General features: G+C 41.8%; 6 protein-coding genes across 8 annotated transcripts; 4 read left to right on the top strand and 2 right to left on the bottom strand.

Annotated features, from left to right (window-relative positions):
- Positions 1 to 1710: 1710 nt before the first annotated feature.
- On the top strand, positions 1711 to 6046 carry LOC133983480 (protein SOGA3). Its single transcript, XM_062422572.1, has 10 exons — positions 1711 to 1866; positions 2100 to 2324; positions 2434 to 2592; positions 3152 to 3223; positions 3529 to 3848; positions 4053 to 4188; positions 4659 to 4728; positions 4927 to 5470; positions 5676 to 5810; positions 5932 to 6046. The coding sequence occupies exons 1-10, from the start codon at positions 1726 to 1728 to the stop codon at positions 6044 to 6046; spliced, it is 1917 nt and encodes a 638-aa protein (XP_062278556.1). The 5' UTR covers positions 1711 to 1725.
- A 2635-nt stretch (positions 6047 to 8681) lies between these two features.
- Positions 8682 to 21199, top strand: mtcl3a (MTCL family member 3a). Its single transcript, XM_062422433.1, has 9 exons — positions 8682 to 9098; positions 9418 to 9585; positions 14876 to 15178; positions 16724 to 17287; positions 17545 to 17624; positions 17907 to 19694; positions 19740 to 19785; positions 19999 to 20025; positions 20769 to 21199. The coding sequence occupies exons 1-9, from the start codon at positions 8682 to 8684 to the stop codon at positions 21003 to 21005; spliced, it is 3630 nt and encodes a 1209-aa protein (XP_062278417.1). The 3' UTR covers positions 21006 to 21199.
- Positions 21200 to 27494: 6295 nt separating this feature from the next.
- echdc1 (enoyl CoA hydratase domain containing 1) lies at positions 27495 to 31337 on the top strand. 2 transcript variants are annotated; one of them, XM_062422165.1, is made up of 7 exons: positions 27495 to 27530; positions 28798 to 28863; positions 29469 to 29644; positions 29729 to 29871; positions 30006 to 30058; positions 30195 to 30275; positions 30387 to 31296. In XM_062422165.1, the coding sequence occupies exons 2-7, from the start codon at positions 28799 to 28801 to the stop codon at positions 30802 to 30804; spliced, it is 936 nt and encodes a 311-aa protein (XP_062278149.1). In that variant the 5' UTR covers positions 27495 to 27530; position 28798; the 3' UTR covers positions 30805 to 31296. The 2 variants fall into 2 exon arrangements, with proteins under 2 accessions (XP_062278149.1, XP_062278150.1); XM_062422166.1 differs by lacking the exons at positions 27495 to 27530; positions 28798 to 28863 and having other exon boundaries at positions 29517 to 29644; positions 29733 to 29871; positions 30387 to 31337.
- Positions 31338 to 32431: 1094 nt separating this feature from the next.
- On the bottom strand, positions 32432 to 36643 carry LOC133983180 (E3 ubiquitin-protein ligase rnf146-like). The gene is made up of 3 exons (XM_062422163.1): positions 36502 to 36643; positions 35771 to 35830; positions 32432 to 35283 (listed from the first exon to the last, which is right to left on the bottom strand). The coding sequence occupies exon 3, from the start codon at positions 35269 to 35271 to the stop codon at positions 34111 to 34113; it is 1161 nt and encodes a 386-aa protein (XP_062278147.1). The 5' UTR covers positions 35272 to 35283; positions 35771 to 35830; positions 36502 to 36643; the 3' UTR covers positions 32432 to 34110.
- A 62-nt stretch (positions 36644 to 36705) lies between these two features.
- Positions 36706 to 38265, top strand: mdh2 (malate dehydrogenase 2, NAD (mitochondrial)). Its single transcript, XM_062422164.1, has one exon. It carries the CDS (start codon positions 36829 to 36831, stop codon positions 37840 to 37842), a length of 1014 nt encoding a protein of 337 aa, XP_062278148.1. The 5' UTR covers positions 36706 to 36828; the 3' UTR covers positions 37843 to 38265.
- Positions 38266 to 39538: 1273 nt separating this feature from the next.
- On the bottom strand, positions 39539 to 55742 carry rspo3 (R-spondin 3). Of its 2 annotated transcripts, XM_062422538.1 has the most exons (6): positions 55323 to 55742; positions 49777 to 49971; positions 49061 to 49204; positions 48779 to 48925; positions 48375 to 48551; positions 39539 to 40999 (listed from the first exon to the last, which is right to left on the bottom strand). In XM_062422538.1, the coding sequence occupies exons 1-6, from the start codon at positions 55420 to 55422 to the stop codon at positions 40791 to 40793; spliced, it is 972 nt and encodes a 323-aa protein (XP_062278522.1). In that variant the 5' UTR covers positions 55423 to 55742; the 3' UTR covers positions 39539 to 40790. The 2 variants fall into 2 exon arrangements, with proteins under 2 accessions (XP_062278522.1, XP_062278523.1); XM_062422539.1 differs by lacking the exon at positions 48375 to 48551.
- Positions 55743 to 68945: the final 13203 nt, after the last annotated feature.

Here is a 68945-nt window from a genome sequence, read left to right as displayed (position 1 = left end):
AGAAATGCATTTGAAAGATTTATTATTTCCACTTGCTTATGTCTTTTCTTTGAGGCGTGTTTTGGATGAATGTGACTACTGGAACCTGAATGAAGGGCAAATGTCTGCCTGTGGTCCACATTATGCTCTGTACTGTCAGGCCTCCAAGCTGGGTTGATTTACTGTTGCTGCTCCCAGTTTTTTATCCCTAAAAAACTCTCCGGGTAATGAATTAGCTGTGCTTTTTTTCTTGTTTAGACTGAATGAATAGTGTTTATTTAATCAGCACTGGGTGAAAGACTGTGTGAGAGATTGTGTGACAGGTAGTCGATTCTTGATGCTTTTGAAACAAAAGAGACAAAAGAAAAAAATGCCCAAACGGAACCAGCTGTGCAATAGGTGGAAGATACTTTGAGTCCGTTGCTCCTGACACTTTTATAGCTAATCTTCCATCCATTTGAGTAGGCTAATGAGTCATCGGACATGTTGGATATGATGAGTATGATGATGGCTGACAGGAAACGGCATCTCAGTATAGCCTACTCTCACGACTCGGTGGAGTAGGCTACCAAGAAGCTGGATCAACCTTGTTTTCTTTCAGCATGGTTCGTTTGAGGATCAGATGAGAGACCACTCAGAAACTGCTTTCTGTCAACTAAACAAGCAGCGCGGTTTAATTGGCTGCGAAGCTTCAGGTTTAATAGCCAATGACTTTGGCTTCTTTTTGCCCTCTTACTCTCCCATTGCCCTTTCGGCTGCGCACATGACGCAAATGTGGATTGTTTAATTGGCCGATCTGCAGCTGATCCTCCCACATACATCTAATCAAGCAGGGGCTGACTCACTGCTGGTCACGTAGCCTACCTATTTCTGGGCGCTTTCCACTGACACTAATTAGCCTCGCTCAGGTCTGTAAACTCCCATTTATTTTTTGTAAAACATGTATTATTCCCATTCTTTTTGTCAGTGTTTGACAAGTAACAAACTAGGACCTGTAGAAGATAAAGTATGTCTACCTAGATCCTGTCGTCACTCTGTAGCCATTAGGGCTGAACTGTGATTTAAAAAAAAATGTTTTCCAGCCACAGGGATACAAGAAAGGGATGGATGTTGTTGAGGATGAGATGAGCCTTTGACACCATGATGAACCCATCCTCTGCCGACTCGCCGCGGCAGCCAGACAATAGCAGCCGGAAGCAGCAGCGGTCGTCGTCCCCGGCCGGGCTCAAAGACGGCGGAGCTAAAGCTACACAGAAGGGCAGCAACTCGTCAAAGCCCATCACGTCGAAACAAGGAGGAGGAGGAGGTGGAGGAGGAGGGAGAAGCAGTCGAGGTCATTCTCCCGTCTCCACAGGCAAGGAGAGGCAGGCAGGAGGGGCTCCTGCCATCAAAGGCGCGGCTGCTGTCCAGGCAGCTGGTGCTGAAAGCCCGACGCTGAGCAGGCCTGTGGCGGACCGAGGAGGCATCCACACATCCGACGACTCCACCCGCCTCGTCACTGATGCCTCCTCACCATCCAGAGCTGATCCCAACCGCGTCGTCTCCGACCAGCCTTGCGCATCCAAATCCCCCAAACTGAGGAGCAAAAACCCGAGAGGAGGGGAGGCCACCGCAGCAACGAGCAGCAGCAAGAAGAGCTCCAAAGGCATAGTGGGGTGCGGACCCGGTTTCTGGAAGGAAGGATGCTTGCAATCCGAGCTAATTCAGTTTCACTTGAATAAAAGCTTGGGTAAAAAAGGGACAAAGATGCAGACGAAATCAGCGTCTCCTCCGGCCTCAGAGCCGGAGCTTTCCCCCGAGCCAGACTGTCCACAACCTGCTCCACAGCCAGACCAGGGACTACAAGATGAGATAGAGAGATTGGAGGATGAAAACGATGATCTAAAGGTAAATTGGTAACATTTTCTACACTTGACAATTTAGATTTATGCTTATAATATGTACATTCATCGTGCGCAATAGTCGCACCTGTTGTATTTGCATGTAGACTGCACGGTGACTGCTATAGTGTTACAGGCATTGTTTTCGAAATTATACTTTAACAAAGGCCTGAGCAATATTCTTTATTGGGTCAAACGCTGAATTGAAGCATTTCCATTTTTTCCTCCGTGCTTTGTTAGACTGAAATCGAGGAGATGCGGGCAGAGATGGATGAGATGCGGGACACTTTTTATGAGGAAGACGCCTGCCAGCTGCAGGACATGCGCAGAGAGTTGGAAAGAGCCAATAAGAACTGCCGGATTCTCCAGTATCGACTGAAGAAGGCCGAGAGGAAAAGGCTCCGGGTTACAGAAAGTGGACAGGTGGATGGAGAACTGCTCAGAAGTCTAGAGCAAGACCTGAAGGTGGGTGTATGGTGGTCTGAGCTTCATTCTGTTGTATTCTATTCTGCTATGATAAATAACAACTTTCACTTCCTCCTTTCCCTGTCTGTTGTCTTGGTCCTTCTCCCAGGTGGCAAAGGATGTGTCTGTGCGCTTGCACCATGAGCTGGAGAGTGTGGAGGAGAAGAGGACAAAGACAGAGGATGAGAATGAGAAACTGAGGCAGCAGCTGATAGAGGTGGAGGTCACCAAGCAGGCCCTGCAGAATGAGCTGGAGAAAGCCAAAGAGGTGAGGGACCGAGGGAGAATATGTGTACTCATTTGTTTCACCTTGTGTGGTCTGTATGCTTATGGAAGTGTAATGGAAATGATGGCGTGAACAAGGTCAGGTTGAGGATATAATAAATGCCCTTTGAGGAGAAGGCAAACGGACAGAGACACTGTAATGGTATATATATTTCCGACAAGCACTAATTATATCGTGAGCTTCCTAAATTGTTTTTTAAAAGCACTGTCAAAAAGTTATTATTGATATTGAATAAATACTTGGAGACACAACAGATGTATGTTATAATATCCATTACAGATTAGTGAGATACTCATTCATAAACACAATCATGACAATAGGGTTAAACAATGCAAGTTTCTTTTATTTTCAGGCTATAAAATCACTCTTACATTGAGAGCACCATGATTTTAGAATTTTAACATTTTATCAGAAATGTTTTTCAGGGTGACTTTGTCATTGTTTTTCCATTACTGAGTTCCATAAAGAGATGATATCACTGTCGTCAGGAAGAAGACTGTAGGTCGAGGATGATGATGATGTAACCACTGTTTCTCTGCAGCTCTCACTGAAAAGAAAAGGAAGTAAGGATGGCCAGAAAGCAGAGAGAAAGGCTCCACAGACCCCGACTGAGGTGAGTCAGCATTTACGTTATTAGATTACGAGGTAAAAAACTACAACAGAGATGTTTAATAATGGGGTGTTTTCAAATTGAATTCCCAATTTAAAACAAAATGTAGCGTGCAGAAAAGAATGAGAAAAAAGACAATAATTTGTTGTGAGTGAAAGTATTATGAGGGAAAAACATGACCAATACTCCATTACAATGTGTGCTGAGGCACATAAGCAAGGATGCTAAACAAGTTGTAAGATAAGAATGACACCCTTGCAAGTTTATTTTCTCCCATATGAGCCACTACTTATTTTCCCTCTTTATAGGAAGAAAATGACGATCTTAAATGTCAGCTAGCCTTCATCAAGGAGGAAGCCATCTTGATGAGGAAAAAGATGGCAAAGATCGACAAGGAGAAGGACCGACTGGAGCAGGAGCTGCAGAAGTATCGCTCCTTCTACGGGGATGTGGACAGCCCACTGCCTAAAGGTGAGGCTGGAGGGCCCCCCACCACCCGTGAATCAGAGCTGAAGCTCCGCTTGCGCCTGGTGGAGGAGGAGGCAAACATCTTGGGGAGAAAGATTGTGGAGCTGGAAGTGGAGAACAGGGGGCTTAAGGCTGAGCTGGATGACATGAGGGAGGACAGGTACTTGGCACTCTTGCATTATTTTCCCATTTGAGAATTCAACCTGTAATTTATTTAACACAAGTTATATTTTCTGTCAAATTCTTGATTTTATAAAAAGACAACAGAAAAGAGGGGTCTGTGATAAAAATACCACAGTTGTTGATGCATCCTCTCTCCTCTCTCTTTCACCTCTCCTAGCATGGCAGCTGCAGGAGTGGACAGCTCTGGCAGTGGAGGGCAGCAGTGCAGGGAGCAGGGCGAGGCTCTGTTAGAGCTGAGGCAGCAGCTCCAGCTGGTGGAAGATGAGGCTGAACTCCTCCGCAGAAATTTAGCAGATGTGGAAGAAGAGAACAAAAAGGTAGATGTCAACTTCAGACAACATTCAGACAACAAACCTCTGATTTCTGGTTAGGTCCAAGCACTGAATCCACAATAATTGAATGATAATTGTACAGAAATACTCCCTTTTGGTTCATCTGCCAGGGACTGTGCTCTATTTTCTCTGCCTTCTATTTGCAGTATTGTTAAGCTCTATAAAACTTGAAATAAGTTCCATCAAAATTGTAACAGACTAAATTACATGACGTATGCTCTCTGATATGAACGTAACACTACGGCTGCTTTAATTTCTGAGATGTAAGATGTAATTTTCACAAGTGTCTCCTCTTCCCTCGTCTCACTGTTGCTATTTTTGGTATCATCAATGACTTCGAGGCATTGCATAAAAGCTGTCTGCTGTCTGAGCCTCATGCATAAGAAATTCTAGTGTGTGAACTATTTATACTCACAGCACTATATACTCATGCTAACATTCAGTTTCACATTTAGGTAACGAGTGAGCTTAATAAACTGAAGTACAAGGCTGGATCTCATGAAGCTGGAATGAGACATGGAGGAGGTTTGTTTTGAACTTTTTTGTCTTTCAGTAAGTCATTGTTATATGAGACAAAACAGCTGCACAGTGTGTCTCTTTCCACTTAATAAATCTGTATCAGATGAATAAAAGTGTTTCATAAGGCCTCATGGAGCCGCACATTAAGCTCTCATCTGCATAGGTGTTCCACTTTTCATTGTCGTGTTGTTTCAACCCCAGGAGGAACTGACCCCGCTAAAGTGGAGGCCCTCCAGGAGGAACTGAAAGCAGCGCGTCTGCAGATCAATGAACTAAGTGGCAAAGTTATGCAGCTCCAGTATGAGAACCGCGTGCTGCTCTCCAACATGCAGCGCTATGACCTGGCCTCCCACCTGGGTATCCGAGGCAGCCCGCGGGACAGCGACGCAGAGAGCGACGGAGGGCGGGATGATGACACCCCCTCAGCCTCGGCTTCCTCCCCTCGCCTCCTCCCACCCCACCGCAAACGTGAGGGCCCTATCGGAGGGGAGAGTGACTCAGACGAGGTGAGGAACATCCGCTGCCTTACCCCAACACGCTCACTGTACTCACCTGTGGATAGCCGTTTTTTATCCAGAAGCCTGAAGGACCGGCAACACATGATAGACATCCGCATCGAGGCGGAGAGGCTGGGCCGGACCATCGATAGGCTCATCGCTGACACCAGCACTATCATTGCCGAGGCTCGCGTCTACGTCACCAATGGCGAGCTGTTTGCCAGGCTGGATGAGGATGAGGAAGGTGGCAGGTAATAAAGACTCGAAAGTGGTTAAAACTGCTCAAATCACTTCTCTTTAACTCGAGTATTTCAAGCGATCAGATATTGAGCACTGGAATGATCCCTTCAAGTGAATTCCTTCTATTCCTCGGTGTGTCTTCAGTGTGATTTTTAAAACAAGTCATGCATGACTCTCTCACTGAGAGTTCAAACATACTCTACCTCTTCTCCACAGGATCAGAGAACATGAGCTGCTGTATCGCATTAATGCCCAGATGAAAGCCTTCAGGAAGGAGTTGCAGAGCTTTATTGACCGGCTGGATGTCCCCAAGCAGGAGGATAAACATGCAGAGGAGCCGCTGTCTGTAAGATGATGCAAATACACAAATGACTGTAATGTCTTTGCTGTCCACTATGCACATTTCTTATACTAACTGCTTGTCAATCTGCTCCTCCCTTTCCCCACCCCTTTACCTTTAACTGTCATCCATCAAGATGTTTCAGCCCATTATTTTGCTGATCCTCATTCTTGTTCTGTTTTCCTCACTCTCTTATGCCACCATTTTTAAATTGGTATTCCTTTTCACCCTGTTCTTTGTTCTGTAAGGCACATACATCAATATCATATTATGTACATCTTTATTATTATTTTGGCATATCCATTTATTTCAATTCTTTTATGTTGAACACATCACATAAGGTCACCCAAGGTACAGGACATTATCATTTTCCAAGTATGACGCACGCCACTCATCTACTCAGATGCTTTCAACATTTATTGGAGACCAAACACCTTGAAGCAACCATGGAGCGTTAATTAGGTGAGTATGTCACGTAACTTTACACTTAAAGTGAATAGTGTGCTTTTTGCAGACAATCTATATTTAAATTGCAGTGCTGCAATACCCAAAATACATCCAAACAGGTGTTTTTCACTACTATTAGTCTGCCTAATCAGACTTCCTCTCAGGACTGTGTGGGCCTGTACTGACTGTGTTTGATTGACATCTGTCTCACTTCCCTGTTAATTTGTTGAACTACTTAGAGTGGGTGGGACATTTTACTCTATTCTTAGTCTTATTAGTACACAGGGATTGGTGACATCTTGCAATTCCCTGCATAGCTCAGTCCAAATTCAGCTTTAGCAGACGTCTAAGCAGCAACATTAACTGAAGACACCTGTGTGGGTGTTCAGGGCCTTTAATTAGATTCAGCAATGTTGTGGTGATACTTACTGTAAGCAATATTATCATGAACAATGCTGCTAACTGTTCCTCCAAAATGTGAAGAACTAAAAAGACAGCTTTGTTTGTTTATTTATGAGGTTTTTTAGTTTGTGTTATGACTGATACTAGTACACACACACAATCTGAAAATGAACCAAACATTACGTCTCTTGTAAGTTCTTCATAGGCAAGCATACTGTCTGAGTCAACATAATATGTAACAAATCATCCAAATATCCAAAGTGAATATGATCCCTCTACACCAGGAGGTCTGGCAGTTTACCCATATTTGGCTTTTGGCTATGTGGCATTCAGGAGTGTGAAAAACTGCCAGAGGGTGCGTTAAAAAAAATGTGCTGATGGTAAATGTTTAACCTACGGACTTGACCACTAGGACGGGGCGGAACCGGTGTCGTGTGCTCACTTCTTTCATCCCACCGGTGGGATGATTTACGTCACATATTAGGGCCAGCTGTGGAGAGAGGGAGAGAGAGAGATAGAGAGAGATAGATAGAGAGAGAGAGAGAGAGAGAGAGAGAGAGAGAGAGAGAGAGAGAGAGAGAGAGAGAGAGAGAGAGAGAGAGAGAGAGAGAGAGATTTTATTCACGTTAATGAAAGCATCATTTCAGCTGTAGGCTGTCGCTCTCCAGTTGTTTTTAACTAAACCACTGCATTCCAAGTTGAGACTTCATTTCAGCTACTCCTGCCGTTGGCTGAGATGTAGGTTTCGTGGCTGCTTCTGCAGGAGTACTTCCATTATCCAGGATCGTATCATAAGAGGAGGTAAGGGTCTATTCAGTCAAATGGAACAAACGGACATCAGGAAACCGTGAAAGCGTTACGCAACAGTGAATTCATTTTTTCCCCCAGACCCGACGCTATGGATAGACATGGCATACGTTATCTGTGTTTCTTAAATCAAGATGAGCCGGATCCCACCCCTCGTCTTTTCCCTCGTGATAGTCATCCCCCTCTCACGCTAAGACAGCAGATGAAAAATGCTTGGAAGTAACGCTGCTGCTGTGTTTTCATCGTGGTGATGGATAACAGATCTGCATTTTTACATTTTCGGTTGAGGAGCAATGAAAAGAAAGCTGAACGTGTCACGTCATGTTACGGGTAAGGTAGGAGACCTTCCATTTATATTTGCATTTAGCGTGAGACTGTAAGTCAAGTTTGTTGCCTTTGTAACGAGCGATGGCTCTTCTGATCATCCGGTCCGCTACAGCGCGCTGTGCGTAAACATATTTGTTGCCATGGATACGGCGTAAGGTAGTATCCTGCGACGTAATTATAGCAACTCGGTGTTGATTGATGGATTTTCCTCCGCTGTCTCTTCAGACGCCGCGGTATCTGGCTTTGGGAAAACACACTCTTGGTTACAAGGGGTAAAAATACTCCTCTGCTGTTACATCAGTGCGACCCGTGATATTTTTGGGAACTTCTCCCATTCGTGTCGGAGTGGTTACTGGGTGTCTGTCTTTGCCAGTTCTGAATTGTCGCCTACAACGACTCGACGTGCAGTGGAGAGAAGACAGGCTGTGCGTCCTGAGGTTTTATGAACATGTAGAAAGGAAAACAACGCATGGGTGTAGCAGTGAGGAGATATTTCAGAGCAAAGCGGGACACTGTGGGTATTGACTGTGGACTGTGCATGGGCACCAGAATGAGGGCTTGACCTTGTCCCTGCAAAGACATGAAGGGGACCAACGAGTCCAGTCCCGTCGCCTGCAGCACAGCGGTCACTGCTGGCCTGGAAGCTGCTGTGTGGCGGACGGGGGACTTGGCTGGGTTTGGATAATTGGTGCTTTTACGCCACCCTTCACCAACTAAAAAAACTCTTTGTGTTTATGGCAAATTATGCTGAACTGTAGTCATCAGTGTTGTATTTGAACCTATGCATTATAGCACAGGAATGCACCGTTGTAAAATACCTTCATGGCCAGTTTTTAATAGCTTCATTTAAACTGTTAAGTTGTTTTTTTTGTAATGTTTTCTTTTGATGCGGCTGAGAAATGTGGACTGCTTTTATGAACGGTTCGGGGCTGCACGGTGGGGGCGATGCCGGTGGGGGTTACGTCCAGTCTCAGGGATGGGAGTTTGTGCCGTGCTCCGGGATGGAGAGGAAAGATAGAGGCAGGGGCAACAGCCGCAGCCCGCTGAGGAGGATCTCTTCTCCGCCCACTGTCTTCAGCCAGCTCTACGAGACACAGTTCGGTACTTCTCCGGGCGCAGGAGAAGGTGGCGCAGCGACACAACTCGAAGTCCTCAGGGGACAAATGTGGCAAGGACCTGAACTCCAGCAGCAACAGCCAACACATCACACGCGGCTCAGAAAGAAATTTGATGATTTGAAAAAGCGACACGTGCAGGACAAGCAGGAATGGATGCGCGAGAAGGAGTCATTGTTGAGAGAAGTGGCTGACATTCAAGTAATTGGAAATATTGACTTGTGAAAAGTAAACGCATTCCTGTCTCTCTGCAGTCTTGTAACCGTGAATGTGTTGTGTCATAGCTATCCCTAATGTTCCCAAAGTACTTCTCAGGGCTTCAAATTCAAAAAGTTATCATTTAACATACCAGCATATGCATTAGTTTATCATCAAGTATTTATTTTGGCCTTTGATCCTCAGTTATTAGCTTTTGTTGGTTGAAAGTGTTATAGTCTGCTGTACCATTTCGGATGGCAGACACAGTTTATCTGACATATTTGGTTGACATCTTTGCTGCCAACACTGTTTTTCCCCACAGGGAGGGGAGAACCGGAGGATTCTGCTGGACCTGAAGACGGTTTTGGAGGAAGTGCAGGTAGAGGTGAAGAGAGAGGAGGAGAAGAGGAGTGAGCTCCAGCTGCAGTACACCAGGGACAGATGTGCCTGGGAGGTGGAGAAGGCTGAGCTCCAGTGCAGGATTGCACAGGTAACTGGGGGATGATGATGATGATGATGATGATATCGATGATGATGATGATGATGATGATGATGATGTGTAGGTTGGATCTGGCACTGTATATAAAAGTATTTTGGCAGTTGCAGCATGTTAGTGTGTGTCTGTGTCTGTGTGTGTGTGTGTGTGTGTGTGTGTCTGTGTGTGTGTGTGTGTGTGTGTGTGTACATTCATACATTTTTCCCTGCATACATAATATGAATGTAATTATCCAAAACCAAAGAACATTAATCTTGTTTTGTAGCAACACATTTTGCACATAAACAGTGTTTTACTTTGATTAATTTCTATCTAGCTTGTCTAGTGCATATGTGTATTTTCTCTTGTCTTTGCATGCCGGGCCAATAGTTTGGTGTAAATTGGGCAGGCTGTGTTTGCCACCCACATGGCAGGGTGATAAGTCACCCTGGAACTCATCCAACTCAAGCCTCCAGCTTAGACAAAAGATTTGCACTGAGGAGACAAACTTTGGTCTTCCAGCCCAGCCCAGACACACAGACCCCCAGCTTGGCTTTTAACAGCTTTCTGTAAGCAGATGAAATATGAACCTATTGTTACAGTGGACAGCTGCTGTTAAAGTGTGTCTTGAAATGGGCAGAGTATACTTTCAGAGTTAAGTTTGCATACCAGTGCCACGCTGTGTCAGGTATTGCATGGATCACTTGACAGACCCTGCATAGTTATTCCTCAAAGCAATGTGGTTTTAGAGATTTAACTTTTTTTTCCTCCAAGTTATATCAGAAAATGGATTTATTTCATTGGCCTCAAGTTGAAGTCTGTCCAAATCTAATCAGGCTGTTTCACATTTCATCCAAAAAATGGAAAGTTTTGATACTGTGAAATTTGTTCAGTGAGTCAGATTTATGTGTGCTTTCTCTTTCTTCACATCTCTGCGCTTGTTATATCTGTAGTTTTGTGATGTTGCGACTTGAATCTCTTTATCTGCCAGCTGAGCCCTGATACCTATCCCAAACTTAAAACTGATTGGTCACGCCTTCACCCATCTGCACAACTCTCATTTCAATGTCCTCTGAAGCTAGAAGAAAAATCAAATGACTCTGAGTGAAGTGGTGAAGCTCTGAAATGCGTTAAAGTGGTGCTGGAAATTAATGCAATGATACTGCAGAGCACTTGGCCAAGAAGACTCACTGAAGCCATGATGACGTGGGAATGTGACACAATGACATGGTTTTACCGGATCACAGCTCACGCACACATAGATGGTTTAACTGCTATAATGTAATTTCCTCTGTGTGAGAAGATGGCACAATGTCACTGTTCAGCTCTTCTCTTTGTCCCCCTGGTCGCTAGGCCTTGCTACAGAGTAGTTGACAAACAGCCTTATAAAAACAGACATTTACTGTTCTGCTTTGTGTTCGAAAAGCCCTGTGATGCAGTTGGAGAAGGAGGCTTAATCTACTCCAGAAGCTTATACCATTTTGCCAATACACACACATGGCTGGGACAGAATAGATGTCTCTCCTCTTTATATATTTGAAAGTGCTCATAGTAGTCTGCTTGTATTTATGTGCATGAACAAGCAATGTGTAAACAACTAAATCCACTTATTTCTCACTCATGGCCGTCAAATTTTAATGGAACACACAAACACACACACACACACACACACAGACACACACACACACACACACACACACAAACACACACACACACACACACACACACACACACACACACACACACACACACACACACACACACACACACACACACACATGCAGACACTCAAATACAGTTTCCTATTTGATTGCATAAACAGACCCAGAGAAATATGACTTGGAGTAAAGTTATGCTGGGTGGGGTTAGCTCCATTTCAGAAGTTGTTTTGTCCTGGTACCACATCCTGCCACAGTTTACACTTCTGGGCACATGTTTACCGAGTGCTAATCTAAGGCTGCTCATTAGGATAAAAATTCATCAAGTCCAAGGCTTCTAAAATCAGTTGTAGCTCAGGAATCAAATGACTGATTTACAGACTTCATAGAACATTTGTAAGATGTCTATAAACACATTTTAGTCTCTTTTAGTTTGAGAAAGCAGCATTACACGTAATGTGGCTGTTGATGTTCTACTAGATTACTGTTTCTTTTAATCGTAGAGTTTATAATTCATGTAATTCACTCTTTAATTCTGCATCTTGACAGAACATGAAAAATAACCTGATAATTAGATTGAATGGCCATATCATTTCACTTCATTCGCCTCTATAACAATTGCTGGACAAATCAGAGATTTGAGTGGTGATTCAAAGGTCTGGAACAAGGCTGAGAAATAGTCAAGAATGTATGCAAATGAATACAAAGAGGTCAGTAGAGCTAAATGGGTGTAACTTCATTTCACTTAGGAGTGAAATGTGAACAATTTCAACACGGGTGAGAAACTCCACACATTGCTTTCACTGTGCCAGTGCAGAGGAGAGACCATTTTTCATCAGAGGATGTGAAGGAGGTAGAGGGTAATTGTTGGGGCAAGTTGAATTCTGATAGTGATCATGCCGATGACTATCCAGAGTAGTGTTGAGTTGAAAGGTAATGGTAGAATTAGCATGTTTGCCTGAGAAGAGCCACTCAGTGCAATCAACTGATGAGTCATGCAGTCCAAGAGGGTTCAGCTAATATCTTTGAAACCTTGAATGAACCTGCTATGAGAGGGCTCATTCCACAGCTAGCTGGGCGGGTTAGCTTTTGTCCATTCATTAGTGCACTTTGATGAGACTTTGAAAGTGGTAGTGCACAACTGGAGGGAGGAGGCCTGAATACTGTAGAGGATTATCCAAGCAGCCATGTGTGTTATACAAACCTGAGGTTAGTGAATTGAAGAGGTGGTAGCTACTTAAGGGCTTTAAGTTCTGGGTCCTGTGAGTTGGAATCTTAAGTGAAGCCGCGAGTGAAATGGCATTTGCTCGACATTCCTATCTGTTCTCAATCAGACCAAAGACTAAACTGCTACTGTATACAATTGCCTAATAAATACAGTTTCATGCATAGGATTTCCAAGTATTACATTTTTTATATATTCTTAGCTATGATTAGCGGTCCCTCTTTTAGCCATTTGATTGGTCAGGAAACTGAAGCTGTGTAGCTGCAAACAGTATTGCCACATCCCCATCTCTTTTTTAAATTTAGCTTGTTGGTTCTAATCCCAAGTAAATTAATTCAGCATCAACATGATTGCAGTTGATCACCAGTTGCTTGTTCTACTCGATATTTTAATTACACGCCTCTCTCTTCAGCGTGTCATGTCTGTTAATGTATCTACTGTTTGTTGTTTCATCATCCTTTTCGGGCACTTCTACCACCAAATACCAAGCAAGCATCCAAGGTCTGAGGAAGAGGGCTTAAGCCGGATATTTCCGAGCATATTTCTCCACATGACATTGCCAATGATTTATGAAAGCTCCTGGCAGCTAGGAGACATCTCACTTGGCCTTAGCAGCCAACTCCCCCTGCTCTCTTACCTCGTCTCTGCACCTCCCCAAGGAATGTGACATTGTACAAGGCTGTGTGTCCGCTATTTATAGTGGGTCACCGTGGTGACACAGTTACCTTTATATACCCTGTGCCATACAGTGACAGACAGGGTGGTCAAGAGTAGCTGGAGAGGGCTCATTGAGACTAGGCTTAAGTTGCGCACGCATGTGTGGATGAGTGTGTTTGATGTAATGCTGGGTCCCTGTCAGTAAACACAGTTCCTCCAGAATTCTCTTTACAAAGACAGTTTGCTATTGCTGTCTTCATCAATGATAAACGGTCTTCAGCTCTTTATTTGGACTGCAACCATCTTGTTTTTGCACTTTCACTATTTGTTTGTATTTGTATGTTTAAATAGACTGTGGACGGCACCCATCATCACCCATCTGTAATTGTGGATAACTTTGAGAAGAGCCACAGGCAGTCAGAAAGGGTTGACTTGTTTTTCTACACCATAATTTCTTGACCCCAGGCCACAGGCAGAAATAGCACCATGACCGAGGCTTGTAAGAAGGCTTTGGTCGATGTCTGTGACTGAACACTGAAATAACACACTCAGGCATGCTTGTATGCATTCTCTCCCTCTTTGTAACACACACACACAGACATGCACACAAACACAGAGGCACATGCATAAATGCACATGCACAGGCGTTGTCTTGGGCTCATTCCAGGCCTAAAGCCAATATTTCTATCCCCCTTTTTTCAAACCAACAACAAAAATCCACATATTTACCACAGAATGTACAGATTTAGGTCCTAAAACACACCCTCATTTATTTTTAACAATTTAAAAAATCTGAATCAGAGAATCACATTGTATTACTATACAACTAAAGGAAATTTCAGGATAGCTTTCCCAACACCATTATCTTATCTAAAGGTACAAATCAGACCCGACTTTAAACTTTGATGATGTCATCAAATTGTCCACTGTTTAGCTCCTTTGGTGACAGTGAACTGGAGTCTGACACAGCAGCACAATCTTAATTGTGGAGTATTTTGCAGACTTTCTTATTTATTCTCATTTATTTTCTTTATAGTCATCACATGTTTTTTTTTTTTTTGGCCCTTGCAGAGCGAAACTCCTGGGGGAAATGCCCAAGACTTTTTACTTTAAAAGGACATTCAGTAGTGGCAGTCAGTAATATTCTCATTAAAGCAAAATATCAAATTGAGCCTATCAAATCTGCTTTATTGTAATAATGAAATACTGAAAAGAATCACAAGCATGAACTTATTTGTGTTAAGACTGTGTCTGCATGTATCTCTAAAAACTGATACACCAAAGTATCTTTTGACTGATACTCCCATCCTCTGCAGAAATATTTTGCTGTGCCTAAATCTGCCACATCCTGAACTGTATCCTGTGTTATTGAAATACCATAAAAAAGGGACTTGAACTCTGAACCCATGAACCCTTTGTGTGAGTTCTTGCAGGATATTTTCATCTTTCAATAACCTCTTTTCTCCCTCTTCCCTCCTCTGAACCCACTCACACTCGTCCCTGTGGCGCATTATTCCCCCACTTCCTCCACCTTCTCTTCCTGCCACTCCTTCATTCTCTTAATTCCACTTTTAACAATTTCTCTTCCCCCAGCTTTTCTGGCCTTGTCATCTGGCTTTCATCCCCCTTTCCTCCAATCTATCTCTTTATCACCACTGACTGTTTTCCCTCAACGTCTCTCCCACCCTGCCTGTCCATCTCCCTGCTTCCTTCTTTCTCCTCCTCTGTGCCTCCTTAACTCCCCGTTCTGTTTCTCCCTCTCCAGTTGGAGGCTAGAGAGCGTGCTGAGTTGGTCAGTGGAAGGGTCCAGACAGCGGCAGGTCCTGGCTCTGTTGCGTCACGGAGCAATCGAGAGCAGCGTGGCGAGACTTCGACGCTCCGCCGGGAGAGGGAAGAGCAGCGGAGGCTCCTGGCAGACACACACTCGACAGCCATGGACCTGCGCTGTCGCCTGGATCACAATGAGAGGGACTGGTCAAGGGAGAAAGCCGAGCTGCTGGAGAGGTTTGATGTGGAGAGGAAGGAATGGGAGAGCCAGCTGAAAGATATGCAGAAGAAAATAGAAGAGGTAAGATGGCTGAATGATAATATTTCCACACATTGTTTAGATGATTTGGTTTGGTTTTAGCATTCTAGTTAAAGATTAGTGGATCATTATCACTATAGATAAAGAAAAGATCGCAAAAGTATGTTAAAGTCCAAACTTCTTTGAAAGTTCTTTGAAAGTTTTTAGTCCACATATTTCAGTGTTCATCATTTTTTGGAGGTTTTCTTAATTTGTGTATAATACTCAGCTTCCTACGAACTGAGTGTGTTAATCGTCCCTCCTACACATCCTGCTCACCATCAACCATGTCAAAACAATATCCCTGATCAGTGCAGCTGCAGAGTGTGAGGAAAGGAGGGAGTAGGAGGAGGAGGGCAAGAGTTCTGCTGTTTCTCTGATCTCTGTGTACTGAGAAAGAGGCAGCGAATGAGACGGACTGTGATCTGCAGTGTTGTAGACAGGAAGCTGGCATGCAAGAGAGTGAGATTTATGTTCATATGGTAGCCAAAGTACTATTTTTGTGTCAAATTGCTTATGCATTTTTGAAATAAAGTGAAAAAAACAAAACATCATTAAGGAAGTTGTGTTGTGTTCATGTTGAGAAATGGTCTCTATCAGACAAAAAGGATTAGGTCTGTTTAAGATGGACTTTCACTTGTATTGATTTATGGTAGGGAAATATGTGAACAGTCAGTCAATTTATCAATTAATCTGTCAGTCAATCAAGTGAAAATAATTCTGCAGTAACAGGAGCATGAGGGAAGTAATTCAGAGCAATGGGCGGGTGACCAAGCGCAAGACAAAATCTGACATGCCCCAAAGAACAAATTGGTGTTTTTTAATGAGGGTGGCCATACAAAAGCATTTGGACATAATGCGAAGGCACTGGAACAATTTGCTATGAAAAGAACATGTGGCTCTCATTTGCCCCTTTGAGACCAGAAAATGAGAGAGGAAAACAGCACAGGAATAAAGCAGGCTGAAAGGCAGTAGTCCAATCGAGACATTGCGTGATGGGAAGGGAGCCCAGTCAACATGAAATAGTTACTATTTTCAGATTCCATGGCAGCAGATGTTATCCAATTTTATTTGAACGAATTATTTGAATGTTTTTTTAAAATCCTCTATGGTCTAAATATGTTCGTATGATGCCCGACCTCTCATCATGTTGTATTAGTTTTATAGTTTGCATGATCATATTGTGCCATTTACATTCCTTGTATTGTCTTCACTCTTGACTATCTGATCTCATTTTAATCATCAGGGAGAGTAATTGCAGAAATTACTGTCAAAATGCATTAAGCCCATTTGAACATATATCTTTATGACTTTATACATCATATCATACACATTTTTGTTAATATGTGTCACATTTTATTGATAATAGTTATATAGTTATATATGATAATAGTAGTAATTTAATTGATGGGTAATCTTGCTTTTCTTCAATTATTCCAAAATGTATCCTTAAAGAGTAAAATTACATAATACAAATATTGTTTCATTCAGGAATAGGCTTAAGTAAAGCTGTATAAATGATGTTCTCTTTCCATTTACTATTTCAAGTTGTACTGTGAAGTGAGGGCCAAGCGAGAAGAGACCGGACTGGACACAGAGAGGCAGGACGAACACAATGTCGTGCATCGGCTCAGCATGCGTTCAACCAGCACCGGCTCCAGTCTGCTCAGTGACAACTCCCACTCCCAGCCGCTCAGCAGCAGCAGTCAGTCAGAACTGAGCAGACACCCACCATTACCTGGTTTTGGTTGCAATAGCAACATCAGTGGGAGTGGTGGGAGAGATAGCCAACAATCCAGCTGTTTCCAAGCAGACAACCACTGTGATTTTAATGTTAGTGGTCAGTTTACTCAGAATGACCATGTACATGCAGAGCTGCTGGATGAATTGAGATCCAGAGGCCCTTGGAAGCAAGTCACTGATATCAGGGAGGCTGTTGATACATTGGAGCTGGAGGCTATTTTTCATGGAGCTATTGGATGTGGAGTGGTACAGAAAAATGGCTCTGAAGGGAATGAAAGGAATGTTCACGTTGATAGTCAAGAAAGTCTTCTTTGGGAAGAGCTGAGTTTCAGCAGCACCAGGAAGAAGAACACCACTGCTCTCAATGCTGTGAGACATTTAATCTATATATATATATATTTAATTAATAAGCACTGTATTTATACACAATATAGAGACATCAGTGTGTTTGTCATGTTTTCAGTGTTCATGTAATCCTCTTGTATATATATATATATATTTAAAAAAAAACTCTTTATCTGCTCAACCATCAATACAACCATCAAAATCCTACAATTGTTTTGCACATAACTTCAGCGATACACAGTTTCCAACTTGTCTCTGTCTCCCCCTTCTCTCTGTGTCAGGCTCTGAAGGAGATTGCCCGTGTCAGTGAGGAGCTTTGTAGCTACCAGGATGAGATCAGAAAGAAGAGTGTGGATAAGAGGTACATAAATCCCCATTGCTATGATAACTTCCTGGCGCCAACTTGTACCTACAGTTTGATAATCACTGTTCTTGTCTGGATTTGCTTATTGTGTATATAATCTCATTGTCATATTTGTTTCAGTGCAGTAAATTAATTATAAATCATATTTTAACCATTTCTGTTGCATATTACTTTTAAATGGAATCAGTTGCAAATGAAATTAAAATAGGTTGATTATAAGAATTATAATTAAAGTAGAGTAAATGTAGTAATTGTATTTTACGGTTTAATTCCCGTCAGGAATCAATCTGACTCCCTGTGCCTCCCGGAGGAGAGGGAGATGCTGCCAGGGCACGATAAGACCAGACAGGAGCTGGATGAATCACCCTGCGACCTCAGCCAGATCTACGATGACCTTCGGGCCTTGGGGAGGGAAAACTGGATCACCTTGTCACCAGATAACACCTGGCAGGCTGACAGGGGGCCAGACGAATCCTGGAGAATGAGTGCAACGGATCCAGACAGCTACCGAGACACACAGACGAGCCCTGGAGTACTCTCTGAGATGGATATACCAGCCCCGCCCATCCCTCCCCGCACCTCCTCCTGGAATCTGAGTAGCCCAACCGATCCAGACACAGAGCTCCACATCCCAGAATCCCCCATGGCGACAGTGAGGAAATGCCACAGCCCGTGTGTTTTAGTGGACAGAAAGTGTAGCAGCCCATCCATTGTCCGGAAGTTTGGGGCTATGCTGCAAGAAAATGAAGGAAAGGTTTTAATAGATGGCAAGGTAGCATCGTGTGCTGTACCTGTTAACTCTAACTGTAACGTTGGCTGCTGCCATAGCCGCTGGTCCTGTGATGCAAGTAAATTCATTAACAGTAAGTTATCTGCATATGGGACTGTCCAGAAAAGTTTCTCTGAGGTCAACATATTGGATGCTGGAAAAGACTCAGATTACAGCCCTGGTGTTGGGAACATACAAAGCCCTGAGCTACAAATCCCTCCTTTTGTCAAAGATTTACCTGTAGAGCTGTTATTGTCCTCTCTGGAAATAACACCTGCCAGCTCCAACATCCAGGGCTCCAGAAGAAACATAATGCTGGAACAAAAAACAGCTGAGTTCAACAGAACTTTGTTTCAGGCGGAGATGGGCCGTGGGGTGGATGAACAAGACAGTTTTACAGTAACAGATGCATGCTCATTGGGTTGCCAACCAGACCTTTCAGCAGCTTATGCGTCAGATGAGGTTTTACTTCCCAGGGAGAGTAAATTTCAGCCACATTTTACTGATGTCACTGCTAGCGTCACAGGCATACATCCTGAAGTCACATTGTCTCTGCCCACCTTGGATTCCCCTATTCAGAACCCCGAGGTCCAACCGAGGCGAGGTAGATGTGGTACTGAAGCTCAAAAAGTCAGAGTGAGGCAAGAAATTCCATCTGGCCTTTCACCTGAACAGCCACAGGCTGGACTCAGGGAGGCATCCACATCTCAGAGCCCTGCACACCATTCTGAGGTCAAGCACAAACTTCGGACAGCGAGCAGTCCTTCCAGGAAAACACACCACAGAGCAGTCACAGAGGCTCCCTTTTCTGAGCCTGCCTTGCCTGCAAATACCCAGCCAGGTCAGAATGTGGAGCGTTCCAGCTCCAAGAATGAGAATCCCCATGGAGCGAAGCCTCAGCCAGCCAGGGTTGGTGTCTCACTCCAGCAGCCCTCTGCTGAGAACAAACAAAGACAGATGACACAGCCAGGGCATCAGGCACAGCCAAAGCATGCATCTGTTCCTCTCTCCCAGTCTGACTCCTCCAGACCTGGACCCCGAATGATGAATGACCATCCCTGGAAGCCCCTCACTCTGGCTGCCTACCCACGGCCTGAGGGATCCAGGTCCAACTACGGGGCAGTGGAAAGGATTCTGAAGAATTATGAGAGTGCAGCCCGGGCTCAACAGAACCACAGCCTACAGAGTGAAATGACTGCAAGCCCTAACGTCAGTGTCAAGCAGGAGGAGAACGCCACAGAACTGGACATGCTGGACATACACCCCCTGCTCTTACCTCCTACTCTGAGACACACACAGCCCTCACACACCTCACAGAAACACACCTCACACACACAACTCAGCAGCCACGGTGTCATGGGAGTAACAGAGATACAGCTTGCAGTGCAGGTGGGTAGAGTCTGATATATACTGTATGCACACTTTTACATATATGCACATGCAATACCACTCTTGAGGTGTGTTGACATTTTTAATGAAATGCAATTAAGTCAAACTATATTGTTAAAGGCTGATTACAGCAGTGCACCTGGATGAACTCGCACGTTCTTTCTGTTCCCTTCCATTTAGAAATACTAAGCAATTGCCCTTGACTGAGGACAGCTCCGGTGGGAATGTTGTTTATTTCTGGTATGTGCTAAGAGACAGAAGCAGGCCAAAGCCTCCATTATAATCTGGGCATCTGGGCCATTCCATTGCTTAAAGGCTCCTAACAAAAGGAACTGCTGTTGTGGCATGCAAAGTTAACTTGGCAGGAGGTCTATCACCCCCACATCCCTTCCTAAAAAGAAAAAAAAAACTTTCATCTTTCAGTCCTTCCATGAGGCCTGGTAGTGCAAGTGTTTTTCTGGCCTTTGTGTTGTAATTACAGATGTATCTGCAAGAAGCCAGCTGACTAAATGCTCCTTGGCAGACCACGGGGGAACAAGCAAGCTGAAGTGGTTACGCTGCTTTAAAGTCATGCAAATGTTAACAAAATTGTGGAAACGATTATCAAGCCAATTTTATTTGACCTCATGAAAAGAATGTAATTAGAGGCACTACTTTAGTTTAACCTTAACTGATGAGCACGTTCCAAGATGAAATTAGAAGATTCTGTGAAGTGGCAGTAGAGCCAAAGCATGTGTCAGGTATTTGAATTCATTTGCTTTTCTCTTAACCAAAAGGAATTGGGTCTTCTTTGCCCCGTTGTTTTTCCAGGACGGGCCGAATCTATCAATCTTCCTGTTTGAAATATACTTGTTGTTTTCCCTAGGGTCAAGAAGACTACAGATGGAACACGTGACACAATGTAAAGTATCTGAGTGGGTGAATTTGATTGTTGATAGAACGGTGTGATAATCCTAAACGTTAATTCATTTGTTTCTCCACAGGAGAAAGACAAGTCTTGCTTCTCCTCTTCCTCCATCCAGAAGAACTTCTCGAGGCCTGCTCGTCCAGCCAATCGACGCCTCCCGTCCCGATGGGCCAGCCGCTCCCCCACTTCCTCCTCCTCCACCTCCTCATCTCCCTCTACAACCCCTGTCGTACCTCCATCCTTCCCGCTCCAGAAACACACCTCCTCCTTTACCTACTCACATGCCTTTCACATAGAGACTGTCATCATTTGATCTTCACCTTGAACAACCAGAAGCCTACAATGATAACCTTCCCTGTTCTCTCCATTACTGTTGTACATACCAAACCCAGACTGATCTCCACTCCCCCAGACTCAGAAGTGCTTTAGTTGTGGGTTTGCCAACTCACTTTTAGAATGTATGTGGCATTCAGTGGAGCCAAGCTGAAAGTCAAGAAAAGGATCTGAAGCAGCTCCAGTTGTTCAGCAGTGTGCTCTGATTAACCTGCCAAGCATCATGCATTTCCTCAAACATCACCTTCAAAGGAATAATGACATCCAATGCATCATCCATTCATGCCAGCCATCTGAATGGATATCCTATGCTCAGGATTCTAGCCTTGACTAGTTTAGCCTTGCACATCTACCAACAACAGACCCTTCACTATTTCCCTCTGTTCTGTATACTGTATATACACCTTAAAGTGATGCTAGCTCATATTCAAATGGTGTACACATTCTCAACCAAACAAAATCCACTATGGTGTATTTATGATGTATTGTTTTGTATTTTGTGTGCAACATTATGTTTTGTGTGTTTTTGTTGCACAAAATAGGATGTTACATACACAATATGCAGCATCATGTTGGATTCAGATATAAAGCAGTGGACTTCCTCAGTGTGCTGAATAAAGCAGTGTTGGTTTTCTGCCTTCTTGAATATGAATACTTGCAGTACATGCCTGAACTGTACCTTGCCTGTGACAAAAAAACAAACAAAAACATTTTGCTTTACGTTCACGACTGGCTTTACATTTTTCATGCATATTTCCTTGATATCGACAGATTAAAATGTGAGTTCCTTTTTTATAACTTTGTACCAAAGGCTGGTTTCTTTATATGCATTTTCCTGATGTGAAAATGAAATGCATTGTCTGTAATGGCATTTAAATGTTGCTGTCCTCTCATTGCTGATTTTTTTCCAATCAAAATTTAATGTTAAATTTCATTCATAAGAGCCCGCTATTATGCATAAAATAGATAATAATGCTTACTGAAAAGAGAAAAAAAAGAAAAGCCTTTTTTCTACTTTTACTAATTCTGAATCGTCACATATCAGGACATTACTCAGCTGAGTGGTACAGTTTTTTGGGTCAAAGTGGTGAAATCATATCATGATGAAGGTGATGCCTTTGCTGTTCTTTTTTGTGTAATAAACATAAGGACTAATATGGATTCCTTTTCTCTTTTCACATCACATACCACAATCTACGTTTGTTTCATACTATCTGTCCACTCATATGTTTTGTTATGCTGTGTGACTTGTTTTTCCCCCCAAATCATTACACTTTTAAAAATAGTTTTTTGGTACCTTAAACCGATTTGTGAAGCTTGACTGTGAAAGTGCCAGAATATTACACTGTATGAAGAGAGACTGCAGTGTTTCAAAAGTATAGCAGCCCTTTGAGAAAAAAAAATTGTATTATTATAATTCAATAATTTAGATCACAAACCACAAGCTAAGCCAGTCTTGCCACTGTGCAGTCGCCATGCCCAAATACAGCCCTGTTTAATTCTTAGCCTGAAGTAAGAGCAACAATTTAATAAGTTCTGAACATCAGTCAAAAAATTGCACATAAATATTTCTTTGACTGCATCAAGATGAGTCCTAGGCGACCGCTCAACTTTGCAAAGATAAAGCACCAGAACCAAACGACTGTTTGGCTTCTAAAATCTTGTTGGCTGACATCTTTGGCGACACTGTGATCTCTTCCTCTGACGAATGACTGCAGAGCTACGTGACGGCAGCAGAGGAACAGTTCATCATTGTGATAGTGTATGTCTGTGTGTGTGTCTTTGTGATTTTGCTTACAGCATGCATGTATTCCTCCATGAATATTGTATACATTCCTTTCCAGATGTGTGTAATTTTTATTGTGATGAGCTAGACTCACCGTTTTACCCCTTGTTGCGCCTGTTTGTCTGTCTACAACATGAAAACATCTGTGTTATTTCATAATTTATGTGCATTGTCTGCAAAATGAATCAGTTTTCATACACAGATACATCTACATGGCCATTCACTTAAAATGAGGCACACGCCAGCGCACTACACACAACCATACACACCCTTAGCCCTGAGAGCGACGGACACCTAACCCCTCACCCTGAAACCTGGCACCCATGGCTGACTGAAATAACAGGTGCGACAATGTTATGGTGCCAGAAATCCTACCCTGGCGCTGATATAAATATTGTCATCCTTTCCTGATGCCCAGCCTAACGCCGTGTTGGCGGTCTCACCCTGTTTTCCTGTGTCGAGTTTGGGCAGGAGTGTAGATTCCCAGTCCTGGCCTGCACTCAAGTCTGGAGGTTTCCAGATGCTGAAACCATAACCAGCACTAACTGTTTTGATTCCACTGCTGCTTAAAACACTATGATACTGAGAAGAATTTATGGGACAATCTGTATTTTATCATGCAAACACAGAGCGACTGCAGTTACCTATAATCTTATATCTTATAGATAATGGTCATCAAATGTAGAAACAGCAACTATTTTTAGAAATGGTCTCCTCTATATATGTTTTAAGACATATAAAAATACTCTTCTTTGAATAATTATCTGTGACTAATATAGTGTTTCCACAGAAAAGTTTAATTATCTAGTTAGAAATTCTTAAAATGACATCTGCTCCTTCTCTCCTTACTGAAAAATCTAGGATCTATGAATATGCACATGTGTTTCCTCTCAAAAGTTAAACTACTGGATACAAGACACATTCCTTTCTCTATTTTCAGTGTGTGTGGAGCACTGGAGGATTCCTGCTTCCACATCACACTCATGTAAGCTGCACATTGGACAACAACTGGCTGCAAGACAGATTCAAGGTGAGCACTGAGAAAGGATCTCCCTTCAGCAGGTGAATATGAAAACATCTTGTTGGTGTCTTTGCACATACGTCATTCTGCACATTGCAGGCCAAACATTGAAGTGAAGTGACAATAAGCAAACCCATTTTTTGAGTGGCGGTGGAACTAAAATGATTGCTGTTATGTGATTATTGATGTGCCATTAAGCCTGCTGTGATGTTAATGACAGTGATGGTCAGCATGATTATTGTAAAGGACGATAATAATGAGACTAACCTGAGTACTTCTTTCCAGAACAATTTAATATCACCAGTAATACCAGTATAGTTATTACATAATTAAATATTTAATAAGCTTCCACATAAACATGAACATTATTTCAAACCATGAGCCACTCAACTGTACATCGTTTTATGTACTCATGATTTCCGTCCTGCTACACTACACTTTCTCAATACACCTTCAGTCAAGGAACTCATCAGTCTAAATGTCCACACACAGACACACAGCATCTGTTGGCGAAACGCATATTATCTGAATTGACCTGTCAAAACCACAGCAGATCCTCTCTACGGTTTTACGGTCAATTAGGAATTATTTTTGAGGTTTCGTGAGTTATTAATTAACTATTTTGAGTCATGTTGTGTATGTTTATGTTCGCACAATTGTGCGATAGTTTCAAATATATAGTATATATTTATTTCGTCATTGAATGGTGTACATTGGTGTTTGTTGCTGCAGGCATGTCCTGGTTGCTGCTGCTGTGGAAAAGTGTTCGTTGGCACACAGGTGTTTCCTGGATCCCTGCTCTCCAGCTCCACTGACCACCCTGAACTACACACAGGAAACCTTCAGGCCCTTGAGAGCCTCTGGCACCTGCCAACCTGCCATTCTTCCTGCCCTGAAATAGACCCTTACTGGCACTTATCTGATCTGATCTCTCTCTCTCTCTCTCTCTCTCTGTATGTGTGTGTGTGTGTGTGTGTGTGTGTGTGTGTGTGTGTGTGTGTGTGTGTGTGTGTGTGTGTGTTTTCTTATCTTGGTCAGTTGGCATACAGCCATGCTGACTGCAGCGCATTCCCTGACTTCCTGTGGAGCCTCAGACAGCTGCATATTGATCAGTACATAGATGCATCCCATTAGAGGCCACATACACACTCACACACACACACACACACACACACACACACACACACACACACACACACACACACACACACACACACACACACACACACACACACACACACACACACACACACACACACAGACATGCAGCAACATTTGTGCATGTGAGTAGAGTAATGTGTGCATTTATTTGTCTTTCTCTCTCCCATTAGCCAGGTAGCAATTTCAGACAGGCTTCCATTATCAGCTGGAGTCTGCAGCTGCATCACTGATATCCGGGCGGATCATAAAACAGCAGGGCTGACTTTAATCAAAATGACTGGAGGGGCAGAGCAGATGATGAATGGAAGTGGACAGGCAATGTTAGGGACTGGATTGAAAATAAACACTCATGAGGGAGGAAGGAACATTCTGGACGAGCTGCCAGCCCTTCACACATTAACAAAGCTTAAGACTGACAATCACTTGCACTCACATGCGGGTGACTTGACTACTATGTATGCAAATTCCACTAAGCCATGTCCTTCCAGGTGCTGCATTTCACAGAATGATATTTAGAGACAGGTTGCAGGCTAGCTGACCTAGCTGGATGTGCTGTACAGAGCAAGGAGAGTCAGCGTGTCTGGAATGCTTGCCTGGGAAGAGTCCCACCGACCTTTTTGAATTCCTTCCCCACTTTTAAATAGATCGGAGAGGTGCAGACTTTAAAACAGAATTGGCTCTGTAGCAGTGTTTGGATGCAGTGCACTGTATCCTTGTTGACGACCTTTTGCATTTGTGGTACAGTCATGGAGGAGTCTGAAAAAGCCACTTATTTATGGAAAAATACACTTTATCGATCACTAGCTACACACACATATTATCACATTTGATACAATAATGATACTGTGTCTTAAATAGCTTATAAATACTATTAATACACTTTAAAGGGTATGTGTTGAAAATCTGGGAACTCCATTGAATGTGATTGTGAAACCGTATGCTTCCAAGATAAACTTAATACAGATGTTAGATCAGTGATGGTTATTGGTTATTGGTAGGAGTCACAATAGTCAAATCCCCTTCAAATGTGCTCACATGCTCACTTCTACAAATCTACAATTGGTGTCAGACCTTGGATCAACATGTCTCTGCAATCCTTAGTAATCTAAGTGAAGCAGAAAGGTATTACTGGTTCCTCAGTTGGTTTTCAAAGAGATGTTCATTGCTGTGGATAGAAGTGAAAGATTTATGCTCCAAGTAGCCATAGGTCAGACCACGTGACAGAAAGTCCCAGTAACCTCCCTCTGCTTTTGGCACATATCACCCTTCTTTTTCCTGCACCATCTCTTGGTCGTTATATAGGCATCTTCTTACTGTTTGTTTGTCTCTCTGTCTCATCATAACATTGATTTCTCATTTGACCTTCCATCTGTCTCCTACACTGAGTTAAAGCACAGACCTCAATATTTACGTTTACTGGTGCTTTAGACAAATTATCTACATAATGCGCCCACAGGTCAGCAGCAGTTTATGACTCTGTTTGCACAGTACTATGATCCCAGAGCATTTCACACTTTTTACTGCCCCTCAGAAAGGTGGTTGTCCCTCTTGGTATGATATTACATGTTACTAGGAGGAGTAGACCATTCTTCAAACTAGGGACACTTCTTCTAAAGATGTTTTTTTCTTTTGTCTTATCGTCAAATTTGTACTGTTCCAGCACGGGAGAACATAACCCTAATCTTAACCTCTTCCATTATTCCAAAGCTCCTTGTTTAATACCACTGAAATATTATCATCCCTTTCATCTGAATATGTACACAGTTTTGAACGTTTGACTTGGCAAGACATGAAACCAAATCTCAGAGCAGTTGCTTGACAAGATGCTGTCACAGTGTTAGACCTGGAGGTGTCCAAGCAGAGCATTGCCTTTTAGATTCAGCCAGCACACTGGTGTCCAACACACTGGTGTTACAAAGCTCCAATCACACACACACACACACACACACACACACACACACACACACACACACACACACACACACACACACACACACACACACACACACACACACACACACACACATTTCTTTCTTTTTTTTCTTTTTCTTTTTTACTGTTTTACCATCACAAGTTCACAGTATAATAGTCCATGTTAATATTACAGCTTCCTGGGCCAGCACTGTGTTATATCTTGTAGATGTTATTTGAGGCCTCCTGTCAATACTACTGAATAAGGACATGTCTGTAGCACCAGTTTCTTCAGTATGCTGTGTTTACAGTGTTATGACAGACAAAGAGCAGATCTCTCTGTGCAGTGCATGGGTCTAGAATAACTTACACGACATTGCAGTCCATGTTATGGCTTTAGGGTGCTGTGTAAATGTGTAGCCCAATCTAACAATTACACAATTAATGCATATTTCCCCCCTCTTTTTATGAAGTGATAGTGTACAAATGAATCCTAGCCTGGCAGTGTTATTCCGCCCCTCTGTGGGGAGAATGAAGAACTACATTTGTGTTTTGCTGCCGTGGTTTTGGTAACGCTCTTGTTTCCGGGGGGAAGGATTTCACAGGAACACCACTCGACTCTCAAGGTTGGTATTTGCGTTTTTGTTGCTAAATGTTTTATAATTGTGGTGAGTAAAAGTTTGTTAACGAAATATATTCATTTTGTGTGCAGCTCGTATGTATGTATACGTGATGCCGTTAGAAAAGGAGCTTTAAAAGTTTGTAAAATCATTCAAAACTTTGATGCAGTAAAGTAAACATTAAACGAACTGTGGATGTTTAATATTAAAATAAGCAGTGTGCTGTAGCTGTAAAACTAGTCTCATATCCTGTTTGTTAGCATTAGCAGCATATTCTAGTGATTTAGTTTTTAGCCAATAAAACGGCATATTTGAATGTGAATGTAAGCTAAATTTCTAAATGGCAGCTTTACTCTTACAGCCAGTAATACAGTATTCACACACTAAATATCCTCCTTCAGCTGCTGTTGGGAAACCCAGCTGTCATTCTCACTGTGCATTATTAAAAAAACAACAACCACACACACACACAAACACACACACACACACACACACACACACACACACACACACACACACACACACACACACACACACACACACACACACACACACACACACACACACACACACACACACATACACAGGTGTTTTTAATTGCCCTGGCTTATTAGACCTCCAGTCAGTTTGAACATGCTGGGAATTACATGGTGTCGCAAACTCAATGTAGATTGTAAATGATCCTAATTGTCCTAACTGGTGTAATTAATCCAATAGGAGAGGAGGGCTGTCAGTCAAGTTCAGTTTGCTGATTATGAAAATGTTGTGAGTGAAAATGTTGACTATGAGTGTGTAGGGGCTTTAGCAGTCCTGTTCATAACATTTATAAGCTACATAAATGCTTGCTGTAGTTGGCACATAGTAGTAGTTGGAACTTAAGACAAACTTGGTAGTTGTTACATTACATAAATTGTGTACAAACACATCACAGTAGCACAGCCAATGGAGTACATACTTTGTATCTTAATAGGGCTTTTTTCACAGTAGCGAACATGCATTTCATAGTAGGGGAAGCACACGTGCAAACAGTAAAAATGACAGCCGCTCACTGTCATGGTTTATGCAACACTTAAAGGAGCAACGTCCGACTATAAGTCAACATGTCTGTCCAACATGAGCATGTTAAACTCTGTTGAATTTAACAACATGCTAAAAGGCTGTTGTTTTGACGCCATCAGCGGGGTATCTTTTTAATAAAATGATGTGACTAAGTTACTGTAATTCCCTTCAGTGAAAGTATATATGAATACACTGTCCCATCTTCTTTCATCAGGATGGTTCTCTGTGCAGTGAGACGACATCTCCTGAGGAACAGTAGTAACGGTGGAGTCTGGGTCAGGTAAAAAGGCCTCGCCAGCATTGTTTATTTATCACCATGCTGGCAATGGTAAATGAAGTCATAAATAAAGGAGCATCCAGTCTACACAGTTGGACCCACAATATTTGTTCACAAATCGCAGACACAGACAAGTAAACACTTGTCTCAGGTGCTGACATTTATAAAATGCTATTATGTAAGTAATAACGTCTTTGATTCTGATGTATAACTACAGTGAGTCAGAATCAGAGATTTTTATGTTTTAGAAGTTTGTGGGAGTTGTTTGGTGTAATACCACCATCAGCCTGATTTATAGAGAAGTAAGGGAGTGTATTAATAGCATTCATCCTCCTCCTGTTGGTGAGTGCAAGTCTCACTCCCATTCAGTATACCATTTTTTCATACTACAGTTACACATATACTCATTCAGTTTGATCGGTACTGGTGTATCAATTAGCTTTAAACCACGCTTTTACAAAGTTTGTTATAGGTTAAATCAAACATCATTAAGTTAATTTTCTGTATAAATCTAAATCTTTCTAAACATCTGTGAGAGTTAGATTTGTGTACTGGTTGACAGTGATTGACTGAATTAAAAAAACCTGTATAAATATTTTTCCTCTCAGACTGCTGCAGAGACAGAGCAGTGGCTGTGTTTACTCCAGCATCCATGGCTTCAACCAGGAGGAGATCACAGAGAAGCTACAGGCCTTTGCAGGAGGCTCCATCGATCTGCATAAACAGGAGTCTGGCATCGCCGTGCTCACCGTCAACAACCCCTCCCGCATGAACGCCTTCTCCGGTAAGTTGACTCCAACACAAATCATTTTCAAACTAACTAGTGTGAAATTAAATTAAGTGTGACAGAGTTCTACTTTCCTCCCAGGCAGTATGATGGTGGATCTGGAGGAGAAGGTGAGCCAACTGGAGAACTGGACAGATGGCAAAGGACTCATTGTTCAGGGTGCTGCTGGTACTTTCTGCTCTGGGTCAGACCTCAACGCTGTCAGAGCAATATCTAACCCACAGGTAGGAGAAGCAGAGTTCAACATTTCCAGCATCTCTGGTGCCTTTGCCTACCTATATCTTTGTTCATCTGCTTGTTTTGATTCCTGGAATTTAACACCTGGTGATCTCTAATTGGTTTGTGTTTCTCCTTTTAGGATGGGATGAAGATGTGTATGTTCATGCAGAATACTCTTACAAGACTACTAAGGTAAGAGCTTTCATTTTTCCCTTGCATTACTCTGCTAAATGTCTATGCAGAAGCCGGTCTGAGCTAAACGAAGTTGAGTTGGGCTGTTATGTAATGTGCACTACAGTATACTGACAGACTTGTTTTCTCAGTGCAGACTGCCTTTGATCTCTGTAGCTCTGGTGGAGGGGAGAGCTCTGGGAGGGGGTGCAGAACTTACCACTGCCTGTGATTTCAGGTAATGTTTTTACATAAGTAAATGTAAGAGAGACATACTTTTCTCTTTGAATATCAGGTTCTTTTTTGCACAGATATATAATATCTTGCTCAAAATCTTTGTCTCTTATAGATTAATGGCTTCTGGTAGCGTTATCCAGTTTGTCCACAAATACATGGGTCTGGTTCCAGGCTGGGGCGGCGCCGCACGACTTGTCCGCATTGTCGGAAGCCAGAATTCACTCAAGTTGCTTGGTGGCGCTCTTAAAGTAGACCCTGATTTTGGCCTACAGATTGGACTGGCAGATGGAGTCCTAACGGCCCCTCAGGTGAAGGAAGAAGCAGGGATTCTCCTACAGCAGGCTGAAAACTGGCTCAGTCACTATACAAAGGGGCCTGCCCCAGTGATCCAGGCTGTGAAGCAGGTAGTATTGTCGGGGAAAGAGCTCCCTCTGGCAGAGGCTATGAGGACTGAGAAGGATGTGTTTGGCACAGTATGGGGTGGTCCGGCTAACCTGCAGGCACTGGCCAAAAATTCCAAACACAAATGAGCTAGCCCAAGGTTTCCAAAAGTGTCTGTTTTGTGTTTTCAGATCTGAGAATCTCAGATCAGCATGGGATCATTTGAAATATCCTGTACGGTTCAAAAATGTGTGGAAGGTGCCACACAGAGAATAGCCCAATATCACAAGTCACAAATTTGCCTTAAGGGGCTTTACAATCTGTACAGCAACACAACATCTTCTGACCTCAGACCCTCGATTTGAATAAGGAAGAACCCCTTTAAGAAGGAAAGAGGGTGCAGAGATTCCACCAAACCGCAACACCTGGAAGGCACCTATTCCATCATAAACATTAACCCCATCTGCAGTCTTCTGTTCACAAAAATGTATAAAGGAAATTATCAACTGACCTAAAAAAATTATGTTGGTTGGTTCATTAATATTATTTAGTACAGTGTACTGTGTATTGCTTAAATGATTTTCTCTTATATACACATCTTCTAATATCTAGTCTAGTAAAGGAGTGAATATGCTGTTCCATTTTTCCATGTTATTATATTTACAGTATGGATAAAATCAAGGACCCTAAAGAACTACAGCCCCCATTGTCTAAATCCCCTCTGTCCTCATCACACAAATGAACGCTGTCTTTCCTCCATGTCCACTGAAAATGTGATTATGGTAATGATTAGATCATGCCAGGCTGAGTCTAACTGAGGCTGCCAGATAACAGCAGCGTTCAGATACAATTAGTATCTGTCTGCAGGATTGAAAGTAATACTGCTGCATTTCCATGCTCTTTACCACTGTTTTTCTGGCTAATTCAGCTGAGCCTCCAGATTTCTCAGTGTTCGTGATGTGTTACTGAGGCCTTGAAGATCTGCTCTCTCTGTTTCTGTTCTAAAGAGAGATTATCAGCTGTAGGTAAGAGCATTATCTGGCTGGTTTTCTGTCTCTCATCCATGCTGCAGTACTGAGCTGAAAAATGCATCCAGAATATTTGTAAGACTTCAAACCGATTTATAGCTCATTTGTTATTGCATTCTCATACATTTAAAATGAGTTCATACAGTCAATGAGGCTTTGCAAAAACACAAATACGAACTGACAGAAATGGTTAGAACGGACAGTTCCCCCAAGGATACCAGGCCTTTATCTCCTGTTTGCCTTCCAGAGGTCGTATGTTTCCTGGCAAGACACCCAGCTGGAGCTCTAATAGCTACTGTGGTCAGAATACCAAATAACTGTAAGGTGAGCCAAGAGATTCAAGAGGCCTCTTATGGTTGTGATGAGCAGAACATCAATATTTGGTATATATGGTCCAAAGTCAGTATTTTGCATCAGTAAACATGTTTTTTTAATCTCATTTTATTAGGTAAACCACAATGATTGACATTTTTGGTCCATGCATCATAACTTTGATCCAAGACCTAATTTGAAAGCGGTTATGAAAAGAAAAGATACTCACTACTTTTGCCCCTCTTGAGCAGTTTTATTTTTCTTCTAAGAACAAAACAGGTGGTGTGTGGTGAAATGGAATAAAATCTTACTTACAATGGACCCATTGATGGCCCCTCTTACATAACACTGACTCAAGACAGATATATTTTGAGGGGGAAAAAAGTCACCCAGTCATGAGAAGCCAAAGAAAAATACACTAATATTTAAAGACAACAGGACAAAAAGCAGATCCTTGTAGGATGATGAAATGACAATTTATTCTTAAATTACAAACAATGTAACAAAACAAAAGAAAGTTGCCAAGCAAAAACTGTTACACAAACTGTATTCTTCAGAATGGAGAGTCTAATAGTGAGCTGATGATATAAGCACGTAAGAAATAGAAAAAGAAGAACTTGAAATTTCTGCAGGGTGGCCACTAGCGATGGCATGTTCTTGTTCTCTTACTGCCTTGGACATCACACGTAAGATAGGATTTACAACCATAAGAAACGCAAAACAAACACAAAATAAAAACATTTACTGAAACTAAACCCCAAGATATCAATTCTCAACATCCTGCTGACCAGTAGTGTTGAAATAACTCTCTCTTCGAACATGCACAAATCACAACATTTTAGCGACACACCAATTGAGAATACTTTGATCAGGTACAATACTGATGAGGCATCAGACACCTCAACGGCTTTAAAAATGAAAACACTGATAATTCACATTAAAATTCCAATTATTTCAAGCTGAGAAAAGTCTTTAATAGAGAATTTTATATGTAATTTATTTATGCACATTCATTTAAAATCAGGTTTCTTAATCTCTTCAGAATTAACTGAAATGAAATCTAAGACAACCCTGGTTAGGCAGCCAAATAATCCTGCACGCTCTCGAGTTACATTAATATGCTGGAAAACATTAAGCATGAATTAGCACTCCTGTTTCTTCTCTGAATGAGGATAAACATCCCAAAGATTTTCTTAAACCAAACAATCTGTTTCAAAATGACAAAAGTTACGTTTCAGAATTTTGAAGGAAAGGCTTCATACACTTAAATCTGAAGCAACAAAACTACACAGGGTGGAAGCTGGGAACAAGTTATCAAGGAATTAATTCTTTGTAAGAATAATCAGATGAGCTCTAAGAAGGTCATTCCTGCGTGCTATGTTAGCTGAGAGAGTTAACGTGTAGATGATTAGAATGTATCCATTCATGATAATGATAATGACATTACAGTTCCATTGCTGGGAGTAGGATCCCCTTTCATGCTTTCTCTCACTTCATGTCACAGATCTGATTCGGATTCCCAGAGTTCTTTTGGGTACTGGGATCATACATTTAAACTAAAGGATACCTCGCCTCTGCAGAAGCAATTTGGCAAAACACTTTTACCTTTTAACTTCCACTTTTCTGATAAAGAACAGACAGCCTGCAACCAAACCGCTCAAGGTCTGTTACACCTACCTCACATGATGTGCTGGATAGACAATTATGAATCTGAGATCCCGTGGCTCACAACAACATGCTGTATCCATCTGACTGCTGGCAAACAGCTCTAGTTCCTGTCTAGGTACCAGAACACTCAGTACTAGAACATGGAAACCAACATTAGCCCTACTAGCTGGTGACAAACAAGTCACTCATATACATCTGGATCACTGTGAGCCAAAAGGAGGCTGCTAAACCTAACCTGTGAACTGAAAAACTTGGTTATATTTGTTATTTAGTGTGTAATGCTTCATTTGTCTGGTACCAAGCAAACCACCCACATCCGATCTGTGACACAGTGAACGACAGCATAAAGTAAAGAATAAATTAACGGAATGGAACAAAGCCATTTGGTGAAGGAAAGGCTTCATTATGATGGTATCAATGATGGTGATGATGGTATCAATGACGACTTTACACTTCAGTCACTGTACACTGGCCATCAGGCATTCTGGACCTTCCAGTGCTACTGGATGAGGAAGAGGGAGAGGTGGACTCTGCGCCAGGGGGGGCTCTGTCCTCTGGGTTCAGTCTTTGCCTCCGTGGCCTACCCTCCCAAGGCTCCACGCGCTCTCCGTCTCCTCCTTCCTCTTCGTCCTCCTCTTCCTCATCATCGCTCCAGTCTCCAGAGCCAGACTCGTCCACAGAGGTGTGAGGGTCAGAGGACCTGGAGGGTGAAGCCGCCTCCTCCTCGTCTTCTTCTTCTCCTTCGCCAGCCTCAGACCGCTCATGGGAGGGAGTGGGCCTGGGGCTGATTTGCAGCTGTGCAAGAGCATCCTCCAGAGAGGGGCTGCTGCTGCTGCTGCCCGGCTGACCGCCCAAGGAAGTGGGTGGTCTGGTAGTTGCTGAAGGGGCTGTAACAGTAGAGGAGATACCTGTAACCTGCTGTTGTACACCTGCTACTGTGGTATCAGCCCCATCAGCTGAGTTTTCTCGACCTGCTGCTCCTATTGCCCCAGTGCCACCCTCAGTGTCCAAACGCAGTCCCGCCACTCCCTTCTTGGGGATATCCAAAACGTCCCTCTTCATCTTGCGTCTACGACCGTGCTCGTTGCGCCTGTACTGCACCATGTTCTCCAAGTCGGCTACATACAAAAACCCAGCAATCAGCATTTCAGCTGTCTTCTTGCCCTTGGAGAAAGCGTCCTCCAGCTCGCGGCTGGTTCGCTCATCATACTGCCACCAACCGTTACGGCCCTCGTAGTACCAGGCGTGATCACTTGCTGCCCCACCCCGACCGCCTGCCGATGCTTTCAGCTCCTCCGGAGAGAGAAGGGTTGGCCTTTCCAGGAAGTCATCCGGTACTTCCTGTCTACAGAGCGCACAGCGTTTGCTCTGCCAGGATGCTCCCTTCACACACAGGAAACAGAAGACGTGATGGCATGGCAGTTGGACTGGGTGGACGCAGCTCTGCAGACAGATGGCACACTCCGGTACAGGCAGGGCTGGGGATGAGTTGCTGGAGCTGGAACATGATGATTCTGCACTGTTCCCACTTCCACCACCACTGTTGCCGCCCTTCTTACTGGTGGGAAGCGAGCTAACAGAGTGGTCTACCTCCCCACAACTAGCCATCCTTAGGAAGTACTGAGGAAAGGGGACAATTGTAAGAAACAGTTTTAGTGGGCATGTTAGATCTTTTCTTCATTTAGCCATATTCATTTTTTGGAAAAAACCCCCCCAACATATATTCAAGATTATTATCATTATCATGGTTGTTGTTTTTTTAGGTCCACAAATTACTATTATTGAAAGGACTTTATTTTACTGCTGGTCACACTCAACTGCAAACTATCAATCAATCAAACTTTATTTATAAAGCACCTTTCATAGAAGTAAAATGCAGTTCAAAGGCTTTACAAGTGATTGACAAACACACACAATAGTAAACATGGATTTGAAGATAAATGCACACCAAAACAATTAAAAAGCAAAAGAGTTAATTGGTTAAGACAACAATAAAATACGGGCACTTAAGTTAATAAAATATATAAGATGAACTGCCGTCAGTAAATAGCAAACAACCCCAAGATGAGATCAAACTGAGAATTATTAATATTGAAGTAATACTTACTGGATGTAGCCTTAATGCTGATGTATCATTAGGAGTGCTGATGGACCCTCAAATTCTCCACTGCCAAAAGAAAAAGCGCAGTCCGTGAAAATGTTTTTCATTTATTCATAGTGTAAGCATTATTTGTCAACCAAACCGTATGTGACAAAACAAGTTACATTTGAAGCCTTGTGTTAAAAAAAGATTTGGATTACAAATTAACATTCATTCACTCAGCTATGACTGAAATGTAAGAGGTTACTTAAGTGTGACGAACAAAGGGCTGCTCTGTTAATTGTCTGACAACAAGCAGTGAACTGTGTCAGCGAACTGTACGAGGTCGTGCTTACCCAGCTGGTCTAATGACAGAGCCAGTGAGGAGCAGAGATAACCTTTCTAAAGTAAAAATCACAGCTGACGATGTAAATACCCACACTAATTTAACTGGGGACAGTCGGTTAACGTTAGTGGAGCTAATGTAAAATACATACAGCTACTCAAATACAATGGGTTTGTCGTCGTTACAAGCATAAACACGAGTCAAACAGCACAGAAGGATTTCTCGACTGACAAAACGATCATAACAATAAGACCTGCTGTAGCTAACGCTGTCAAGGCTGGGGCAGCACTTTGACTCCAGCAAATAGACGGAGTTCATCTGACACGGCGCTAGCTTATTTTAGCAGCGCGACATAAACAGAAAGGAACACCTTTTTTTTCTCACGACACAAGACAACGCAGCGACTACGTACCGTTAGATATCGCTGTGTTGCTCTGGTGTACAGTCACAATTCATGTAACGGCACTAATTTCCAATGCTAATTTTGCGTATTCCCGATGTTAACTGGCTTTTGTTTTCCTCGAAAAAAAGAAGCCGAGAGATAAAGACGTCGACGTAACAGTACGTGCTGACGCAGTTTGACGTCATTCACGCCCGACCCCTTTATGTTCGACGCATGACAGTTCACGAGTCTTCCTGTTCGCTTGTTGCTAGAGGACGTTGGTGTCACGCAGGAGAGGGGCTCTTCAGGTCGTTTTTTTATTGCCTGTAAATCAAGAAAAGAAGCAACAGAAACAAAATGTTTGCCCGTGCCGTGAAACCTACTGTGAGCCTCGCCCGCAGCTTGTCCACCTCGGCGCAGAACAACGCTAAGGTGGCGGTGCTTGGCGCGGCCGGCGGCATAGGCCAGCCGCTATCCCTGCTGCTCAAGAATAGCCCCCTGGTGAGTCACCTCTCCTTGTACGATATTGCCCACACCCCCGGGGTGGCTGCAGACCTCAGCCACATCGAGACAAGGGCCCATGTTACCGGCCACATGGGTCCCGACCAGCTCGATGCTGCACTGAAGGGCTGCGATGTCGTGGTGATCCCCGCCGGTGTGCCCAGAAAACCAGGTATGACCCGCGATGACCTCTTCAACACCAATGCCACCATTGTAGCCACCTTGGCCGATGCCTGCGCCCGATACTGCCCCGAAGCTATGATCTGCATTATCGCTAACCCTGTCAACTCCACCATTCCCATTACATCAGAGGTCATGAAGAAGCACGGAGTGTACAACCCCAACAAAGTGTTTGGTGTCACTACCCTGGACATTGTCAGAGCAAACACCTTCGTGGCAGATCTTAAAGGCCTTGACCCAGCTCGTGTCAATGTACCAGTCATTGGAGGTCACGCTGGGAAGACCATCATTCCCCTCATTTCCCAGTGCACCCCCAAAGTAGAGTTCCCAGCTGATCAGCTGGCCGCCCTGACCGCCAGGATCCAGGAGGCTGGCACAGAGGTCGTGAAGGCCAAGGCCGGAGCTGGATCTGCCACCCTGTCCATGGCCTATGCTGGTGCCCGCTTCGCCTTCTCAGTCCTGGATGCCATGAATGGAAAAGAGGGTGTGGTGGAGTGCGCCTATGTCAGGTCTGAGGAAACAGAGTGCAAGTATTTCTCTACACCTCTCCTTCTGGGGAAGAACGGCATTGAGAAGAACCTCGGACTGGGCAAGCTGTCTGCCTTCGAGGAGAAGCTGGTGGGTGATGCCATGGAAGAGCTGAAGGGTTCCATCAAGAAGGGCGAGAATTTCGTGGCTAACATGAAGTGAACAGTGGGCATGTAGGGAACTGAAAACAGCAACTGTAATTGCTAATTTGTTCTGTCTTAATTTAAAAGGCATCTGGGTAAATCTCAAGATCTGTCAGTGTTTCCTCTTTTTGTTTTTGTTTTAGCAGTGTGGTCATCTAAATTCAATGATCCAGATTTTGATCCTGATCCTATGTATTACCCTTTTACAAACATGGCTTTATCTTGCACATCTGTGATTTATGTACATAGTGTACTGTGACATTACTGTATTTTGCAAAGCTCAAACAAATTCATATATTTTCATGGATGATCTGTAATATTGGGGATTTCTCTGCAGAATGAATGAGGAGGAAATGCTGTCATCATGCCTGTCGATGCAAGTAGATGTTACTGATGAGCAAAATATTCACTCCATCAATAAACAGTTTAGCTTTAAAAGTGATTGTTTATTTCTTGTATTTCTTCGTAGCACACAGTTGATTTGGCATGGCAATGTACTACTGATCCAGTGACCTGATATTTGAGACCGCTGACACCTTCTATGAAACTGACTGAGCAGGTAAATCCAAATGAATGGAACCAGAGCTGCAACTTCTCATTAGTAGTAATTCGGGTTATTTTTTTTATTTTTTTTACAGTTAACTAATTTCTTTTTTGGTCTGTAAAAATATCAGGAAATGATGAAAAATGACAACCATTTTTTACTGAATGCGAAGGTCATTCTGACTTTGCGCATCCATCAGTTCTAAAGATAGGTTCAGTTTATCATCACACATCCCAAACAAAGCAGCACAGCCTGGAAACTATTGAGATGAAATGTGAAAATGTGGCATTTTTGCTTGAAAAGGTACTTAAAAGACTGATTATGAAAATCCTTGATTATTTTTAAATAAATATATAGACTAATCGATTCAGCTATCATCATCTAATGGTTTGAACATTTCTTTTTGACATACTCGACTTTGCACTGAGACTGGTGAGATATTCATTGCTCAATTGCATGCAAACTGATATTTGAGGTACATGGTATTTGTCATTAACCCTGTTCACACCTAGCATTAACACTGGTATCGGGTGATTCGATCACAAGTGGACGCGGCTAAACACATGAGTAAACAACCACCAAAACACATTGTTATCTAATCACTCTTGCTGAGGTGGTCTGGAATGAATTGGACCACATATCTTTTTGTATTGTAAATGCTAATGCGTCTTCAGCAAGGACATAAAATGTGTCATCAATGCAGGATGTGGACGTGATGGTTGTTTTAGTAAAAGCATGCCAGCGTTGAAAGAAATGTCAATGAGCACAGATGTTTGTGGTTTGAGTAATCTGAACAGTTTAATAGCTCATACATGTTTATTAATTCTAGAAACATTTTCTCAGCTCTTAGCTCTTTAGCCTACACTAAAATCAAATCTTTCACTTGTGTGTCATGATAACTATGTACAGGGCCCTTTGACCTTCTAGCAGAGGTGACGTAGGCAGCAACAAAATCTGGACACAAAGGTCAGCCTGAGGCACATGATAGAGACAGGTGTCAACGGCAGTGTGTCTTAGCTGTCCACTGTCCACCGAGACTCATGTTAATACCAGGTGTAAACAGGATCATAGTTCCTTATTGGATGAAAAAAACAAGCTAATGGATATTCCCTGTTGTTAACTTTGACTGAGGACTGCAGGTAGGTACTATAAAATAGCACGAGCACTAAAGTCCAATGAAAAGAGGTGTGTCTCATTTGTCCGGTGTTGTAATACAAATCAGTATTAATTTGGATCACATGACACGGAAGCTATTGACATAGCAGCATCTGTGGTGTGTGCACAAAACACTTATCTTGTGTACATGTTTGATAGTTGGAAAAGTTTTGTTGTGCATTCAGTAACAAGGAGATGTATTGTCTATCCATGACAAGTGTTATAGTATGTAAATTACTATAGTTACTACCATTTTCAACCAAATGAGGCGATGGCAACCTTTAAATCCACCATTAATAGCTGCATTCTGTCACTTTCAATTTTAATCACATTCAAGTGGATTATACAAGATGGCAGTTAGATGAGAAAACATAGCAGACACAGGTACAAACCCATTATAGTTTTATTTGACATACAGGTGCTTTTGGTTCCTAGTCAAGGAGGTTTATTGAGAGCACAGATTCAATTTACACAAAAAGAAAAAAAAAGTGGTAGGTTAGATTTATCAGTTATCTGGATAAAACTATCTTTTTTTCCAAGACATACAGAACACGTGTTAATGGTTTTCAGTTTTTGACCGTACTCCACTGACAAACTACTCAGTCTCCTTTGACTCACAGCATGCAGGTTCGCCTACACCAGTCATTTGTAGTGATTATGAAGTTGTCACAAGGTGGCAAGAGCAAACTCAGTTTTATTTTTTCTTTACAAATTTTGCACCAAATAAAATAAAGTAGAGAGATCTAAAGAACAGGAACAACAATAATAAACACTTGTTCTACATAATGTTGCAAAATCTACATTCAAAAACCAAGACGCGCAATGTTGTACCAGGGCCCCATTAAATAACCATATCAACAAGCACATAGTGTAACGTTTTTGTATCTCTGTCCGTCTGCCTGCTGGTCCTCCATACAGTCACAGACATTTCTTACTTTGTTCTTCAGAACCAACAGCAGTCTCAGCAGTGCCTCTTGCATTTTTCAATAGAGACTCTCTCTCAGTGGTGGCAGTGAAGAAGTAGAGGCTACAGGGTAGATAAAAAGACTTTTTAAAGTCCATAGTGGCCCAAGCCTTTTGGCTGAATGTGCCCCATCCCGCTTGTGCATAAACAGTATATTAAAATCATACAGGTAGCAGCAACACCCCTGCAGAGAGGGGTTGAGGGGGGCGAACAGTTGGTGAGGATGGGGAAGTTCTGGAGGAGGAAGAATGGGAGGATAACAGGTGGAGGGTGGGAAGGCGTTAGACTTTGTCTGTCCAGAGCACTACTGTACAAGGCCATCTTGAGGGGAGACTGGGTCTATGTCTTGGCCTCTGCGATGCCTGTGCTCTGTTTTGTTCCTGTTATCAGAGTCTTCCCGTTCACCTGCGTTTCTCTCCCTCTCTCGCTCCCTTTCTCTCTTCCTCTCCCGTCTCCCCTCTTGGTTCCCCTTGTCTTTGCGGTTCCTCCGTTTGCCATTAATCCATCGTCCTCCTGGGGGTTGAGAAAATTAAATAATAAAGAAGAGTGAAGTAGAGAAGAGGATACTAATACTGAAAGGTATGAAAAGGAGGCTCAAAAACATTTGTGTTATTTTCTCATTTTTTCCAAACTTTCATAATGGTGGTAATCAATATTTGAAAAAAGGAAAACATTTCATTTTGGAGCTCATGATGCAATACTATAGCTGCAGAAAAATGTCGACGATATCAGTCCATATGTTAAAAATTAACAACTGATATGTAGGTACATGTTTGTCAGTCGTACATAAGAATGGTTCATTTCCTAATGAATATTGTTCATTTACTCAAGGAATTTCTGCTAAGGGGCCTCAAACAAAACTGTTTCATACTTTCTCCATGCAGTAATCTTCTTTACTTTTCCTAAAGCTTAAAATATTAAAGCTCTATTCTTTTAGCTCAACCTGGCCCAGTTTGTATGGCCAGCTACTGGATAATCTGTGATTTACAGGACTCACGGCTCAACTTTTGTCATTAAAAAAATAAATAAATAAATACATAAATAAATAAACCATCTACATCATTTAACATAGCCAGACTTGAGGGAGAGTGAACACACTACAGACAAAAGGTGCTGTTCCCCTCAAAGATACAACACTGGTTATTGCAGTGCTCCTCATTTACCACTAGATGTCAGTCTTTAATCAGAGACAGCATCTCCACTGTTCTCCTATCAGCTGTTGCTGTCCTCTCCCTATGATGAGCAGACCTTTGTCCAAAATAGAAAGCCTTTAAATAAACCCTCAATTTATCTGTTCTTGCAACACCATCTCATAAACAAAACCAAGAGTTTTGGTATGCTGAAGGTTTATCTCTGCTGGAGCTACAGTTATTAATGATAATAACAAGATCCACCCCCAGGGAGGTTGGAGACAGGACCTGCAAGTGAACGCAGAAGCCCTTTCCTGTTGTTGTACTGCGCTGTTCATGTGTGAGTGGAACGGAGCAGCACGGCCTGCTTGGCTGGATGGCTGGCTAGTTGGGGGATTGTGAAACTGCTGAAGTAGGCAGTAGGCACAGACACAGGGAGAGAGAGAGAAAGAGAGATAAAGCGAAAGAGAGAGAGAGATCTCTCTCTGTCTCCCTCCTGTCCGCTTCGGGTTTGCCCCCCTACGCTCATCCTCTCCCTCTCTGTCTGTTCATTAATCAAGCTACAGTCCTCTTGTTGGACCAGGGAAAGTGGCTCACTTCTCGGCCTGCCTCCAGCACAAGTCAGATCAAAACACCCTGTGCTAAACTAAGGTCTACCTGCCCACTGTGTTTAGTCTTTATCTTGAAATAAAAGGACAAGAGGATATAAGATGGAGTACTTCCATTTGTGCACAAACATAGCAATGTTTACAAAGTTTGATTGAAAGAAAGTTAATTAAAAAATAATCAAAATCAAAGAAAGTGAAGATAGTTTGGTGCCTAGATGGATAGATAGATGGTGGATGGATGTACGGAGTTATCTGGTGCACTGACTCATTCAGGGTCTGCCCCCTGTCCTCTATAAACACAGGAAGTCCCCTTCACTCTCATTGTTTTCTCTCTCCTGACACTATAACTATTTACAAGTTCAGTGGATTAGTCATACTGTAGCCCCCGTGCTTTTGTAGAGCCACAGAAGAAACCTAATCCATGCCATTGTTGAGATGATTAGGAGAGTGTTTATCAAACTGACCTGCGTTTGGTTAGTTGGAACAGTTCCTGATGGGCTTTTTATAAACTGTGTGTTGACAAGTGTGTAATGGACCCCAAATGAGACACCTTTGGAGGTTTTGTAATGTTTTCAATGGACATTTAGCACATTCCCCAAAGCCAAGTTTTAAAGAATAATTGCTATAATCCTGTCTTCCTAACCTGCTGCCAGTCTCCCAATGGTTCTTTTCCTCTCTCTCTCCCTGTCTGTGTGTGTGTGTGTGTGTGTGTGTGTGTGTGTGTGTGTGTGTGTGTGTGTGTGTGTGTGTGTGTGTGTGTGTGTGTGTGTGTGTGTGTGTGTGTGTGTGTGTGTGATTATGTGAGTGATGACAGGTGTGCTGGAGTCAGAGCAGAGCCACCAGCTGCACCTCATCACCATTATCAAGCTCTGTACAAATACCCAGCTCTGCCACTGCCACCCTGCTGTATTGTTGCCTCTGCTTCAGTCAGTGTTACTATGCTTCATATACTTGGCGGTCCAGTTGGCGTCAGTCATCCAGGTCATGAATGACTGACTGAAAGTCTCCACAGACATTTTACCAACACTTTTGAGATGAACACCCTCAAAATGCTAAAATGAGATGCCAACAACACATACTTCAACCAAGTCCACTTAGTCTCTATCATATCCCTGCCTCCTTGCCATTGAGTGTCTGCACTTGGGTTCACTTGCTCTGTCCCATGTAACAAGATGTCATTTAAGAGTTTAAGCAGTTCAATCACTGGCAGTGATTGAGTAGTTGACTTAGGTAGCACATTAAAATGTCCCAGTAATGTTACAAGTTGGAACTTTCTCCAAACATACTGTAGTTTATTTGGATGTAAACATTCAATAAAAGCGTCCATTTTTTTCTTGGTTAAAAGTGGAACCACTCTGAAGAGAACAGTTCGGCCAAGACTTGTGTAATATGCTGTTAAACTGCAAGAGCACTTTACATAAATACACTAAATACATTTTTCCCCCTACAAATTAAGAGTTCCAGCTGGCTATGTAACGATGAGGGTTTTGGGAAATCCTGTGTCTACAACTGAAATATATCTAAACATGAAGATACTAAGATAGCTCAGGAGTTGTAATTCTTGATGCAGTTAATTTTGAATAGACACATGATATAAACTATTACTTCATATTGTGTTACTTATCCTCATATCCAGTACTGGAATTATTTTGTATGTGTGCATTTCAGTGCATTATATTTGGACATGTGCAGCATATGTTAGTTATTCAAATAAGGTCCGTGTGAAGTGTGAATGCTGTCTTTCAAGGGAAATTATTAGGATATTAAATGGATGTTTTATGTGCTTCCAATTGGAACAAGTAATTGGGAACAAAGAGATGTTTGTCATTCAGGGATTTTCCCTAAGAGTCAAACATCTCTTAGTTTGATATGTTCAAAGTTTATTCATTCTTTTCTTGACAAGAGTTACATGAGAAGATCAATACCACTCTGCTTACTGTTAAATGTTCAGCACTGGACTAAGCAGGTGATAAGCTTAGCTTAGCATTAAGACTGAAAGAGGGCTAACAGCTAGCATGGTTCGGTCCAGAGTTTAAACAAACACCTACCAACACACAGTTACATGCCTTAACTATTTTCTAATAATCCTATAAATAGTTGTAGAATGTCATTCCCTGTAAAAGTTGATTTGGATAACAACGTAGCCTATGTCAAATGACAAAATGTATGTAAGATAGATAGTAAGTGTATTTCCCAAAATGTCTAATTATTCCATTAATGTAGTTCATTAAAGGTATTCACTGCTACAACTGTGAAGCAACTGATACATTTATTAAACTCCAAGCCCTCGAGCACTTTCTGTTTTGTTGTCTGGCACTAGCTCATAAAAGTACAAAAACATAACCCAAAGACAATAATAATGCTGTAATATAGGACAGCGCCTGTAAATCTCTGAGGTCTCTCTTTAACCTGTCACTCATGTTATATGATGTCCATCTGTTTGCATGCTCCATGTCAGATTTTGTCATTAATGACTGGATACACCGTTTTGTCTGACCAACGTAGTACAAATATTAATGTGCATGTCAAAATGGCAAATCTGGATCCAATCAAAGCCTCGTCCGACACTATTACTCATGTTCTGAATACAATTAGTGCCAGATTCAGTATGTGTCATTACAAGTTAAGAAACTTGCCATAATCCATTGTTAATGAGAGGGAATGTATGCAGGAAAGTGTTGTCCTTTTTATCCTTTACTGGATAGGACACTGTGTGTGTATATATGTATATATGTGTGTATATGTATATGTATAAATACACACACACACACACACACACACACACACACACACACACACACACACACACACACACACACACACACACACACACACACATATGTATATATGTGTTTGTATATGTATATGTGTACATGTGTATATATATATATATATATACATACCTACACATATGTGTGTGTGTGTGTGTGTGTGTGTGTGTGTGTGTGTGTGCGTGTGTGTGTGTGTGTGTGTGTGTGTGTGTATCTATGTATATATGTGTGTTGGTGTGTTGGTGTGTAAGAGCAAGGTGACAGTTGGAAAAGACGGAGATCAACTGAGAGAGCAAAGGGGCACTGATGGTAAGGGAAGATGTGTTTATGTGCATTTGCACATGTGTGTGCGGTTGGAGGAACACTGTGTGTTTTATGGTGGCACATCCTCCGTGGCAGGCGTTCTGTCGTCCGGGGAGCTTTTGGCGGGAGCCAGGCTGGGATTAAAGGCTATGGGCTGTCCTACAAGTGGAATGCCTGCCGTATGGCGGCCAGGATGTCATGAGGGGGGTTCTGGGTGTGTGTGCGTGTTTGTGTGTGTGAATCCCCCTCTACTAACTGGTTGGGGCTGGGTGGTTTAACTGTATGTATGTCTCTCTGTGGTGTGTGTGTGTGTGTGTGTGTGTGTGTGTGTGTGTGTGGTGGGAGTTGAAGGGGGCTAGGGTTTGCAGAGGGCACACAGTCTATCCGGCTTCAGAGATAGAGGGGTGAACAGCAGGTCGATCGAAGGGCAAATTAGCCAGCATTAACTTGAGAGATGGCGGCGGATGAAGATGTGTGTGTAAACATTCATAATCTCTTACTGTGGATAACGGAGGAACAGAGCCAAGTATCTCTGACTCCAAGCCTAAATATGTTTGCATGTTTCTTGCAGTTTTACAACTTTTCTGACGTGACATCTATAATTTAAAACATTGTTTAGGGACTAATCACTTCCAACTGGAAATTTTGATTTTGCAACCAGCTTCTTTAAAGGGATATTTTGATATTTTTTTAAAATACACTAATTTGCTTTCTTGCTGAGAGTTAGATGAGAAGATTTATAGTACTCCTTTTAAAAGTGGTATCAATCTTCTCATCCAACTCTAAGCAGGAATACAAATAACTGTACTTCCAAATATATAAAACAATTATTTTAAGAAAGAATGACCATGAATCTGTTCAGACAGGCAAATCAACATTTTGAGGACATAATGTGAATAATAACCATATTCAGTCTGCAAAGCACTGCGCAAGATTACTCTTTAGTTTGTTAAAATGCAAAAAAGAAGGTGTGATGCATTTAATTTAATTGAATTTCTAATTAGATGGATGTTGCTCTTAAATATCTTTAGCAAGTCATATGTAAAGACAAGGTAGAAAGTGAGTGGTCACTAAAGGGCTTAAAAACAAGTGAGAGAGAGCAAGTCAGTGAAATAGGCAAAAAGAGAAGGAGGAGAAATGCAAAAATGATCTCAGAATTTTGGAGGAGTTTTGGGTAAAGATGAGGGATGTATAAAAAAGAAGAAGAGGAAGAAGTACAACATACAATAGAAATAAGAAAATAGAAAATGTATAAAGTCAACAGAGGGAGCACTAAAGTGAAAGGGGATGAAATTAGCAAAGAGCTGGAAGACTCTGGAGGAGTGTGTGGAGGAGTAAAACGATGTAGCAAGGAGCAGGAAAGGAAGAGGAGAGGGGAAAGGAGAAGGCAAAGGGAGAAAGTGCAAAAAAGGAGGAGAGGAAGAGGAGGAGGAGGAGGAGGATGTATCAGTGTCTGAGGGCTGCTGGAGGATTACCGGGGGCTCTCTGAGGTCGGACCACTGACCCCCTAGCGTGTGCAGAACGTAAACAGCGAGGAGAGGACGCGCCGAAGCAGATAATTAGCTCTCATTCACTGTGGATGCTGTTGGAGCAGGAGCAACTGGGTAATCACACGAGGGGTCAAAGTCGATGAACGGGGTCTGTAGTGTGTAGGACTATGCACATCTTTCTTTCTTTCTTTCTTTCTCATCCCATCTCTCCGCCCCCCCTTTCCAGGCTCACACTAGATCAACAGAGCCGTCGACCACACTAAAGTCTCGGCCCCGACTCGACTGACTGGGAGCGCCAACAGGGAGCTTATATGGGGGTCTATGTTTTCTTTAGTGTGGTAGGGTGTGTGTGTGTGTGTGTGCGGGTATGAGGATAGGGGAATGGATCAGTAGAGAGATACAGATAGAAAGTGAGAGAGAGAGGGATAGGCAGGGTGAGAGAGGGCACATTTCACAGTCTGCCTTACAAATCACGTCAACCCAGTTGACTCTCTTCACAAATTACCACCAAGAGCAACGGCTGTGTAGTTATTTTAGTGAGACGAAGTTGGTATGTGTGTGTATTTACGTGCTCGTGTTAAGTGTGCCAAAGTGAACGTGCAAGTGTGATTTGCGCATTTGTCTGACTTGTTTGAAATGGAGAGGGTGTATTTGTATCTGAATTTGTGTGTGTGTGTGTGTGTGTGTATTGGCAGCTGTGGGGATAAACCAATACTGATCCCCTGGTCGCCGCGTGCCTCCCAGGGGGAGGATGTTGATGTTGGGCTGGCTGTTTCTGCTCCAGAGTCAACTGCTTTTCTGCTGCATCACACACACACACACACACGCACGCACGCACGCACGCACAGAAACACACACATACACACACATACACACACAGTGTTTGTTCTGTAAGTGTGAGGCCCCAGGGGGCTGGATCTCAGCCTCCTACCCTGTCTGCGATCTGTCATTTAACACTACAGAGCCCAGGCTCAAAAACAACCAGCCGTAGCCGCCAACCACCTCAGTAACCGCACACACACAGTACACACATAACACAAAGTGATCGTAAATATGCCACAGCATCAGGGTTTATAAAGAGACAGCCCGTCTGAAAGCAGTTTTCACTCTATTCATTAGAAATGATCACGCTATTCCTTGTTTACTAGGAGCAGAGAAAGCGGTTTTACTGTTTAAAAATCCAAAGAGGTCTCGTGGGAAAACACACAACATACCCATTGCAACATCGCCAATGTGTGTTCCCCCCACTGTCCTCACTCTAACCACAACGACAATCCTCTGAGTAAACAGTCGTAGTCCTGAGCGGAAGAACGACTAGCTCTGATTGTACAAGCTGAAGCAGCAAGGTCTGGAATTCATAGAGAGTAGAAATCATGCCATGTGTCACAAATACAATGTTGGCAGTGAGCGTGATGGGTCAGTAGCAACAGCAATAGACAATGTTTAGTATCAAGTTTTTAAATTTGGCTCTTTTTGACATTTTTTTTGACATAGCTGGAACACAAAAACACTGCAACTCTACTGCAGTGTCTTCCTTCTCCCCCTTTTCTTCACATCCTTCTAATCATCTCCATTGTTTTATTTACCTTGACATTTTTTCCTCTTGGCCTGGCACTCTCTAATCTCTGAGATCTCAGGGCAGGGTGTGCCAAAGGCTGATGGGTACTGGATGACCTGCCGTGTGCGGTTCTCTTGGCCCCGACAGATTCTACCAGACCGAGAGCAGGGGCTCCACTCGCTCCACTCACCCACCTCGCAGTGCACTGACAAGGAAAAATAGAGAAAGTTAGAGTGGGAATCATCAGTGTTTAGCCACTCAAAGTTTGGAATTGGGTTACTCTCTTTTCTTTGTTTAAATTCAAGCTCATTTGCCAATTCTGGACACCAAAAAATGGTATGGCCCCCAACCAACAGAACAAGCTTTCAGACCTCAGCATTACAACTTTGGCAGTTATTTTATGTGACACATCCACACACACACTGGACTGACCTTGTGGTGTGCACTCCATGAGTTTGTCATTGGGCTCATAGTCCTCTGGACAGACATGGTGGCACCTCCCGATGAGGTGGTACAGGCCCGGCCGGCACCGTGTACATGTCTCAACGTTCACACATGACTCACACCCTGCAGGACACCCTACAAAGACAAAAGCAAGGTATAGCCAAATTTAACATGTAAACATGTTTTATGTACCAGTTATGCTTCTATTGCTAGTTATAATTATTTTGTAAATTCTGCATGGGTAATGTTAGAAAAACAACATGCACTTACTGGGTACGCACTCCCTCTGTGTGTCACTGCGGACCAGCCCTTCGGGGCAGCTCTCCTGGCACTTGCCCAGGTGAAGGTAGAATCCTGCTCGGCAGCGCGTGCAGAAGTTCTTGTTGAAGCAGGAGTCGCACTCCGACCTGCACTCTGACAGAGAAACACAGACCCACCACCAGCGTTTATTTAAACCGTACAAGTTATCGTGTGTGTCCTGCGTGTTAAATATACAGGGTGTCAGTGTGTGTGTGTTCATGTGTGCATGTCTCACTGGTGATTCAGTCAGGGATATAGAGTACTGCAGGCAGATTGATGTCTTACTGGTGGCTTGTGATATATGATTTTAAGTAATACAGCACCTAATTTCGTTTAATGTCACCAAAAGGAAACATACATAACAGGCTAACTGCTAGCCTGTTTCTCAGCTTATACTGTATGCACATGATGCCATATGTCACAAGCAGGTCTTGAGCTGTGTGTAGAGAAATTACACTCTTGTGCTTATGTTTGTCACATGTAAGTAAAATAAACTGTTAAGAAGCCAAACACAACTCAAGACAAGTTTAAGACACTTTTCTCTGTGGTTTGTTTTGAGTGAAGATTATACTGATCATTCAGTGTGAAATGTATATATTTTGATTATCCATTAATTGTAATTAGTTAGTCCGGTAACTAACACCTCACCTGGAGACTATTTATAATAGTAACATGCAATGACTTACTTGTGCAGGTGTTTCTTTCTGGAGAGCGAGTGCCATAAAAGCCTGGAGGACAGGATGTCATGCACACCCCGATCTGCTTCATCCCAATCCTCTCCAAATGCATGAAGAAGCGCGGTTTGCAGGACAGGCAGCCATTGTAGTCAGAGCAGGTCAGACAGCCACCCTGCTGGCACCCTGAGCTCACACCAGAGATCTCTGTTGACAGGAGCAGGGGGAAGCTTATGAATTTCACATATGGTATAATAGGAAAACTAAAACATTGAGACCTAGGCAACATTTTCAAACGTTATAAGCTAAATAAGGCGAATTAATCCTAATGGATAACTTCCAAATATGTTATAGGTTTTGGAGATATCACAACATCTGATACAAGCTTCCCTCTTACTGAAAGCTCATAGCAGGAATTCCCCTTCCTGTTGGTGCCAGTGATGAACCCACTAACCTTCTTGCAGGCTTTATGTACAACTGTATAGCATGTAGCACTTATACATTAAGCTAGAAAATATATTGTGTTCTCATATTTTCTCAGCCAGCCAAATGTGCCCCAGAAGACCTATTTTAGCTCCTTGACGAGACACCTGTGCTAAAATAAACTTACCATTAGGTCTTTATATCTGTTACATCACCCTTTTCTTGCTCTTTTTCAATCTAGCATCTGTATTATCTATTTCTGTGTCCAAAAATGTCATCTTTCTTCCTAAAAAGACCAGTGGACAGAGAATAATATACCATTTGCCTACATGTGCTAAAACATCTTTCTATTCTCAATAATATGAACACCCACAACCAATAATCCATACTCAATTCAAAAGTTGTAGCAAAGACTTTTCTTTCTACAATACCAATACAAGTATTTTAGTTATGGCACATAACTGTATCATAATTTCAGGAGACTAATAACAAGGTAAGGTAAGGCACATACAACCAGGCATACTGTAGATTTATGCTGCACACCTTAGTTTCAGTTAGCAAGATAACAAGATGTAGATTTCAAGTCAAGACTGTTAAAATGGAATAACTTCATGAAGAATGTGGGCCAAGAGCAGGAAACAATATCATGAATTGCAATTATTTTACACGTGTAAGTGGCATAATACAGACTCATAGGACAAATCACCCAGTGCCAGTGACAGCAATTTATATCATGTTTACAACCATGTTTATGGGCGTAAGTACTGCAGTGTTTAGTTTATGTTTGTGTAGTTCACAATAAGGGTTTTCATCCCCCCACTCTTCCCAGATTTGTGGGATGATTCACCAGACTTTGTCTTCTGATGATGAAAGCCTGGGTTGTAGGTTTGAATCATTTTAATTTTATGTTGACAGACAAAGACATTTTTTATGCCTCCAAAGTCACAGCAAGCATATTTCAACACGATAGCGTGTGTTCATGATTAACGTCCTATAGTTGTACACAGCGCTATTGGCATATTGTAGATGAACTGTATCAAACGATTAAAAACTTGGGACTGAAGGACTCAAATAACTAATTGTAATAAAAAATAAGGAATAAATTCAGTGAGGTTTTATGCTGTCAGCTTTTTGCAAAAGCTTCAATATAAGCCTTAGTGGACAAAAACAGCAACAAAGAGAGCTTGTGGGGTTGGATGTGTATGTGTTCCACAAACTGCCAGAGAGAATGTTCTTTGCTCCTTGTTTCAATGTTACGGTAACATAATCACTGTCTTTATGAGGAACTAGGTTTAACTCGTAATACTGCACTTCATTTAAGTCGGTAAAGTTTCTGGTACAGGTCTATTATTATATTAATACTTAACATGCACCAGGAGTGACACCTATGGCACAAACAACATGCAGCCACAAGAAAAGTGTTGCAGTTTCACTCATTGTAGTCAAATAAATGGCAGCCAATTTTCCTCTTCGGCCTTGCATGGCATTTCATGCCACTGGCTTACATTGGCCCTTGTTCTTTTTTAAATTTTTTCTTGTTCAGGGTTTAGCTGCCAGTTTACAATAGATCATTAATACTTTGTTTGAAATATCTTGACAATCTTTACAACTGCTGTCCGCTTGCCCACATGTGTTCCTGCTAAGCTGCCCTGATTCACAGAAGTCTTAAGGCGCAGGAATTCTGCTTTGCCCTTGCACTGACAAAACCTCAGTTGGACAGTGGTATCTTGCATAACATACCAACAAAGTCACATATGAATAAACACATTCACAAGCTTTCACACACACAGATGGTTCATAGCAAAAACCAGAACTGTGTAACAAAATAGAAAAAACATGGAAAAGAACAGACATTTTATCCACTCTGTTAATTGTCTAGCTCTATAGGATTGAATGGAATAGGCAACACACTTGATTTCCCCACCTTAACAATACACATTTCCAGCCTTAAATCAAGAGGTAAATCCATCGTCAAACACTGATTTGCTTTTATTAACTATATATAATATGTATGCTTTTCCCACTGTTAGCAACCAAAACCTTTTTTTTTTTGGATGCATCATCACAGACAGGAAGCTCAGAGCTCGGGTTCAGTCTCTGCATGGTAATTTTGGCCAATGACTGAATGGTCAACGACCTCCAACTCACTCTTACCCCCTTCTTTCCCTCTGAAGTCTGTACTCATTCACCCCTTCACCAACTAATCCCTCCACCCTCTCTGATATCTCTGGAAGTGTCAGATATCTGCATCCTTGAAGGAAGTTTGCTTTCTTAGAAGCACTTGTCAATTAATGGGTACTGACTCAGTCTGGCAGGCAGAAGATTACTCCTTACTGTAGGCCGTGACCTAAACCTTCTACTTCCTTGGTGAGGTGCTGCCATCTCATTACATCATGTTTCAGTATGTGGATAGGCTGTTGGGATAAACTGATTTGTCTTTTTCAGCCACAAAAAAGAAAACCCAAACACATTTTCAGTGATTAATATAAACCAAAATAAGTTAAGATAGACATTCTGTTTTCTGTCCCATAAATTACACACTAAAGTTTCAGTGTACACCCCCACACCCCCCTCTCTCACACTGCGTTGAGAGGCCCTTTAACATTGTTTAAGAATAAATAAACATTTAAAAGGGAGAATTTGTGTGTTTTGATGTAGCACAGGGTAAAGCAGACACTAAAATATCTATATCCTACATTTGTACATCACAAGCACATATTTAAGTGTCAATACTACATTATTAACATATTACCTACTTTTTCTTTTGTTTTATTTTCATTAGGACTGATGTCTACATTAATTTCCAGTTTGCTGCAATTCATAAGCTCCAAATGGGCAGTTTAACCCTGCTGAACAGCACAACAATCCCCAACACCCCTTCAAAACTACATAATATACACAACAATACTGCAACTCTCTGTCTTAAAAGCATATATTATTTTCCAAAATTCCAGTTTGATGGTCATTAAATAGGTTTTAGAGGGAAAATGACAACTTAAGTCCTCTTTCTGATCCAGATTGTAGAGCTCGTAAATGAAATGTAAAGACAAAGAGACACACGCAGAGAGAAGTCTCAGCCACAGGTGGCAAGCATAAAAACATCACTCCGAAGGTCTATTATTGTACAGTAGATCACAGACAGTTTTCGGCCACGCTGGCAAATGATACATGGAATATTCCAGTTATCACTGCTTCTCTCTAACAGACTTAGTCACAAAGCACATCTGGAGACCCTCAGCGATAAAGAGTGTGGAGGAAGAATAGAAAAATACACTTTATTGATACTTATTTCATAGTGTCATGGAAAAAGGCCGGCCATAGCTCAACAGATTAGACATAATGTTGGACCCCATGGAGATATGGGAGATGAAATACCACCAGACTTGAGTGTTTTCAGTGTTGAACCTGGTGTTTTGATGGAGTGTACTGTCAGTTTTGCATTAACTCAGATTCTTAACAATAATAAGAACAAGATGTGAAATGATTTCAGTGGTGATAGCCTACTTGAGTTAAATGTGTCTAGTCATAACGTTCAAACCCACTCTGTGTGAAGAGGGTAGAGGAAAGTTTTCTTATTAATTACAAAATGTTACAGTATATGTAAATAAACTGAAAATAGAACCTTCATCGCCAAATATGGGAACTAAAGCTGTGACTATCCTTTTGAACACGGTATTCAGCCCTCATAACCGGGCACCAGACCAGGCTGAAGTGCGGTCTGCTGCTCTGACCGCTAGAGAGCGACGGGAACCAGGAGACTGAGCGCAAAGCGTGACCACCGCAGGCTTCAGGTGACAGACAGCACAATTAAAGAGATCAATTAAGGATGAAAGGAAATCCGATAAAAGCGGGCTGATAATGGTGTAGTTACTGAAGGTATCAAGGTTGTGCCATCCAATCAAAGAACTAGAGGAGCATGAGCTGGAATTGTCAGAATTGATTGAATTTGAGAATAACTGCATTATGTAACATTAATAAAACAAATATAATTACAGGTTGTTTATTAACCTGTTTATCCATAATTCAGGGCAATAGTGTGGCATTTGTGGATAATATGCTAATAATATTTATTATCTTTAGTATTCCTTTTAAGGAATTAGGGCAATGCCTCTTCTAATTTGCCACAAGTGAGTTGAGTTTAAATCTTGTCATCTTAAATGATGGAGAGATCCAAAAGCAGCAAATATGTGGACATATCTCGACAGACTCAAAAGAACATTGACGCACAGGATTCCCTACTGCGAGTCTGTGTAGTTTGGTGACCTACATGTCTACCAATGCACTGACCACATAACGCGCCTGTCACCAGCTACTAACTGTAAATTTAGAGTCAACTGTATATGAGATATTGCTTTTGTTGGAATGATACAGGATACACCTCTTGTCTGGACACTTCAGTGACTTAACACCTCTCTGACTATATGTATATATAAATATATGCAGTGTTGGGGAGTCGAGAACTATTTGTAATTAAACTGGTAACAATTTGCAGTAGTTTGCTGGTAGTTCAACTACATTCATAATTGAAGTAGTGAAATTACTTTTTTTTCCCTTTTTTGTGCCATTTTTGTGTAGTTAACTACTGAAACTACAGTTCTGGGCCATAGAAGGAAAGGAATGATTATTATTATTTTTTAATTTTTTTATTTCACCATTATTTCTCTAATTGAACCCCCTTTGACCAGCCCCGCCCCCTTTTACTTTCGCTGTAAAGGCAGCCAACGCCACACTTGACCTTTGTGTATTCATGCAATAAACTCAACTTAATGCAGTTATTACTTTCATGTCACTTTTTTGTATAATATTTTGTTAATTTGAAAACATTTTACCAAGTAATTTAAAGTGTTTTTTTCTAAGTAGCTTTACTAATTACATTTCTCCTCAAGGCTTTGTTGTAGTTTAACCTCTTCCAGTGTTAAGTAATGTGTTGCTTGCAAAGCGCTTTCAAAGTAGCTCCCCAACACTAAATATATGCTAATTAAAAAACTAAACTAAACAAACAAGCAAACCCACAAACACACGCACACACATAAAGAGCTTTCTGAGTGTTAGTGTGTGCGTGTGTGTGGATGTGAGTGTGTGAGTGTGTGTGCACACCAAACACCGGGCAGCACGCTTCACTTCACTTTACTCACGTTTATGTTGCCGGTGCCTGGAGCTGCTGTGCTGCTGACAACCAGTGTAATCCATGCAGTGCAAGATGATCAAAACAAAGGAGATCAGTTGTAATTGCATAGTAGCCCAGAGATGAGACTCGTAAAGCCAATGTCAATGTTCACCAAAACACTTATTGGATAAGATTCCGTTTTCTTCCCCCAGTCGGAGGCAGAGGGTGATAATTCCTAGACACAGCAGGACCCCCAGCTATGTGGTGATATGTGATGGTGGTAGTGTACAGTGGCCCAATGATGCCTGGGCCGCTTAGACTGTAACATCCTGCAAAGGATCTTCATATGTGCCAAGAAAGCCAGACTGAGTCAGGGATCCGTTATCCGTGCTGTGATAAAGAGCATTCCCCCCCAAAAAACGAACACAAACACATAAAAAAAGGTCGATTTTCATCCGTTACGCGCAGGAGGAAAACAAAATCAATCATTAGTGTAGGTCAAAATAATGAATAGAATTACTATAATTTATAGTTAGCATGGCTCTCAAAAAGTTTGAGATGTTATATCCATGTGTAGAACTCCAGATTGACCTGTCTTTCCCTCTCTCCGTCTTTCTCAATGGAGATGCGCTCTGCGTCCCGGTGTGTGTGGATACTCTATAGTGCCAGGCACGATGATGGTCTCGGCTTCATTCAGCATCAGCTGAAGCACAAAAAAAGTAAAAGCCAACAGAGGACCAACACCGGTAACCACAAAATCAATCTGTAAATTGAGTGTTTCGTAGTTCTTTGGGCTGTCAAACACACATCTCCTCTCACTCGCTGTCGGCGGCAGGCAACTGAACCAAACTAAATCTCCGCAGTTTCAACGCTTTTCTGCTTTGCGTGCAGGACCCATTCACTCCTCTCCTGCCGGCCCGCTGATGACTTCAGCCTTCTGCTGTCTCTCTGTCTCTCTCTCTCTCTCCCCCTATGAGCTCCAAAGTTTATTTAGAGGGCAAGCCCCCCGCGTCAGAGAGAGGGAGAGAGAGAGAGAGAGAGAGAGAGAGAGAGAGAGAGAGAGAGAGAGAGAGAGAGGGAGGGGGGGGGGGGGGGAGTGGACATAGGCCTACTGAAGTTTTTTCAACGAGGGTTTAGAGATGTGAACTGTAGCCTCTCTATGAATCCTGTCCCACATTGTGCTTTCGTGTGATGTTTTAAAGGCACATCGTTAAAATGGACTGTATGTCGAAATTGATGTGACAGAAATGAATGGACACACCTGTGAGGCATCACTTATTTTCAATATTTTTCAATGTTACATTATTCTATAGTGTTAATTGTTTAAAAACTAATTTCTGAAGAACAAATAAGTGTAATAAAAATCTTAATATAAATCATAATTTAAAGCCCTTAAAATTTTATAATATACACATTGTGGGCAAAATTCAAGTAGCCATTAATGGTGATTGAGAAAAAGAAGAGCTCCATGACAGCAGGTGTTCATCCAGATGTGATTTTGTCTCCTCAGATCACTTCTCCTTCAAAAATGTCCCACAACTGTGTTTGTATGAAGAGGGGGGGGGACAGGTTACTTTTTATAGTCAGCCCTTCTTCTGACTGAAAGATGCATATCATTCTGACTTTACTTGTGACTTTATTATACTGTAGTAGGGTATTATTCTTCCATGATATTTTTGTACACACAATTTGTTTAGAAAATTACTTGAGTAAAACATATTTATTCAATGTGATTCAATGTGAATCCATTGTCTGTTTCCTAAAATTGAAGTCTGCAGTGTGTTTTATATTTACTTTCTATGATGACATTTGAAGTTTATCTGCTGAAATGTACCAAAATCCTGAAAAATAATAGTTTCATGGACCCAATAGTTTAAAATGAAGACAATAAGAGAGACAGAAGACGGTCATCATCATTTTCTATTTCCAGGAAATCATTTGAATTTTTGAATTATTTTTGTACTTTACGTGAACTGCATTTCAGTGGATGTGACAGTTTGGCGTGGAGAGAGAAAAAGCCCATGCAGCATGGAGCAGCAACTCAGCAGCATCTCTTATCATCTCCTCTAGAGGGAGTTAGCTCCATAAAAGCTTGAGGCAAATTTTCATGACAGACAACCATGGGTGTCAGTAAGTTATGGACAATTATAGCACTTTACTTTTTGACGTTAAGTCCCAATGTGGTGCTGTTTTTACTGCTATGTTGTGGTCTATAAAACATAAACATATTTTAATAAACACAAAAGAGATGCATTGAGGATGTTTTTCCCTTGAAAGTATTTAATCAAATTGAGCAACCATTAATACATACATCACCAGTCATTACTACATTTGTCATGACTGAGTCAACAATTGTAGGTTTAGTAATTTTGGTTATAAATATTCTCAAAAACAGAGATTATTGCCATAATTCTTAAGGAACTGCAGCCTCTGGAGATTTGAGCAGAGCAGTGTAGAGGGGGCCTGAAGCCTCATTTGTCTAACTAGTGTGTTGATGTTTAGGGGGAACAGTATGCATGGGCCCACTGCATCTCCTCACTGTGGCTTCTGGTTTTCCATCAGTCACTAGGCTGAGGAAAGCAATGCAAACATAGCATGAGCTCTTTCTTTATGGGAATACTTCCCTGTTTGCCCTGCGCTAACTCAGGAACAGGACAGTGAGACATAACAGAGATTGATACATTGTTTTAAACCCTTTCACCTCCACTGAGGGCAGGCTGCAAACGTCACCCTCAAAGTTGCGTGTATGTGACTAAGTAATATCTGAACAAAAGCACTGAAATCCCTCTATTAGAGTGAAATTTAATAGCACAAATTAATAAGCTGTGACAGAAAATAGAAAAATCATTAAACATTATTAAAATGCTGTTATGAAAAATTATGAAATCTTGCAGTTCTGCTCCCCTCTCCCTCTCCTCAGTCCCAGCAGTCTGGTGTAAGTGATGTAGAATAATGCTGTTCTTTGTGTCCCATTCTGAACTAGCCCCACCATCCCCTAGGGGTAGGAACATGTGTGTGTTTGGGCGTGTGTGTTGAGCGTGTGTGTGTATGTGGCACTGGGGTGTGGAAGGTTAAGGTCACTTGGTCAGTCCCTGTGACCGTCCAGTGAGAGAATCAGTCGACACCTGTAAATGAAGTCAGGCAGGTGCATAAACCCTCCCAACCAAGGGTGGATGCACATTACACGTTTTTTTTCTAATACCACATTTAGTCCTATTTTAGCTGTAATCTAATTCACAGCTTTGATCCACAGCGGTATGATAGTGTATTCAATCATCCTTGCTGACACAACGTGTGGAACAAATCAAAGTTAACAAAAACACAGAGTTTGTTTTTTTGTTTTTTGGGGGGAATTTTTACATTTATTTGATGAACTAGTAGAGAAATTACAGGACATCAAGGAGACAGAGAGATGCAATAGTGATCCACAGCTCAACTCAAACTGATGTGGTACATTTCTGCCTCATGAAAACTTGTAGTGTAGAATTCAGTTTTTACTTCATTAGTCGATGTAGTCCATAGTTTTTCAACTTTCTTATATTCTTTTAAATGACTGGCTTGTTTTACATGTTTACCACAAAAACTAAATGATTCTAACCTGCAACTACAGGCTAAGCATCTAAGTTACCAAAAATGCCACTAAACTGGGCTAATGTGTATAAAATGATTATAGAATGCATATAAAATGTAAAACCTTTTTCTTTTCTAGTAATGATGCAGCCATAAAAGACTTTAAGACTTATTTTCTTTCTCATTACGAGCATGACACGGCTTTAATAAAGCACTGGAACAAGCAGATATACAGAATATGTGTGAGATTTCTAAACAGTGTGAACTTTTTTTCCTCTTCACTTTATAGCCACTATGAGGAAATTTAAGGACCGCAACCCCATTCAAGAGGCTGAAATTCAAAGTCTATCAGAAGCTAATTATAATTTGCCAGCTTAGGCTAGATGTCAATTTTATAATATTTATATGACATTGCACAAATCCATTTACTTCGACCTTCTCGAGAAAATCAACCCTTAATCCTTGGCCGATCAGAGAAACAAATACACACCATGCCATGAAGCTCATGCTAATGATGCTCATGATCTCCAACCTGCTCATTCCCCAACCTATGACTCATAAAATTCCCAGATGACAGTGACAATGTTGATCCACTGTCCTGTCATCAGCTTATGAATTAGTCCGGGCTCAATGTAGACAGCAATTGATAGCATGTGCCTCAGTGGAGTCTGTGAAAACATAGTGGCTCAGTCTGCAGCCTTACCAACAGGTTTTTCTGACGTTGTATCTATTAAAGCTGCAAATATCCTGGTGGCAATCCTACGCATTCTCTCAGCATGAAGCAAGCACAGAGCCAGATACACAGGGCAGCAGAGGGTGTGCAATGTTATGAAAATAGACGTGCATGAGGACACACACACCCACATAAATATAGGCTCTAAAAATTCTAAAAAATAATTATTGATTCTTGAAATTCCATAACACACAGACTGGGAGGATTTGATTAATATAGACAAGGATAAGACAGGTGCATGTTGTGTGGGACGGAAGATGGTGCAACCTTATCTTAAATGTGTGTGTGTGGCTGCGTTTGTGTGTGTCTGCTGGCATGATCGAGGGGATAATTTCATAGTAAGAGGGATTGAGATGGTAGTCAAGGACAGATAATCACTCTGAGCAAGAGCTGTCAGCTGTACATACAGAGGGAAAGCAGGTCAGAGTTTTGTATAGAGAAGGTCAAAAGACAAGGGTACTGTGTGTGTGTGTGTGTGTGTGTGTGTGCGCGCGTGCGTGTGCGCGCCGTGCGTGCGTGTGTGTGTTTGTGTGTGTGTGTGTGTGTGTGTGGTGAAGGGCAGCAGTAACCACTGACTCCCCATCTTGACCTGTATTCCCCTCTGAAATGTTGAGAGGTAGATGAGAAAGATAGACTCTTAGACGTGAGAGTAGGATTGATTCTCTCTTCAAACTTTTGGTAAGAAAGCAAATAAGCATATTTCCAAAAATGTCAAACTATTTCTTTGAACTCATGTAATCTGAAATGGTTCACTGCCTGGACTTGTTAGTTTTTGCAAATGCAAGTGCATCAGGATGTTCTCATGCATGTAAGTACAGCATTCCCTGGATGTGAATGAGTTTGTTTATATGTTATGAATGTGTATATGTATGTGTAAGTATGGAAACGTCTATGCATGCTTGATGTGGACCTGAATGTACTGAAGTATATCTGTGTCTTTTATCGTGGAAGTGACCCCAGGAGGAATCCCCTCAGCAGGCCTGACTAATTTGGCCATGAGCGTGGCATTAACTACACATTCCTTCCGAAGCAGCGTCTCCACTTCCCTCTCCCCCTTGACAGCAACACTTTAAATAAACTGCGAACAGAACTGTTAAGAAAGGCCACCGCTTTCTGTGTCTCACCCTCAGTACGACCTCTTTTGATGTATTTCCGCTTCTTTTTAGGCTCTTTTTGAAAAAAATAATAATAACAAAACCAAAAAAATAACAAAACCCCCAAAAAAAACCAAAACGTGAATGCCCAGTGAATTGTCAAAGTGACTAGTGTGACAGGAGGTGGGGAAGTAAGGAAAGTCCTAAGTTCATTTGAAGAGCAGGTGGGGGTGAGTGTGTGTGTGTGTGTGTGTATGTTCTTTATACTCGAAAAATTAGAGGAAAAGTCAGTGAGCAAAGCCAGCCACCTCTTGACAAGAGTGAGAAAGTTTATATATTCTCTTCCCTCTCTCACTACCCCAGTGTTGGGTTTCTTATGAAGTCGTGGAGAGACAATGACAGCGTACTGGGGATCAAACACTTCTACCCAGGAAATTTTAATCATTGGAGCACCACCAGCTTTTTTTCCCATCAGTTGTTGCCAGGCAACAGGTGAGGCATACCCCAGGTATTCTCTATGTGTGTGTGTGTGTGTGTGTGTGTGTGGTATTTCTGGTGGGGGAATAGTAGGCGGCGCAGATCAGGGTGTGTATAGAAGAACCTTGGGGTTATTTTATTAATCTGCATGGGGAGTCTTTTCTTTTCCTCCCCGATAAAACCCTTTCTGCTCTTTCTTTATAACAGGCGGCCTGTCTGCCCTCGACTTTTGTCCTGTGATCATTCAGCTCTGCAGGGACCCGTGTCAGGTATCCCCCCTCAAAGAGAGCCTGTGTGCAAGTAGGTGGTGGATATGTGTGAGAGATACAGACCCCTGTAATCAGTACGGAAACATTGCGAAGCAGCATCTCTCAGAAAAATCTAGTTTTTCATGCAAATACTGTAAATATTTTGTGTTGACTTTTAACAGAACACATGGTCCAGCAACAGCCATAGAGCAACTTCAAGATTGCTCTCTATAGAAAGTTGAAAGGAGGCAGATGGCCTGAGCTTTATTTTTCTAGTGAACAATTTCCTCTCAATCTAAGGGGTTCTAATGGAAAGACCCTGAATTAAAACATATGTGAAAGTACAATTTACCCCTTCGTTTCTCACCCAGGCAGAACAACCTCAGCGAACCGCACTGAAAAGAGAATTTGTCTTTTTATGAAGAAAATTAATACAGACATTTTTCCATCCAGTAAAAAAAAATTAGACCCATTCCCTCTTCCAGCAAAGCTCAGTGTTGGCCACATCTGCTCTGCTGGAGTTACCAGTGGCTAATGTTAGGCTGTTGATTTCAGAGGTTGTTGCAACAGTGCGGTTTTGACAGTCAACAAATGGCTTCTTAGATGTTCTAAACATCAAGTCACTGGAGTGATGCCTCTCTGCCCTGGAACTACATGATATAATGCTGGAGCACTTCCATTGTGATTCATCTAATAGTTGTAGATATATTTTACTCAAAACCACAAACGTCAACATCATGGTGGCGCTAGAGGAGATAATCAGGCAATCGCTAAAGTCATTAGGATTCATAGTCTGGGAACCACAAATGTCTGCACAAAATTTTATGGCAAGACATCCATTTATTATTGAGACATCACAGTCTCAACCAAAGGGGTGGGCCACCTGGCTGACATTGTCATGTTTTATTGATGTTTAGGATGTGGAATAAATCAACAGATTTCCGTTACTGCCATTATACCCCATAAGTGGACCATCTTATGGGAAACTACATAAAAGATCTGCAAAGATCAGAAAAACAAATACAAGCATGCCATGATGTTTATTTAAAAAAAAAGAAGAGATACATCAATTATCTGTCACAGCTCTGATTATGTTTAATTTTGGTCACACAGTGTTATGGTAACCAACAAAAGAGAAGGAATCTCTCCTCCCAGTGGCCGGAGGCTCTAGAAATTAACAAGTGTTGATTATTCTCACACAAGCAATCCATTTCATGTTTGAAAACCAGTCATATAAAAATACCCTGGACCCATAAAACAGCGGGATTCAAGGGCTGGTGTTTTTATAATTTAAGCCAAAGCTCATTCCTGCTAATGACCAGAGTGGGAGTGTTTAGCAGGGACTTTACATGTGTGCTGCATACAGGGTCAATCCAACTGATGTGATCTGCAGCGACTACAAAAATGATGATTAAGTAAGACTAAAAAAAAAATGAAAATTAACAACTACAAATGGGTTAAGATAAAGCACAAAGGCACACAGTCCACTAAAATCCCAATCATTGAGCCAAATCTCTGAGTGCAGTGTAGGTCTGATTGCAATTTTGTGTTTAATTTGGTTTGTTCTGACTTGCTGTTCACACATTTTGGTACTGGAGATGTGACAGAGGGGTGGAGGGTAGTTCTTTAAGACTCAGATACCCTGGATTAGAATAAGGTTCCTAATAGAATTAAACAGACTACAAACCCAGTTACATTTAAGGCAAAACTGAAACACTGGCTTTTAGATAACGTGCGATAAAATAACGTGTGTAAGTAAAACTTATATTTTACTGCGATACAAATGTTTTATCATATATTTTGTCATGTGCTGTTTTGTTAGCTGAAAATATTATATCTGAAAATGGAGAAACAGTAGAAACACCAATATTTGTAATATGGTACATATAAACCAGAACAAATACGGTATGCTTAGATAAAGCTCTGGTGAATTTAATTATGTTTAAAGTTATAATATCTGTGTTTTTTTGGAGACGAAATCTCTTTATTCCTCTGAATGTGATCCGTGAGTGTGTGAAATATAATGTCTAGCCACAGAGAAATCAGAGTGTAGCCGGACAGCACACGTGTTCGACGTATGTGAAGCACATGAGGCCAGTAAAAAATGACTGATCCTACATCTGACCAAAAGAGAGGGGCGGCTGACTACAGTGGCTGTTTATAGCCAGTGATAATGGCCTCCATATAAAAGCAACAGTAGGCTAATTATGCAGGTGACTTTGTGACATTGAGCTGTTATTTGGTAAAACAAGGTGTGTGATGCAAAGTTCAGCTAAGAGCAAGTTGAGACAAAAAACTTTTGTTTGTTTTTTACATGAATGCATCAGACCAAAAAAGAGATTGTTATAATTTTTAATGACACAGTCAGTGTTGGCATGACTTTAGAATGATTGTGTGATAGGGTTAAGGCAACTAAAACCACTTTTTAATGTAAGGTAAACATTGTGGCCTTGGTTAAATATTGGATATTGTCATCTTGTTGCACAATTTTGCATCTCCAAATATATGATGCCAACTACATAATCCTATTCCATAGCCTTTGTGGTGGACAATGGAAATGTATCATGTTTTGTGAGTAAAGCATGGTGGACTGGAAATAATTGTACAATGTGTTTTAAGTTTGCTGGACCTCAGAAAAACACATCATTCCAAATGAGAGCTGACTATCTTGTCTTCTACTAGTAAACATCTGTCATTTGAGCTCCTTTAAAAGTCATTACTACTAATATTGGGATCATTGACATATTAAAGAGAGAACATTTGGGGTAATATTATGAATGACCTGGCACAGTAAGTCATTCTGTAAAAATGTGCTAATCTTAACCAGTTGTACTCAGTCCACATGCAAGAACATCTTCACCATCGTGAAAATAGACTCATCTCTATGGGCTTCAATTATTTTCATTTCAGTAATTACACGACAGAAGACAGAGCAGAATCACGCTATGGGGATACCATTGCAGTCAGGTCGACATGGTATTGAGACTGGCTTGCATTTTGGAAGGCTTTTTAATGAAAACATGAGATAAATATCCTCTCAACGGTAGATAATGACCTCACTGATTGCTGTTACAATCATCAGTGGGGGTTCCTTTGAATGTGCGTAGACCAGTGTCTTAAACTTTGGCTCAGAACCTAAAATGCTTTCTCATAGTCCCCACGTGACATGAGCACATGTATTTTAACAAGCCTAAGAGCCAGGATGTGGCTGAATTTACTTTGATTGGACTCTGAAAAAAGTACTTATGAAACCTTGGCATGCACAATTTTTTCAATCAGTGGACCTTAGTGGAATTATGGACCCTGTCCTCAGAAGAACTCTCAAGCAGGCCAAAGGGCAAATGTCTGGACATATGCAGACATCCGACGTGGGATTGGATGTTGGGAAGGGCTAATGCAGCACAGATTTGGGGGCGCTGAGGGACCGTGCTTGAATGCGAGTGATATGGGCAGATTTGTTGTACTTGGATGATTTGTTTGGCAATAGACGTTCCCATCCTTGATCATGACTGAAATGAGCTGGCTCAGATTGTTCACACCAGGACATATCACTTACCTTACATTCAGTTCAATGTGTGTGTATTTTATTCTGTGTAAACACACATTTTGTAGCTTACTTTGAGAAAAGTAACTGATTAGTGATGAGAGTGATGAGTCATGGGAGTTTCAGGCACAAGAGCCCTCATGGACACACACGCACACGCACACACACACACACACACACACACACACACACACACACACACACACACACACACACACACACACACACACACACACACACACACACACACACACACACACAGGGTATGGTGGATATCATCCATTTCCATAATAGATGACTCAGTATCATTTCAGCGTGGAATTTACTGGAATTTTCTAATCACCAACAGGTGGCAAACAAACCGAGAAATGTTTTCCTGTGTAATTGTAAGTGTGTGACCTTCTGAACCAAATATGGGATGTGGTTTAGGAAACACAGACACAGATATGGCCAAACTTCACAAGGTATCACAAATATTTTACAAGGCACACATATATGATATTAAATGTCATATGTGGTACAGTATATTTAAGTATGGTGTATACTCATTCTCAAAACACACAATACAATGGACGGACAGTTAACCCTGTGCTTGTTTCATAAGCTCATAAGATCAGGCAGTGGTTTACAGCAGCCCCCTCAGTCTCAGAGGGATTACAGTCACTGTAGTTTAACCCAAACAAAACTTCTGGTACGCTTGTTCAGATGAGTCATTGCTTTGCTTTTCTACGGCCTTCTCCATATGCCATTTACATCACTCTAAGCCCTCCCTAGAACTTCTCAAAAAAGAATAGAAGTGAATTGTATTTTGCAGTGTAACAATCTATCATTAAAAAAAAACTAATTGCTGAACAAATAGCTGCCAGAAGCTGTGGCTGAATTAGTGGATTCATGTGTTTGTTATAAGGTGTTAAATCAAAGTTATTAGGTTATAATGATTTTTTTTACAAGATGAGACTTGTGGCTCAATTCCCCACTGCTGTCGTGTTGTGTATGTTTGGTTCTGGGAGATAAAAAAACATTTTCTCCATCTGTGCTCCGCGCCAAGAAGAATTTATGGTCTCTGTGGTCTTTTGCCTTCACCGTGGCTTCAAAACAGCTTCACAGCAATGGTTGTGGAATTAGTGTTATTTACGTCATGAAAAAGCACCATTTGACACCAGGAATGAAGAAGCAAACTAACCTGACTCTACTAAAAAAAGGTGGAATAGCAGAAAAACTGTGGATGCAATGTGTTATTTTAAGTTGTGAAATATCATTGGACTGTTGGAATTTTTAAACAGAAAACCACTTGGAACACACGTCATAAAAGTAGTTTTATGGCGTTAATATCCTCACTGTTTACATCGCTCCACAAATTCTGAATCATTCACAGTTCCACAACCGCAATAATGTTTAATCAGAGACACGGGCAGCGAGAAAAAGAGTGGGAGACAGAAGAGAAAGCTGAGAAAGAGAAAAGGAATGCACAAAGAGACAGAGAGGGTGGAAGGAAGATGAAACAGCATGTGTCTGGACATAAATCAAACACCCACAACATCTTTGTGTGCTGAAGTGAGTGATGACAACATAACGTAGGTCACATAGTAATTGACTTCAGTTTAGTTACAGACATTTTGATGTTTAGCAACTGCACAGCAAAGCCTGACCTCACTCTCTCTCTGTCTGCAGTATGAGGAGTTGCCTTCCAGTTATTTAATCAGAGATATTTTAGTGCCGGTAGTTAAGTAGCCTAGTGCAGATTCATGGGTGTATAGAGAGGTGTTGTATGAGAATGGAAAAACATGGCCTTGCTGAACCCAGCATGGATGAGACTGACAGGTTTGGGGCGACAAATCTCTTGCAGGATCTTATTCTGTCTATTAATGTTCCCTACATCCTGTATCTATATATGTGTCTGTTTATCATCTGTCTCCTCATTTACAGTTGTATCATAACGACTCAGAACAGGAGTATTAGGCCATAAATTTGATGGTGAACACCACACCTTAGGGTTGTGCAGACAAGTCCCAGTGTATACATGAGAACACATGCAGAGAACCTACACACTCTTGGAGGAATACCCACTGCAATAAATATGTCTGGAGTCGTAACGCAGCAACACATCCCAGTAGTGTTTTCATCAGTAACTGGGTAAACAAATACACTGAACCAAGTGGAGTTCATGGATAACAGGTGCCAGGGTGCCTTGGCAAAACCCTGCAAGGCATTTATTTAGCATGAGCACCACTATAGTGATGACACATACAACATAGGAGACACACACACACCCCTCAAATCATGTTTTATCAAATGTAACTATGTAATAATCCGCACCACTGAAATCCCCACATTCTTCCAGAGTTTCTCGTGTTTATTATGATTAAAACAAGCTGAATTCACACATTGTGATTTTTATGTGGAAAAAAACATGCTACCAGGAGCAAATCCTATGTAGGTGAAAAAGGGCACTTTGTTGCCATATATACAGCTTATTTCAGCTTTTATGGTGCTTTGTTGTATTTGATCTCACCATCTAGCATGTTATGCATATGCTCCTATATTCACTTATACTGAATCACCCCCCGTATTCTTTCCTCAAAAGATGGCCCATTTTACATTGCTCTGTGCTCTGATTTACCAAACAATCCAAAACACAAACACCTCTTATTATTACATTTCTCATAATTACTAGTTAAGTGTGTTTCCATTTAATTTTGTTGCATTTTGCTTTTATCGATACACCAACTTTTTCACCTGAGCACAAAAAATATTCCCATTACAATTTTCTTAGAAATTATTTATTTTAATTGACAATACAAATTATTTGGCCTTACTGTGTCTTTTATGTCAATTATTTTACATTTTTCCCTCTAAATCCAACTGACATGAATGACATTGTGTGATCAGGGCCTTAAGGTGTGTGTGTGTGTGTGTGTGTGTGTGTGTGTGTGTGTGTGTGTGTGTGTGTGTGTGTGTGTGTGTGTGTGTGTGTGTGTGATTACATGTTTAATTGGTTTGAAATTAAATTGCCCTCAGGGGTGCACAGGGAATCTCCACTCTCAGGACTTACAAACGCCTCAGCACGGGAATGTGTGTGTGTGTGTGTGTGTGTGTGTGTCTGCTCTGCGCACTCCCTTTGCCCTGCGTGTGCCCTACATGCGCACCCAACACTCACACACATTAGCAGACACACACACATGCACACACATTTAATGAGTCATCTAGAAAAACAAATAAACAAACTCCACAATCCCACCATGCAACGGCACTCACACTCCGACACAGACATGCACTTTCTCTCCAGCTGTTTAGTTATCTGTCTGTGTATCTGTCTCTCAGTCTCTGTGATTTCTATCTCTCACTATCACATAACTTGAGCATCGCATCATTAGAGGGCTGAAATATACTTCCAAATAGTCGAGAACTGCCTAAAGAAAGATTTCTAGAATAATAAATAAGAAAAAGGCAATTAAACAGGGACTAAACATCAAAAACAGAAATTAGAAGACTAATAATACATATACATATACACATATATATGTATATATATATATATATATATATATATATATATATATATATATATTCCTTTTTTTAAACCCCCCCAACAAAAAAACAACAAAAAACTTGTTTGTATTGATACCTGTTCCCTCTTCCTGTCTTGTCAGTGAAGATGCTGTGACACTCTCCTCTCATCTCACTCACCTTTAATCTCCCTCCCTTCATCTTCTCTCACCCTCCTCTCCTCTCTCATCCCACTCTCCCCTCCTCTATCTCTCAGAGTCACGGCTCATTGGAAGACAAACATCCTGACCCTCCGCACACCACCACCACTCCCCCAGGCCCATCTATAAACTATCCCTCCCTCTATTCCTCCCTCTTATCCCTTCATCCCTTTCTCTCTCTCGTTCTCTCCCTCCCTCCCTCACTCTCAGCTTAGCTTGTAACCGTATCCTACCTGCAGCGTATCCTTTACATACATTCATCAACGTCAGCCATTTAG

The sequence above is a fragment of the Scomber scombrus genome, chromosome 7 (assembly GCF_963691925.1).
Source record: "Scomber scombrus chromosome 7, fScoSco1.1, whole genome shotgun sequence".
Lineage (NCBI taxonomy): Eukaryota > Metazoa > Chordata > Actinopteri > Scombriformes > Scombridae > Scomber > Scomber scombrus.
Note: the sequence above shows the minus strand (reverse complement) of the source record. Positions and strands in the feature narration are given on the sequence as shown.

Excerpts from the sequence above, each read along its gene's own strand:
- LOC133983480 (XM_062422572.1), top strand. The coding sequence starts at position 1,726 with ATGCAGACGAAATCAGCGTCTCCTCCGGCCTCAGAGCCGGAGCTTTCC. Across the intron at positions 3,224-3,528 it reads CTCCACAGACCCCGACTGAG|GAAGAAAATGACGATCTTAA; the intron begins GTGAGTCAGCAT and ends CCCTCTTTATAG. Across the intron at positions 4,729-4,926 it reads TGGAATGAGACATGGAGGAG|GAACTGACCCCGCTAAAGTG; the intron begins GTTTGTTTTGAA and ends CAACCCCAGGAG.
- mtcl3a (XM_062422433.1), top strand. The coding sequence starts at position 8,682 with ATGTGGACTGCTTTTATGAACGGTTCGGGGCTGCACGGTGGGGGCGAT. Across the intron at positions 19,786-19,998 it reads AGATACAGCTTGCAGTGCAG|CTCCGGTGGGAATGTTGTTT; the intron begins GTGGGTAGAGTC and ends GACTGAGGACAG. Across the intron at positions 20,026-20,768 it reads GGGAATGTTGTTTATTTCTG|GAGAAAGACAAGTCTTGCTT; the intron begins GTATGTGCTAAG and ends GTTTCTCCACAG.
- echdc1 (XM_062422165.1), top strand. The coding sequence starts at position 28,799 with ATGGTTCTCTGTGCAGTGAGACGACATCTCCTGAGGAACAGTAGTAAC. Across the intron at positions 29,645-29,728 it reads CCGCATGAACGCCTTCTCCG|GCAGTATGATGGTGGATCTG; the intron begins GTAAGTTGACTC and ends CTTTCCTCCCAG. Across the intron at positions 30,059-30,194 it reads ACTCTTACAAGACTACTAAG|ACTGCCTTTGATCTCTGTAG; the intron begins GTAAGAGCTTTC and ends TTCTCAGTGCAG.
- LOC133983180 (XM_062422163.1), bottom strand. The coding sequence starts at position 35,271 with ATGGCTAGTTGTGGGGAGGTAGACCACTCTGTTAGCTCGCTTCCCACC.
- mdh2 (XM_062422164.1), top strand. The coding sequence starts at position 36,829 with ATGTTTGCCCGTGCCGTGAAACCTACTGTGAGCCTCGCCCGCAGCTTG.
- rspo3 (XM_062422538.1), bottom strand. The coding sequence starts at position 55,422 with ATGCAATTACAACTGATCTCCTTTGTTTTGATCATCTTGCACTGCATG. Across the intron at positions 49,972-55,322 it reads CAGGCACCGGCAACATAAAC|AGATCTCTGGTGTGAGCTCA; the intron begins GTGAGTAAAGTG and ends TCCTGTCAACAG. Across the intron at positions 49,205-49,776 it reads AGAAAGAAACACCTGCACAA|AGTGCAGGTCGGAGTGCGAC; the intron begins GTAAGTCATTGC and ends TTTCTCTGTCAG.